Source organism: Melanostigma gelatinosum (assembly GCF_949748355.1).
Source record: "Melanostigma gelatinosum genome assembly, chromosome: 7".
NCBI classification, from domain to species: Eukaryota; Metazoa; Chordata; class Actinopteri; order Perciformes; family Zoarcidae; genus Melanostigma; species Melanostigma gelatinosum.
In genome coordinates, this window is record NC_136640.1 from 9,827,625 (window position 1) to 9,899,713 (window position 72,089).

A 72,089-nucleotide genomic window follows, 5' to 3' on the forward strand; every position below is an offset into this window, starting at 1 on the left:
TCAAGCATTCAGGGGAACAACGTTGGAATACTAATGTATGTAAAGATGCCACAGATGAGCTGTGATGGTGTGTGTGTGTGTGTGTGTTCGAAGACTACAGAAATCCCTTTCCAGTTGTGGTTTAGGTAGAGTGTTCATTTAGTGTCTGAGAGGTTTTATCCTCAACACTCACTGGGTCTTGACTCGTACTGTACTTGGAGTCAGCAGAGCCACTGGGCAAACGGAGCAGACGCCTTTGGGTTCACGGTTACAGATAACACTTTTGTAGTTTATCTCAGTTCCGCACCATCACTTGTTTCTTGCCATACACAACATCTACTCTTAAGATATGAATCATCTCATCACTTTGGTCTGCCCACCACTTTGGTCCGGACTGTTACACCTCAACAACCGATTGATTTTCACAACATTTGGTACAGATGTCCATGGTGCCCTGAGGATAAATCCTAATGACTTTTGTGATTCCCTGAATTTTCTTCTAGTGCCACCAGCCGTTCAAAGTCCCACATATCCAGTGAATCTCAATATCTGGTTGGCACAAAGTCTCATACAGACATTCATGGTCCTCAGAGGAGCAATTCCACTGACTTTGGTGATCCCTTGATGTGCTAATGTTAGCATGCTAACACGCTAAACTAAACAGGCGAATGTGCCAAACATTGTGATGAACATCAGCGTGTTAGCGTGCTGACATTAGCATTTAGCTTGAAGCACCCCAGTGCCTGAGTACAGTATATCCTGTGTTGATGTTGTAGACCAGAACTGATCTCTCTGCTGGATATCGATGTGCCGGTTACTGCCGTGGGAACACATTCATGCATTTTCTTTGTCATTGAGCTGATGAGGTGCAGTACTTCTCATGTTTTGCTTGTCTGTGCATTGATCTGATAGGAGATGCTGTTGCTACTGTCATTGTGAACTTATCTCCACAAAGTAAATATACAGAGTTCCAGTAAGGAATCTGACAGCACCTGTATTCCAATAATGCGATAACGAACACAACTACCACACAGCTACTGAAATAGCCCCAGAAAACATATATTGTGTGTGTGTTTGCGTGTGTGTGTGTGTTTGCGTGTGAGTGTGTGTTAGATGCCCCGAAGTGAGCTTTGTAGCCTTCCTACCATGTGTTTCCTGTTTTTTGTACCTTCATTGGTCCGACCAACCCCTGATCTCCCAGACGGGTTTCTCTCACATGCGCACACACACACACACACGCACACAAGCCACAAAATAAATTCCTTCACACAGACAAACCACAGACGACACACTTTCCTGCTTGGAGCGGTCACTAGTTGAAGGCACTTTGTGATGTTGTTTTCCAGAAGCTGCAATTTCCTCCTGTCATGCTTCTTCTTTTTTTTTTTTTTGATTTGCTGCGTCTATCTTGAGAGGTGGTTAGGTTGAGTGTGTCTCTTTCTATGTGTTTAAAAAAAATGTGTTATGCCTTCTTTATTATTTCCTCTGGAATGAGTGCGATCAGGTGTTTTTCATTGCTGTTACTCCCGTGGATTGGTCAGAGGTTCCCACTTCATACTGGTTGTTTACTCCTAAGTATGTCTGATTTATTGGGCCTTCCTATTTTCTGTCGGGATGGTATGTTTGGGTCGGTAGCTCTGCAGATTTTACTTGCTATATAACTCTTGTTAATTGTGTGGTGAGGGAGGGTGCTTGTCAGAGAGTTGGATATAATAAATGTGGATGGGTAGATTATGTGTTGTATTTTTTTTCTCAATCAGATTTTATTTGCTGTTTTATTTAATAGGGACACTGCACATCAATCGACACTGAATGTGCAAGAATCACACAAATGGCTATTTTCCACCCATAGTCCCTCGACGTTACAAAGCCACCCTAAAGTGACAATTCAATAGCTATTGATAAAAGCATGAAGAGCAATAAAGAAAGACAGCAACAATTGCCTGCCAATTTCAAATTGTGTTTGCGATGCCAAATCATCGCTTGTCCAGGAAACCACCAGTTGCGTCCTTGGACACGCAGTGAGTAGTTTCACCGTCGGAGTTTCATGTTGTCTCCTGCAGATTGCCCCGTCCCTGTTGAACAGGCGTGCTGATCCACCTGTAAGAGTTATGCAGAGAGCAGGGCATGATTGGCAAACTCTCTTTGTTGCTTTGGCTGAGCGAGGCACACTGTTGCCAGGCGGAACTGACTCTTTGGTGGGTGCAAGCGATTTTCTCACAACACAAAGGATGCAAATCCCAAAGTTAGGCCAGTTGCTGGATGACTGTTTGTTCTGCAGATGTTTCTCCAGTCCAACAGTAGATCCATTGATTGAAATGGTAATCCGTTTCACCATTTTCAGTTGTTGTATTTGTTATAGTTTGTGCTTCTGTGTCCCTGCTGTTAGTGTTGTACTTACTGTACATCTCACTTGTTTCCTGTTATCTGTTCGTTTGTGCACTTTATTTTCTGTTTCACTTTATCATATATTTTACTGTACATTTGAATATGTTTCTACTTTTTGCACTGTTGATTGTTGTTGATTGTTTAATGTTATGCAACACCCGTCTTGTCAAATTCCTTGTATGTGCAACATACCTGCGCAATAAATTCCGATTCTGTACCCAAATTGTAATGATCTTATTAAATTATCTTTCTACTTTTATAACAATAAAACTGCATGATCTACCACAAATAGTGGTACGCTAACATTGTATTGTTTGGCTGCAGCTTGGCGTACTTGCAATGGGATAGGGATAGCTAGTCTTTGGTCACATGGCAATACTGTCTTTGCAATATGCTCCATTATATTTTTGGATAAAAGTGCCCAAAGACTAAATATGATACATACAATGTTCGTGTTTTTTCCTCATTTTTCAGAACATCCTGACTTTGACGATAGAAGTATGAGTTTGTGATCTAAAAATATCAAAGTTGTACTGTCGGATACTTCCCCAACGTTTGTTCGTACCAGATTTCAAGACTTTAGACCAATCACTGCAAATGTTGGAGCATGATTTACTTCTCATACTAAATATAGTCTATAGGCACTAGTTGGTCTTTTGAGTGTATTTGTAAAAGATTCTACGAATAGAGACAACCTTTAAGACTTGACAATAATGACATGACAATGTAAGGGGAGGTTTCGGGAAAGAGTAAGGACAGTCGAGTGGACAGTTTAAAGTTCATGTTTCTCCGTGTGAGTGTGCGTGTGTGCAATCCAGTACATTACACAAAGCAAACCCCGACAATAATGCGTCACCTGGCAGGTAAAGCTCTTAATCTCATTTAAATTTGACTCAAATCTGTGTTTATCTTGCTGATGTTTGCAGTTTCTTTTTCCAGGGTTTGGTGTGTATGCCTGTATGGCCCTATGCAAGTTGTATGTGTTTATTTATGCATTGTTTGTTATGAGTGTGTGTGTGTGTGTGTGTGTGTGTGTGGGTAAGCTCTTTAAGCCTGTGCACTAGGTAATTCAGGTAATTGAATAGCCTGTAAGAATAAAGTGCGCCATGAGGTTCCTGTGCTGCCAGAATAAACTATTTTATTCAGCTAACACACACACACACACACACACATGCACACACATTGTATGCACGCCACGCAGACACAGCACTGAATCACTTCCATCAAATTAAAATGACTCCGCCGCCTCAGGGCTTTTGTTATTTGTTTTTTCCTGTACCCCTCTGCCTCTTCCTTTCTCTCTCTGATCCTTCTGCCCTGTTCTACAGTGTGACACTCTTATGAATGTAATTTCGCAAACCTGACTTTTCCGGAACTATGAAAATATAAACATTGTTTGTGCTTGTCTCCATCCTTTTTCATCATGTGTACAACTTTTAAACACTATATACAGTGTTTCATGCATCTGCAGTCCATAAAATATAGAAGCACAATAAAACATCCCATTAAAAAAACATCATCTTTATTCATCAAAAACCGTTTTAATTGATTCTCAGCTGGAAAAGAACCCCTGTTTAATCTGTCTATTTCACAAAGATTTGCAGGTCCTCCTAGAATCGTAAAATGGAGAAGCTTGCAGATTCCCAGCACACAGAGAGACACACACCTCACTTCTTGACTTGCACTTAAAGTTAATCATTTATTTCATGGAACAGTTTGGATCTGAGACTGTCATCTTTATTGGACTATTTTAAATGTGCCAGTGAAGACCCACAAGTACAACTGTCTCTTTTTTTTTCTTCTTATGTCTGCAGATTCCTCACGTACGGTCTTTTTCCATTATTCAAAAGAAATATCTAATATTCATATCTAAATGAAAGCTGTTCTATAATGTAGTGTGAAAGAAGGAGGAAGGATGGGACAGGAGGTTGGGAGGGTCAGAGAAATTGAGTGTATTTTGCAAATGAGAAGAAAAAACTGCAAGAACAGGGGAAGTATATGCCAAAGGGAAGAGAAAAAAAGAGAGAAGCTAGGTTGAAGTGGTGAAGTCAAATCTGTACCCACACATTTCCAAACAAACTCCACACACCTCTCACCCTTGGAGACGAGGCAATCTGTGGTGTTTCGAGCACAACAGCTAAATCAAATCAAATAACTCGTGGTCCTGTTAAAATGACTATGTGGATGGTGAAATTAGATGCTGGTGCCTGTTTTTTTTTTTTTTTTCTGGTGTTCGACATTGGCAGGAGAAGGAAGAAAGGACAGATTGACAGAAAGAAAGGACAGATTGACAGCACTCCTCCTATTTGTTTCTGCTGCATGTCAGCTCAGTGTGTGTGTCTGTGATGTTAGGCAGCGCTGTCTCGCTACATCGTGTCTCAGTTATGGATCATATTCTCACCATTCTTTCCTACACGCCTCAATGACTTCATCAGCTCTCCTCCACCTCCTCATCATCTGTCTGTGTCTCTAAAACCCTCTTTCTGTCTTCCCCCCCCCCCTGATTGTCTCTACTTTTCTCCATCAGTTCTGTTCATTCTGCTCTCCCAGCTCCTCCTGTCTTTCTCTGTCAAGTGTAACCTCCTTCTCCCTCTGATTGTTTGTCTTAAGTCTATTCATCCAACCCTTGTCCAGGCTGATTAACTGTGATGAGCCGCCACCCTAAATTAGAACATGCTTTGTACTTTAATGTTTTTTTCTTGGCAGTTTTAAAAAAAAACATTTTTACAACAAAATGAACCCAGCTTTTGTTTTTCAAAGGACAGCAACATGCTGAGTGTGGACAGATTCAACTACGGCTCAGCAACGTTTTAATAATGCTATCGAATGATAAACACAAATCATATTACAGCAGCTGCAAAGACTTTGGACGGCTTGAAAAGCAGAAGAATATAAATAGATTCATCTTTATCATCATGTATTATCATTTATCATGTTCATAGATACGTCTTCATCGTTTAATCTCGGATCAAGCTCTTGCTGCTTGAAAAATCACTCCAGGAATGAATGTGTTGCTGAATCTTGAATCCTTGAAGATTTCTCTTCCTTTTTCTACGCTGTATCTAAATTGAGCTTTTGCTGAGCTAACCTGTAATTAAAGGGACAGGTCACCCAAACTACAAAAATCCTTTGCATGTTTAATTGAATTGCCCTCCTTCTCTTGCTGTTTTGAGACAAACGGTCTCCTTGATCGGTGTTGTCTTCTCTACCATCCATGCTACAACTGCACAGTAAATGAAGGGTAGAAGGGGCCCTTCAGGTTTTTTACAGTAAAGGTCTGTCTACACGAGAAATCTTTAAAAAGAAGAAGAAGTCTTTAAAACACATTCCAAAGTATACACTTAAAACTTAACAGAGACAGAAACGGCATTACATTAGACAGTGGAGGTGTGAGGTTCAACAGAAGTGGGCATTTGGGAGGCAATTGAAAATATTCACTTTTATTATGGATATTTTAGGATCCAGGATTTGTGGAGCTTATATACAAAAGTGACTGAAATCAGGATCTCTCAAACTCTGCTTCTATGATTTTGTACACCCGTTTTGAAATCCGACCCTTGTGAGTTCACCAACTTTATGGATTTCTTCGTAATATTTAAACTTGCATTCATTGACGTTGTTGCTGCTCGTCCAGTTAACCAGCTAGTCGCTGACTGTCTGTGTACCGTTTGATGCAGCTGGAGGAGCCCACAGTGGGTTGATCGCTGCAACGCTTTTCCTTGAGGAGTCTTTAAATGACCCTGTTGAGAGTGAACCACAAAAGATGCCATGCTGATGATCATGATCTGTTAATCACAACAAGTGACACCTTTCTCATTACATGTAGTTATTTGATGCAATTTTTAATATACAGATATTAATTAGTGAAGCTTTAAGCTTTGAAGATGTAAATCAGAAGGTAGCTTGCTGTATGTTTTCTCATTCAGTCTTTCTCATCTGGGAGAAGGCTACTTTGTTTTGTTGAATCTCTTTCTCTTAGAACAACTCATAAAAGAGTTGGTGATGGATGGGTAGATGTGTGTTTGAATGGATGGATGGATGGACCAGAGAGGCTGCTGTGTAATGATGACGGCAAAGGAAGGGTTGCCACAGCAACTGCTGGGACAGCAGCCTTGAGAGGTATAGAAAACGACTTGAATGAAAAGTAATGGGTCGCCAGCCATGTATTCATTTCAGAAATGACTCATTTTGCATACATTTTGATCATTATCCTCGTCTAAAATGTCTGTATTGAACAAGGAAAGATGAAGGGAAAAGAAAAGACAAAAAAAATAAATATGTAAATGTGTAAGTGTCGAACCATCATCGTTCTGATGTTCAACACTCGTGTTGTTATTGCTGTATGATGGGAGAACTCAAACAGTTTTGAATGTCTTGATTTATCGAACTTTGAGCTTAATAATATTTAAACAAATGATAAAGCTTCCTGACTTTGGTGATCCCCTTACTTTAACTCTAGTCATAACCATCTGGTTGATATTGCAGTTCTTTTTTTTTTTTTTTTTAATGAAATGTCTGGAGAACTACTGGGTGGATTGCCATTACATTTCCGAAATATATCCATGGTGCCCATTGGATAGATCATAAAAACGTTGGTGCTCCCTTAAATGTTCATGTAGAACTATCATCAGGTCAAAGTTATTGTTTGGTTTTTGCCTGCAAAACAAAAATCCAGCCTCAGCTGTGCTTTGTATTTAGTGCTATGACAAACTAAGATCCTGAACTTAGTTAACATTATACCCACTTAACATTGTCAGCATATAAGCATGCTGGCGTTGCAGTAGTATAGCCTCCCATAGCATGACTAAACAGCTTCAGCCTTCTTAACTCTCACACAACACATTCTGCAATAAAACCACCGTGTTCAGTTGTCATGTTGACACTTGTAAGTCGTCAACATGGGACGCGTCTAATCTCCATCATCCGTCTAATATGTTGTGAGTGCAACATAAAACGGATGAATCACGACCCACATCTCTGATTGTTCAGCAAGTGAAGTCTCAAGTGACAATTCAGCCTGATTCTTGGGTAACTTAACCTTTCACCTGTGGCTGCACGGCTGCTGACTCAAAGAATCGGAGTAAATGGGAAACATTTGACTGGCACAATTTTATGACCTCTCTTTAACCACTGATGTTTTGGTCTTTACAGCATTTCTGAGTGCAACTGTATATGTACGTATAGATGTCTGTACGTGTGTATGCGTATATATTTGTGTGTATATATATTTTTTTCTTTTTATTTATATATATATATATATATATATATATATATATATATATATATATATCTTTATTTTTTTAAATCTTTTATTATTTAATATTAATAAGTAGTTCTTAGTTTATTTTTACGTATGCAACTGTCTCACTGAGCTTTCTGTTATTATTGCCTTGTTTTTTGTGAACTCTGTTTTTAAAGGTGCTGTATAAATAAAGTTGTTATAATTATTAAAGCACATCTCTTGTTTCCATGGTGACCTGTGTGCGAGGACATATGCGACAGCAGAGCAGCCTTGTTGTTCAAACTTTATTTTTCTTGCTTTCTGTGCTTGTGTTCATAGCCAGTTACTTCCGTACCACTTTCTCCCTACGTCTCTGTCTCCAGTGGGAGGTATCCACCGAGACGTGACACGTTTCCTATTACGCTCAACACGCCATCAAACAAGCAATTGTCCCATATCACATATAAAACACTGTGGAGTCAAACATCTGATCAAAGCAGTGTTTAGTGAGAACAAAAGTCAAAGCACTGGAGGCAGTAATGCTAGAAACACTTTATATATCATGACAAACCAGCTGATATTTTATGAAAACAACAGAGAAACACACAATAAATTATTGAAGTAAAGCATACAGTTTCATCATGAATATGTTTCTCAATACAGCAAAGCAGGTTTTTGCTTGAACTAACCACTTTCCTCTGAGTTGAAAATATGACAATACAATCCCCACAATCCCCAGAAGGGAAGCTGAAACTCTGGACCGAATCAAATCCAAAGCATGGGAATCCAAATGTGTCAAATGTGTGGTTTTGACGCTCTTCATTTGTGTAAATATACCAAATCAATAATCTAAACAATTATACACGACCAGGCTTAAAATGTCTGAAGTTGAAATACATGTGGCTTTGATGTAAAGAACTGGAAGAGAAAACAAACGTTATGAGCAAAAAGAGGAATGTCACTTCGGAGCACGCAACGATGGAATGTGCTGATAACACCAGCAAACTGGCAGACACAGGATGCACGCACACACACACACACACACACACCCCTCACATCAATTCAAAATGCATAAATTTGTAGCACATTTCATAAAAGCTCTTGCTAGAGAAACTATAGATTTTCCAACGAAGCATCTTGTTCGTTAGCTTCTGAAATTATAATTATTATAATTTACCTGCCAACTGTCCTCTGTGAAATCTGACCAAAGCACCCGAGCCATATGAGCTTTGTGTTTACCTTCAGAGTTTCAAAATGCAGCACACTGGAATGAAAGCAAAGAGAACAGAAGACAAAAGTTTTACAGCCAACTGAGGCTGCTTTCTAAGATGATATATATAGCTAAACACAACTGTGTGTGTGTGTGTGTGTCTGGGGTAAACACCTTGGAAATGTGACTACCGCACAACCTGACACGCTTTTAATATATTTAAGATTTCTTCAGATATTGTGTATCCACCACCTGCCAAATAACACCTGTGACGTACACAGGCACATCAAAGTGCTGCCGTGTGACACATGGGAGGTGATGATGGAGAGATGATTGATTTCTCAGAGCTGGGTCGTGTATTTGGAAGAGATGAGCAGTTACTTTGAATTCTTGCTCTATTGCTTTGATACTCTCGCTACCTAGGCACACACACACACACACACACACACACACACCCACACAAACACACGCTTGCACGCACGGTCACATGCCGACCATTCCCATGCTTGTATCTGCTGCCAGCTCTCACAGACTGTTGGTAACCCTCCACCCCTTAAACAAAAGGCCGTCTTCCTGAGCTGTTACTGGCAGAGAGACACACACACACACACTATGAACATGCTTATTGGAACCGCTTAAGTAGCTTCAATCTTTTTATGATGTATCCTGAAAGTGTCTCCTATCTCATCTCTCATCCAGAAGTGCTGGTAATCTACAAATAGGCGGCTTGATTGTCCCTTTTCTGTCAGTCTCCTAATCATCTCTCTCTCTCTCTCCCTCCCTCCCTCCCTCTTCCTCTTCTTCTTCTAGATTGTGTTTAGGGTCTGAGGATCACAGTTTTATCCGTGTTAGCAGAACTCCAGTTAGCAGTTGGAATGCCAGGAATGCTCAGAAAACTGAGCAGAGCGCAGCTGCCTGATCTGACGTCTCCTTTTTTATGTGTTAAGAGAATGAGCGATGAAGGGAGAGAAAGTGTGTGTGTGTAGAAAGAGAGAGATGGAGTCAGTGACAAAGAAAGAAGGGAGCAGGAAGTGTGTGGATGGAAGGACAGACAAAGGGAAGCTTGAATATATACAGATTATGTTAGTGTGCAATTCAGATCTGTAAGGTTGTGGTTTGCTTAATTTCACATCAAGATAAAGTGTTATTTTGGTTTACACTTCGTCCAACCCCTCTCCCTCCCTCCTTCTGTCTCACGCTCACTCATCTCAACATGCTCCTGGCACGAGAAGTAAATAACAAACACTCTCTTTAGAATATAAAGGAACCCACGACACGCACATGAGATGGGAATAAAAAAAACTGTTCACATGGGGGTTGAAGTTGATTCAATCAAGTTGGCATTCGACTTCTCAAATCAAAATGTAAATGCATGTTTGGTAGAATACTGATGTCAATTTTTTCATCGTGTGGTATGGTATTTGTTTTTTGAGTCCAAAGTATCTTCCGTATTTGGTTATTGGGAGGAAAAAACTTTGATTGAAAGAACGAAAACATTGAAACGGTTATGCATTTACAGCTTTGGCCTGTTTACAGATGAAGGTTTACTTGCAAGAACAAATGTCATATGGGTATCATGAAAGCAGCGGTTTGTCAGTCCAATCGGTGCCGTCTTCTTTTCTGCGTGTGTCTGCGTTGCTGCAATTATATGAAGTCAGTTGCAAAATAGATTAAAGGAGAAATTGTCCAACAATTCCAGATGCGTGCGCCAGTTTGGACGTGTCAACGAGGGGGCTGGGAGGGACAAACGCACTCGCACTTTTCATGGTGTGTGAGGAAGATCTCATCGATGACCCAGCGCACCCGCGGCCTCCGATGGCGCTGATACAGAGAGACATCCGGGCTGTACTTCAGCACCTAAAGGAGTCAGAGAAGAAGACGGCAAGGAAGGAGAGAGGAGGTGAGAATACGCCTGGATTGTTGGTAGGTGTGGAAAATACTTTGTCAACTCATTGTAGTTGACGGCTCCCAATAAATCCAATTCGACAGACCATGAGAAATGTGGAGCAAATAATGAGATGCTGATGTAAATATAGATAAGATAGAAAGCAATGGGCCACTGTTCATCTCGTTAATCATAACCGACCACACTGGAAGTCCTCTATTATTTTAACAGTCAGTCACTCTTGTTTGTTTTCATGGTAACGTGGAGCTGAAGCTCTTCCCAGTACTAAGACATCCAGGGCATGTTGCCAATTGATTCACTGCTGACTGTGCAAAACGATAACAGTATGCACTCTTAGAAAACATACTGTACCAAATATCAGTACAGTGTGCACATATACAGACTGATAATTACAATATGCTTTATTACTATGTGAAAAAGTTAGCATATTATCGTTTTCAACAAAAGGTAGACCATTATTTATGTGTTTCCCCCCGAGTCTTTAAATGTGCAATAAAATAGATTTTATAGTTAGAATTAGTCCGTGTTTCACGATAACTGACTGTTGCAGTTGGCCAAATTGCTTCGCTGGTGATATTGCCAATGTGAAAATGGAGTGGAAGTACAAAATGTTCCACAACTGATGCAGTCAAATTGGTCTCCGAAACTCAGTGAAGGCATACTGCCCATGATTTATGTCAGGACTTTCAGGCACTGAAACGATCGTGTGAGTAATAATGTGTTTCTTCAGAAGTAAAGTCAGAGATGGAGGCAGTCGCAGGTGGAAACCCCTCACAAAAACACAAAACCTTATACTCTGACAAAATCACGCCTTTCTCATGCTCACACATACACATAGCACAATTACACCCCAAATCCTACTTTTGTCAAAATTTCTATTGTGTGATTTTTCAACGGCTAGAGAGAGAGACACAGATAGAGAGAGCCCTACAGACCATGTTTCAATAATGAAGCTATACAACAACAAAGACACAAAGTAATGGAGGGATGAGAGAGAAAAAAGAATGAATGACGGGCTTAAAGAACAAGAATGGTGCATTGCAAAGGGATAAATTGAAAATGGGAATTGGGGAGAATGAAAGGATGATGGAAGCCCAGAGAGACAGAGAGACTGATAGAATGCTAACAATGCATCGAGACCGATACGGAGAGATTCGAGAGAGACAGGCGAAGGCAGACAACGAATGGAGGGGAGGAACCGGGAGAAATTGTGAGGCTGATGGTGCATTGCTGCTTCATTGTTGATGCAGCGCCTGCCTCTGTACGCCCAATATCTCTCTCCTTCTCACTCACTCACTTACTCGCACACTATTTTTTTTTCAGCCCCTTTCAGCCAAGCACCTAAAACTCGAAGTCTAAATTGAATGCCGTCACTTTAATTGAAAGGCCACTGCGCACAGAAGCATACAGTATGCAGAGGTATTAAATGCACAATTTCTTTGTTCCCCTTCTTAAAAGCTCTATCGTTTGTCATTTTATTCATAATTTTGATACCCATGGAAATCAAATAAGTGTCAAACTATGACTTGTAAACATACTGAGATTCTTTTCATGTTGGATTAATCTCGAAAAAGGTTCATTTTGATGGTGCACGACAAGGGGGAAGGAAAGACCGGAACAAAAACACAATCATCAGGCGTCAGTCAATCTGAGCCTCCATGCCAATGCTCACAGTATGAATACCTACAGATGATTTACATACTGCCTGTCCGCAAATAGGTTGTGACCGTGGCTAATTCCTAACGTCTGATAATTGTTATTAGGTCCTATAATATTACGCTCACAATGGTTTTTATACTTAAAATGACTGTTAAGCGAGAGAAATTCTTTTCTCAGTCATTTCATTACATTTGTAATGTGAGTGATGCTTTGACAGATCTTCGCCAGCGTGTCTTCATTTTAATACGACCTACCTCGTGTAATTTGAGTGTCTTCTTGGAGGCCTCACAGGTGCAGCCGTTGTTCCAGTTCTGCGTTCCGCAGCCACAGTTGCCTCCACACTGTTTGACGAGCAGACATCGAGGGAAGAAGACGGCATTGGTGGCCTTCAGCTCCTCGCGCAGGTTCACAGAGTAGTTGCGAGGCGTGCAGCTGTACCGCTTGACGTCTTCATGGAGACGGTTCAGATCAACTGGAAAGCGAGTGAGAGAAAAGACGGAAGACAACTCATGAGTTAGGTTTTTGTCGTATGTATGCTTCCTCTTTGCTGTGGTGATTTTGGACTGCACTGAGGGAAGGGGGACAGAGAGACAAAACGCCGTTTTGATTTACTGCTCGTCTATTGCTTCGAATCATCATTAATATCAACGTGTGACATGTTGGAGACAATGACGGAAGAATGAAACTTGGGGAGGCAAAGAAGTTAAAAAAGATGCTCAGTATTGATTGAATGGTTGAAGGCTCGAGGCAACTGACTGAATGACAGAAGTGCACATTGTTGCTCAGCACAAGGAGAGCCAGAGGCCAAACTGTAGCATTTATTTTGAGATAGGTAGATGTATTTGTAATGTGCTGAAGGAGGGAGCCAGAATAATCATCCCAAACATTTGTTTGACTGTTCTAGCATGACGGACAATTGAAAGCGTGAGTGAAGGAGACCAAGGATGTGGATTTGTGGTGGGACGCTTCATACTGCTCTTATTCAGGGTTGGTAGGGTTACTGAACAAGATATTCTGATACAATTAATAACGATTGTATCACAATACAAACATGCCTTAACTTGAGTCGTTTCTGTTACTTTTAGATTATACTTGTACCAAAAATGCTGAAATGTTGCTCTTGCTTTCTTTGTAAAGCAGAAAAGTAAAACAACATCACAGTTCAAGTTCTGCCTTCCAGCTCGGACAATACTGTCTTCAAAGGACTTGAATCATTCGGCACATTAGTGTTGTCGGATTTTAATCCCGTTCTTTATTTAAACATGTATTTTACAATTGTAATCCTGCTAATAAGACCCATTTTTACTAAATGTGTTGGTAATGTGATTACCTCTTTATTCCCCTCTAATTGTAACAGAAGACGGTTCCACTTTTACATAAAGCTGTTCAACGCATTACATTACCAAAGTCTGCTCATATTCTGCAGGCAATCCAGAGTGGCCACAGGTGGGTTTGAAGGACAAAAAAATAAAAGGGATGAGACGAAGAACAGAAAAGAAAGAAGAGCAACAATCAGCTGCAGGTTGACTGCTCTCTTCACCGAGGTATCGACACACTGTCCATACCAAGAGTGGCGATTGCACAAGGCCAACAGAGCAGTGATTGTGCTTTACTGTAACGCGTATGTATTGCAGTGAACAAACACGGCCGCGGTGAATAAAATATGACGGCAGCAAAACGCCCCAAAACTGCTTGGGGTTCAGAGGGTTAATGGTCTCATATGGTTCAGAAGTGACAGCCCTGAGTACCATGGGAGGCACCGACTCCCATATTCACATGGACACAGTCTGACGCTTCACGACCTGAAGAAACGACTTTTGACTGAGCGACCTCTGAGCAGAAACAACATGACAAGAAGAAATTGCTGATGCGTTCGGAAGCCATTCAGCGCCAAAATCATGAGTGGCTGCCCAAGTATTGCCGTCTGCCTACTGCGCTGGGTCCCCACAAAGTAACGGTTGAAGTGGCAGCATCACCAATTGCTTTTGTTCTGCAATCATGGCGCCATTCTCCATTCGGAAGCTACGCTGACATTACCCGTTAAACAAATGCAATATTCTTCAAACACGTTTATTTGCAGGGAAGATTAATTAAAGGTTATTCGAGCATTGCTAGATTCTTTCACTTCATTTAAGTGCAATGGGCTTTTCATGACCCAATACAAGAATAAAGGACTTTTCATGATCAATGGTTTGGGATGAAGGTAGAAGGTGCAGTGTTTATATTGACAACATTTATTGTGGGTCCATCTAAGTGGTAAGATTGCCCATGTGTACAACATGTGTTTTATTTTAGGCCTTTTCAGTTGCATGGCAAAAAAACTAACATCAAACAGTGTGCCTGTGTCACGTTTAAACAAAATCCGGGTAATTCATTGGTCTGTATTTTGGATAAGTGGAGACATATTTGCATGAAAATAGTAGAGAAACGAACTGAATGATCATTTGCTTCTCTATTCTGATAATAATGAAACTCTGCTGTACTGCCTGGTTTGAACCTGTTGAAATGTCATGTTTCATTTGACCACTGGAACAATAACAACTGCAGTGGCGTGGAACCCTGTCAGGGAGACTGCGACAGAAAGACTGAGAGCAAGCAAAAACTGACTGACACTCACAGAGCCGCCAACATGAAGTGTGTTGCATCTGTGCGCGTTTGTGAAAATTATCAATTTCTTTCTGCCCTAAAGTTCTAGTCGGGGCTTTGTGTTGTAATAATTGTGTTAACTTATTGATGTGCTCGTTACTTGGTCTTAAAAGTTTCCCAATTAATATTGCATTTTGACTTACTGTCCTTCTTGGGAACAAAGGTTGGTGTGAGCTTCTAAGTGTGTGTGTGTGTGTGTGTGTGTGTGTCTTAATGAAAACAAAGCTAAGCTGCTGACTGCGGCAGATTTCTGCTCCGCTGCACTGGTTGAATTTCCAATTAGAGAGAGGTACGCATGTACAGTGTATCAAAGACCTGCGGCAACTATGCACCTTTCTGTAGTGCTGCAACGCACACAAACTCCCCATATATGGAGCCTTCTAATGCCAGCCCAACACACACACACACATGCACTGGTAAACAGAGATAGATTTGCTGTCAAGCACAACTGTTTACTGAGGAGCAGGAGAGCCCTTGGGTGGAAAGACAAGAGAGAGATACTAAGGCACAGGTGAGGGAGACGAGGTGGAAAGCACTCGGGTCTGTTGCAAGCTTGAATACTTCTATACTGTGGACACACACACACACACACACACACTACCCCTATGATGGCGTGACGTGTGTGTGTAATAAGCGTATTCGTGCCAATACATCCGCTATCTCTGTGCATTTTAAGGACAACATCTATTGCCTCAGTGACCCCCAGGTTGTTTGCACTGACTTAGCAGTAAAGAATAGCCTTGAACGCTGGTCCCGTGTCACCTTAAATCTGTCACTGGCTCACTTTTAGACCCACTAGAGGGCAAACTGCTCATTTGAAGATGCAACAGCTTAGTCGGGCTACAGTATGCTGTTGCATCATAATATGACGCTTTGTTATATTCCCAGAAAACGAATAGAAATCTCTTTCAAGTACAAAAAGTACTTTCACACCCGAATTCATCAGAAAGATTTTTTTAAATCCTATTTCTTTTCCTTTTCAGCTCAGGAAAGTAAAATACACAGATGCTTCTTCGACCTTTTTTTATATAATTCTTTATACACTCAACCACTGAAGAGGCAACACTTCATTGACACGTTCTCATTGGCTGTCACCTGTGCTATAGTTCATTAGACGGCAGCAATGCGGCTCCATTGCAGTCATTACAGCCTTCACTAATCCGTTTTTATGTATGCCGCAATATACGTGTGAATGGGCCTCCTGCTGCGGGGGTCTTTCGTGGTCAGCACAAGGCGGCATGCTCTCCCCCCTCCCCTCTATAACACCAGCTAACAACCACTGCACCACGTCTGCAGCGGAATTCAGTGAACGCAGCAGAGTGTTGAGGATCACCGTCTGCAGCACAGTAAAATGAGTTGAGAACATCAGCGTTCTCCTCTTCCTGCATCAACTTTACAACCGCGACCTAACACGTCACTTCCAGTCCGCTGGCCTCATTATTAAAGTTTATTGTATTTGCTGTATCGAAGATCTTTTTCCCAAGTCTTACATGATAATACATATTAATAGTCAATGTTTCTGTTGACTGTCTCTTTGTCCATGTCTATCCATACAGCAAGACAACACTGTACAAAAGCTGAAAGAGCATCTGCTTGATCCACATGATCCTAAACCAAGCGTGTTCTTTTTGCTGCTATACAATCTTCTCCCTGTAATTAAGCCCAAAACAATATATATGGATATCTACAAATATAAGGAGCTCCACTAGAATTATTTAAAGCCCCATTTAGCATAGTTTTCTATGTTCATGTACTCAAACAACCTATTCACAAGGGGCTGCAAGTACTCTGCAGCTCGACACAGCTTTTTGACACGACTTAAGGTCATTGTTTTAGTTCTCACACAATATTTCTAATGAAGCATTTACCCATCCATAGCAGCCAAGCTTTTTTATATGCAATTGCTGGTTAGACACCAAATTGTAGGGCTACTTTGTACAATTTGTGACTATTTTAATGCTGCAAAACTGGCGCTTCTTCTCATTTTCGATTCTTTATTTTTGATATTTTGATGGCATCCAATGAATAGCCAATACCGTCTCTTCTCTTCATCCTATCTACTCATGGTCTTCATTACACTTCTGTATTGTAATGTCTGATCACGTTCCACTTGCAGCAGTGATATTAGGGCCACATTAAAATGATTGTTGTCTTACTAAAAAGCAAATGCAGGTTTGTGTATGTACGTTTCAGGTTTAGTTCTCTGCAAAACAGCATTTGTTTAAGATGATGTACATATGTTTGTTGGACAGTTTCATGTACGGCTTATAAAACATGGGGATTTTAAGTACATCTTACCTTTATTATGTCTGCCTGCCAGTTGATAGGCCCTGGATTTATAATGTATGTGTGTTTGAGTATAGATACTGTCCAGGTCCTGTCTCCAGGTTTCTGGGCTCAGGGATCTGATAAGCTGTTCTACAGTATCAAAGGCAGCTATGGTCCGGTCCAAATCCTCCAATGAGAAAGGGACCTCTGTGACTGCCGCTGGCTTCTGCCCTGCACCACTGTCCTGCAAAGAGCAAATGATAAATGCAAAATTAGGAGTTCTCCTTTGAGCCTCATTTGAGCCTATTCTAACTTTGGTAATTGTACATTGAAACAGTATTACCCAAAGCACATTAGGGAAACCACGGGTAACCATGAGCCAAAACTCTCTAGGAAATTACCTTTGGAAGGGTTACTGGAGAGCCAGGGACAAAGTCGCTGTGATGTTTTACATTGTGTGGTCGGGAATCTTATTATTCGTTTTTTCATGAAATTTGGAACCCTAACCCTTCTTCTGCAGCTAAGGGAACATTGGTTTTCTTTGCTAGCACTAAAGAGATATCCGAGGATTCATTGGACGATTTGGAGGCACCAACTTGTCCCTTTTGGCCTGACACTTGTGGAGATCCCTCATACAAATGTCAGACAGAGCTTTTTGTGAAATGAAAACATATTTTCAAGGCGATGTCTTGACCTGATGTCCACTTCCATCAGTGTCTTCCTCCACAGTGTAGCTTTTTCTCTCAAAATCTCAAAATTACAGTAATATACTGTTGTATCTCTGTATTGTGGAGTGTGATCAAAGCACTTGAAAATGGTGCATTCGCTGTGATTATAAATTCTCTCCATGCACTCACACAGCATGTCAATATTGGAGTAGGCTGATATTGACTAAGTTAAGAAAGCAGCCTGTAGTCTGTAGTATAGCACACTGTGGTGGAAATACTCTTTGTATGTCGTGACAGCAGTCGATAAGCTAACCTGGGAGTGAGACTGAGTTAGATTCAAACTTGAACATGCTTTGCATGCTTGAAACGGCGAGCTTTATTTTGCCACAAAATCATTATTGTGCAAAATCAACAAAGTCCTCCTGAATGGGTAACAATTTCCTGTTTTTATATATATTATATATATATATATATATATATATATATATATATATATATATATATATATATATATATTATTGGTGCCCTTCATTTTGCAACAATACTTTTGAACACCACTTTATATCAAACAGTCATTCACCCTGTTTGTAAACGTCAACATGCAGTCTGAGATGCAGTTTAGAAACAGTGGCACATTGTAAATACACTATAAAGACGAGCAAGAATGTTAAACAGGGAATTCATTTTTTTATTTTTACGAGTAAATCTTATATGATGCATATACTTCTAAATGTGATTTTCCTTTATATGTTGTTACTTTTTCACCACAATGAACATTTACAAAAGTAGCAGCACATTGCACAGATGATTCCCAGGTGAGTCCTGGTCCTTGCTGCAGGGTATTTATCTAGCTAGGAGGCAAGTGCAATCAAATGCTTATAGTATTTAGGAATATTCCATCTTTGCCATCAGCTGCCATAATGAGCACTGACTTCAGATCAAAGGGCACAAGGGTTGATGATGACAACATGTCAGGAGACTCAGATGCATTAAAGCTGACAGAAGTACACCTTTAAGGGACTTCAGTGTATGAATGGTCATTTTAGTATCGCAGCATGCTCTAGAAATGTGACTCTGGTTCATGTAAAACAAAAGATTAGATTAGATTACTTTTAAAATAACTATATATTGTCATCTGATGCAATTTGTATTTGCTTTCAATGTTCATTGTAAATAGTTTAAAATGTTTTTGTTTTCATCTCAAGCTTTCAAACCAACGGGAGGCTGAGCGCTAACAGAATAGCAGCATTACAATGAATGAATCACACTTTCTATTTCCTCAGTAATGTGAAACAGTTGTCAACGTGAATTTAATCTAACGCGACAGTTTGAATATAAAGTGAAAGAGGCCAACAAGAGGCACGGGCACTTCCCATCTACACTGGCAGTGACATACCCATACATAGGAAAACACATACACCCACAGAGATGTGACATTACCAATCCATGCAGAAAAAGGGCCACGCAGCCCAACGCACACTAATTATTATGGTCACATATGTCACTGAACCCGACTGCTCGTACTCACGGACGCACACAAATTACACTGATGTACGTATGAAAACATTAGTCTACGGAATCCTGTCATTTTACAACATGCATATTAAATACATTCCATGGATGGATTTATTCTGTGTGGGTGTGCGTGTCTATGCAACAGGGCCGTATGTCGTATCTGTTAGTGTAGCCATTGTTCCCTGTTGTGTTTAAGAATGCATATATGTGGGGTGCCAAGGTTGGAAGGGCAGGTAGGTTGTATGTGTTTAAGTACCATAGTATCTGTGCTAGAAACAGTATCGCCATGAAAGTTATCAACATATTAGTTTGGAACAAAGGGAACTGAAGTTGTTTTTGGAACAATTGAATAATCCCGGTGATGGAAATGACATTTTCCTCACTGTGCATCTCTTTTTATGTACACATTTATTGATTCTATTCAATGGCTGATGTGTGAGCTCTGTTTCAATTTAGTTTTTAACAATTCATAAAGTGTGTATGTGTATGCATGACTCACCAACATCAGCGTAGTGACAGCCTCCCAGTTGGTGTTGGATGCAGGCAGAGGGGGGTCGTACTGCAGGAAGGGACAGCAGAAATCATCAATCATCAGCTGATCAATTGTGGACAAGAACCAAAAAACCAACAAAGAACCAACAAAGAAAAGACACGGAAAGATGAATGAATGGAAAGATATTTGGTGTTGCCTGTGAAGTTGGTTTAGTGCTTTGAAAAGGTCAAAGGTGCTCTTCAGTTAGTGGTAAAAGCAGATGGATTATGACGGATTGAGGCCTTCAGGTACAATAAAAAGAAAGAAAGAATCATGATCTTGTGTGAGGGAGTTTTGCAATTTCTCAAACATGACATCCATATTGGACATATTCTTACACTTGCTGACAGTCACTGTAAGTGATGGTTCGAGGTTAAGCAACTGCAGTGAAACCACATGTTAAAAGTTGAAGCGTGTAGCTGAAGGCACTGTATTCACTTTATATGTTTATGTTGGACTAGAGAGAAACGTCTTTTCAACTCCCCTGTATGTTCAGTACATTGTGGAATTGACAATAAAGCAAACTTTGATACCTTTGATAAAGGCAAATGGATTACATCTACCGCTCCATGCTCTTACTTTTTAAAAAACGTTTTCAATAGTTTACTTTAAACACAGCTTGTTGGAGACGGAGTGGAGCTTCACATGGTGTTACGCCCCCTGACTTAACTTATGGAAGGTTATCCGAGATATTCAGGTGTCTGCCTGTCTAACTGTTGGACTATCAGTGTGTGAGGAAAACCCGAAAATAATTTCCAGAGAAGCTGGTCACAGCATGCCTGTGTGTCTGTGGAAGTATTGAGATTCTGGTCAAAGCACGTTTAGATGATAAAGCACTCAGACTGACATATTTGGCACACATGCACACATTCTTCATCTTTTTCTTTCTCTCTCTCACACAGGCACACACACTGTCTCTGGCATCACCCTTTTCTCTCTCACACACACGCACGCACGCACGCACGCACGCACACACACACACACACACACACACACATAGGATTTTACTGGCAATCAAATCCCTTTCCTTGAAGAGTCTTACATACCATCTCCAGTCAATATGGAACAATAAATATGTCTCAACCACACTTCAAAGACACTGTGCCCTCACTTTATCTCTGCGTGTGTGAGTGTGTGTGTGTGTGTAAGTGTGTTTCTGCTAATGTAATAGAGTTGACAAGGCCTCTGCGTGTGCAAGCGTTTTCGTTTTAACATATTTTCGTATGTGGCCTTTGGATAAATGTACTGATACACATAAACGCACTACCAAACCAGCTGTGATTGAGGTCAGAAGGTTTCCTGTAAGAGCGTGTGTGTGTGTGTGTGTGTGTGAGTGAGTGAGAGTAAATGCATGTTTACAGATTCCGAGACTCATTCCCTTTTAAGGTTGAATGCCTCATCGAGCACATCTGGGCCACTTAATGGTTGGAAAAAAGTTCAAGAGACGAGGATGTCGAGGGCGGACTGACAGCCTCTGAGCACACAGGCTGTGGTCACCTGACGACTACAGCATCAAACCTCTACCCTCTTGCGAAATTTTTCATATTATTGCTTGCTTACAGCAGATGCACCTATTTGTTGAAACTGATAAACTAAGGAAGTTTGCTTATGTCTCTTCTATGGTGTCAAAAACAGATGAGCAGGTAGACAAAGGTGTCTTGCACAGTAAAATTGTGGGGGACAGCAAACAAACTCTCATAATAATAATGTCGTATGTACAGATCTCTTCCTGGTTCACAGTCAGCAGATTCGTCTGACCACTTTTACACAAGCCGAAATGAACCAGTGTTTGAATCGCATGAAAACAGGTGTGACCCTCAAAATCCACCGATTAATTGATTAACGTTTTGCTGTACAAAGTAGTATACAGATACAAATTTACCATTCATACATTTTGGATTTTGTGATGTCTCATAATTAGGAAATGGTAGAGGATGTAAATAAAAGTCTTTCTAAGTTGCAGCAATGATTGGACACACAAGGATATACATTTTGTCAAGTTGCTAAAATAAGCTCATTTTGTAGTTTTTTTTTTATAAGAATTTGAGAACAATCTATGAAGCAACATTTGTTATAGAAGCTAAAAGTAGTGTCTCAGGCAATATCGCCATATTCACTGGTGGTGTGGGAACAACTTGTTATTGACAGTTGCAGTCTCGCGGCGGGGACACCGGGGAGCGACCCTTTTCAACCTCCATTTTGTACAGTTGGACACTAGAACGTCTGAGGATTAAGCGTGTGGTAGATGGGGATGCAGGGAAGAGCTTTTCCCCATCGACTTTTACTCCGCATGACCGGTTATCTCGCTTACAGCCAGAGGACATTCAAGTTGGCAGATAAATCACACCGGCCACATTTATGCTGTCTCATCTCTGTCTGAGTCTAAGCTCATTTCTGACTTGATGCCAGGATAATGCTCCTTTTCATGTGGTTTACTGTGATGCTTCTGGTCTTAATCTGCAGTACATTCATGTTTATATATCAGGATCATTCAATTAGTGGAAATGCATGTCTTCACGGTAATTCCAGCAGCAGCAACAGAGGCTCGCCTGGTGTTTGCAAACCCACAGCTGGGTACTTAAGGACTTAAGAGATTGCTACTCAAAGAACTTAGTGCCACCAAGAGCATCTCAAATAGACTCGATAACAACATCAAAATGATGAGGAACTATTTAGAAAATTATGAATTATCGTGCTACTTGAAAGTGTTTGATGGGAGCTGTTTATTATTCGGCATTATCTCAGACACACACATGAAGGCGTAACATCGGTCTGTATGGGGAGCACATGTTACATGACTCAGAACGGGATTCTGGGAACTAACTTGGATCGTCTTTTCCCTTTGCACCTCAGGAATAACCATCCAAAATACATTGCCGTTGCTTGTATGATCTCAGACAGTAAAATCAATAGCAGAAACAAACACAAAGAAAAATCGATAAAGTTCTGAAGTCTTACAAACACGTATAAACTGAGACGTGCTTCTGTTCACTATCAGTATCATGGTTTGTGCATTAGAGTGATTCTTTTCCCTTTCCCAAAAACCAAATTTAAACAGCTCCTAAACAGTTTGTCTTGTGCAATCAAAAGCACTCATTGCTTCATGTAAGTCTACACTGAATCACAGCCGCTGAAAAACAAGAGTTGATAAGGATCAAAGAATAATGATTTAGGGGGAAAACAGTGACATGAATAATGAGTAAGGCCTGTGCTGCAGACGGTGGTCTTTTGTTTCTTTGGAGATGGGGAGCTGTTGTATTCTTATATCGGCCGTCAATTTAGGTCCCAATCTGTGGAAACCTAACCAAACCTCTTTTTTTGAAAGACAAGACCCAAAATGGACCCAAGGACCTTATTAGACCCCATTTACACTTTCCATTTCAAGTGTCTCGTATCAAATACACGTGAGTTTAGACACACTCGCATACACTTAGCCACATGATATACTGTATTTGTCTCCATTTGCCAGATCACAATTCTGATTGCAGGCTACGTCCAGGCTACATGTTAAGTTGCCTGTCAGATAAATGCCACTGCAGCTCTTAATACCCACTGGGTGTTGCTTTAGAGACCAAAATGTCTGTCCAGGACGCATGCAGTGGCCAAGAAGACCATCACTGAAGCGGCGCAATGCTCCTCTAATTAACAAGCAGCCGCAAAAGGTCATAAATGCACGTTATTTTCCCTGCATGTCCCAGTTCACACTTGCTGTTTCGCCTCGAAAAACATATTTTGTCCTCCGGTGATCGTTGTGACACACACGTGATCAGAGTTGATGGTGAGTCTGCTCGGGTATTAGATGAACGAGAGCCGCACAGATTTGAAACATGGCAGGTGTTTAGTGGTAAAATTGTGTTTTGGTCTTTATTCAATCTCTTTTCCCTGTACGCTTTCATCTGACTTGCTTTCCCTCAAGAGGTTTCCTTTATCAAGTCAGTCTACTCCACAGCTCACTACCTCACAAATGCCTCTCTTTCTCTCTGCCTCGCTCAGTTCAGGTTGTTTTAGCCATTAGCTGACATGTCGATACCATCTCAGACACCTGTTCTCTCCTTCCAATGCTGCTTCTCCTCATTCGCTCTCTGCTTCTCTCTTCCTCCTTTCCTCTTGCTGCCTCCCTTCCTCTTCCCTCTTATCTGTTCGACAGGTCTTGAGAGAACAAATTAGACCTGCTGAATTAAGCCACACACACAGCTCCAGTCTAGCTGAAGGGAAGCTGTGAGTGTGTGAAAGATGAAGAGATATAAACACACTCAAACACAGGAGGTATTTGAAAAATGGGGAATGAGGAAAACAATGGATGAGGAGGGGGGGGAAGATGGAGAGAAGCAGTCAAAGTTTGGGAGAGAGTGAAAGAGATAAGAGTTATATTTTAGGCTACTTTTACTTTGTTGCCACCATGTTGTTGAACGTGGTGAAGTTCCTCTCTCGTCTGGGGCTTTGAGGTCATCTGCATTTCTGGGATATTCTTTATTTCATTTGCATTTAATATAGATGCCATTTTAATCAGTGTCTGGACATCAGCCACAATGAACTATGGTTATTTTTAGCTCTTATTTGATGTTTGGTGGGACTTTAAATACTTTGCACATGTAAATCACATTGTACATATAAAAAACAGGATTCTACTTTTCTTTTGCCTTCAAATGACCTCCAACTCAACCAGATATACCGTACCTTCCATGCTGCCGTTAATACTCAGCAACAAACCAAATGTGTATTGATCCAAAGCTAAAAATAGTCTCCAACAAATACCCTATTTACTCGAGTTTGAATGGCATTTTCTAAAAACTACAGTGCCCAGCTGTTTTAGGAATTGACTGGCCCCTTTAAAAAAATAAAATAAAAGTAGGAAAGTACTGACCCAAACATTATTCGTTGGTCTTCATCTTTTCATGGGATTTGGAAACCATAATGAAAGCTTCTCATAAGCATTTTTTGGGCGCTAAAAATAGTTTTTGCTGTGGATGTGTAGAGCTGTTTGTACACATTGTGAGGGCCATGGTAACTGTAAATACGGTATCCCTCTCTCTCTCTGACTTAACCTTCACTCCAAATGTGCCGATATACTTTTTTTCTCTCAGATAATAAGCGATGCCACCAGTTCACCCCTGCCTGTGACGGTGTGTCTCGTCCCCTCTCGCTCCTCTGCACTCATAAAAGAGGAAGCCAGGGAACATCACACCAGCTGCTCTTTCTCTCCTCCTTTTCCTTGTGATTGGAGGGCGGGAGCACATCTTCAAATCAGAGTCCCTCTCTTTCTTCTTTCCTCTCCCTGACAGAATGACAAAGCTAATCTCCTTATCCGTTCGTTTGACAGCCTTTAAGAGAACACTTTCTCATCCTCACCCTCCCTCCTGCCCTCTCTCCCTCCACCTCTCCTCGACTGTCGAGTGGACGTGTGATAAAAGAACAGTTGGCGAATGCATTTTGTCATTTTACCGACGGTGTCACTAGATCCTTCCTCTTTCCCAGCTTCATATCTCCCCCTATCACCCCATCTCTTTTTGTGGAGGTAAAAGAATGAAAGAAGCATTTAACCTGGAGCATTGCAGCGGTACTTGGGCTGAACCCGATGTGACAAAAAAATTATCAAAACTTTAGGCTGTGTCCCAAGTAACAGCTCATGATTCTTCCACAACATTCATATGCCCATCAATGTCTGTGTGTGTGTGTGTGTGTGTGTGTGTGTGTGTTATAGTGTGTCTGAGTGAAAGTGCATGTCTCACCACCAGTGAGTAGTAGACTTTGAATCCTGGCTTTGCAACAAAGTAATCGTCAGACTTGAAGGTGACTCTGAGCATGTTGTTTTTGGAGTTGAGACTAGGCGGTGCCTTCAGCCCACACCAACGACCCCAAATTACAGTGCTGGTCTCTGATTGGTCCTCCACTTCCACAAAGTCATACCTAGAGCGAGAGATATGGAGAGGTGGATGAATGTGTGGGAGGGAAGAGGGAAAGATGATGGATGAGAAATTGTTGTCAAGGAAATAGGAAATGTCCAACTTTGCAGCTGATATAGAATTATGAATGAATGAACGTGTCGTCACAAATTTAAGAAAAATCATTCAGGAAAAGCAGTAGACTAACACAATTGGGTCTTATGATTAGATTTCATTATTTTTGGTAAAAACAACATTGCACTCACTGTGATTGCTGACATTTGTGAATCAAGTGACAAAGCTAAAAATAATCGCGTTTTACAGACAACCTACCGTACTTACCACACTACATAGTTTCTTGTGCAATGAAGGATTATTACCCTCATTTTCGGTGTGCTTTCTTACAGTTTTATATCTAAATCAAGGCAGTACAGTAGTTTGACATTTTGGGAAATACATGAATACACCTTCTTGCTGAGAGTTAATTAAGAAGACCCATACCACGCTCATGTCTGTTTGTTAAATATGAAGCTGGAGCCAGTCCCGGGGTAGCTTAGCTTAGCATAAAGACTAGAAACAGAGGGAAACGGCTAGCCTCCACGACAGTTTTGTGTTGGAACCTGTTTATCAGTGAGCTTTAGAGGCTTTAGAGATTTTGTTACCTTTGGAAAGAGCCAAGTTAGCTGTTTCTGGCTGTTTTAATGCTAAGATAAGCTAATCAGCTGCACGTTCCAGCTTCATATTGTACAGATATAAGCATGGTATCAATCTTCTCATCCAACTTTAGGCAAGAATGCTAATAAACCTGTTTTCAGATCTCAGCAACTACTTTGGTGAGTACAGTAGTATTATCAAAAACAATAAAATGATGGCCTGCACTAGAAAAACAAGAAACAATTTGTGATGAACTAAGTTTTCTTTAAGTCATCGTGTACATTTAGCTCATTCTGACACTCATTAGTACTTTAATTTAGTGATCTCTAGTGATCGAAACTGTGATGAGACAAATTTACGATTTATTCTCAATGCACTGGGCCACCCTGCCAAACCACTAGACAACAAGCATTATGCAGGAAAAGTTTTTGGACGACTTTCTGGCAATCAACGTCGCAGTCAATTAGTGAGTCCATCTATCAAACACACACACATGAATGCACAGATACAGTCAATGTGACAAACAAACTTTCTCCCTCTTCCTACCTTTCCAAATCGCCCCCCCCCTGTTGTCTTTGCATCAAAGTGCTTTCAAAGACGGCTGAGTTGCATATGGGGATTAAAACGTCCATTTTCTTGCTCAAACCCAAGGACAAACTTCTCATACTTCTTGCCCAGAAAGCATACTTCAACTATCCGACTGTCGTAGTGATTCAATCCTCTAACCTTCTTAAATTCTTCTTAAGTGCTCTGTACCTCTATCCTTCGTTCCTCCATTCAGGTATTGTCCCCTCTTTCCCTTTGTCTGTTTTTCTACTCTGCTCTAATCATCACTTTCTCTCCATCTGCTTTTTTTTTCTTTCTTTCTGAATCTCAGGTTTTACCTGCACACTCCATTCTCAGCCTCCTCCAGGCCAAAGTGTCCGTCAAACTCCAGGTGTATGCGGCTCCCTCGTGGTGACTGCAGTTTCCATGACAACAGCAGATTGCGGGGGTAAGCGTTGGGGAAGCGCGGACTCAGGATGGCTCCGCCCACTGCCGTTACTGCGATGTTTTCCTCTTTGCGGTACGAGTCTGTGGTGAAGCGATTGCTTGTCCGTTAGTGGTTACAACTAATCAGGTATATTTAGTCCAGTTGTAAAAAATCACAAGCAAAGCAGACTGTTTACAGACACAAGCACAAAAACATACACGGACGAACAAAACAAATACAAAAGTGACATCAGTGTAATGATAACATGACCTCAGCAAAGGTACTTTAATCCAGCACTTATAAAGCTTTTAGCTTAACGTATAAAGGCACAACTTAATGGCATAGTTTTTGGAAACACACTGATTCACTTTCTTGCCAAATGTTAAATTAGTGGATGATATAACTCACATATGTCCCTTCAATATGAATTACAGCCACCAGCTGGTGAGATTAGCTTGGAGACTGAAGCTCAAAGAAATCCACCTAAAAACTGCAAGTTTGACGGATTAGACAAACAAGATGTAATGTGTTAATTAGCCAGCTTTAGAGGTGATGGTAGGCAGAGTTTTCAACCTTCAGATAGAGGTAAGCTGTTTCCCTGTTTTTACAGTCTGTATGCTAATTAAAGCTGCATTGTGGTGGTCGCTTCATATTTACAGACAGATAAGGTCGTTATCCTTCTATCTAACTCTTGGCAAGAAAGTGAATAAGCGTATTTGCCAAAGTGATGAGCTATTCCTTTAACTGTGTGCTTTGTAGCGTGGTTTGTAGAGTTTGGAGTGCGAAAAGAAAACAAAGTACAGGGTAACAGGAGAAAAGAAGAATCCATCTCACCTCTATCGGGATAAAGAAGGCTTGATTATGGATCTGCTGGAGATTGTGTTTTTAATGACGTTTATGGATATGTTTGTGTATCCGTCCTTGTTTCAAAGTGTAGGTCTGACCTCATCACACCAATTCGATTTTGGTTTTGTACAAGAGGAAAATGTGGCCTGATGGTGCTTCTAGAGAAAAGGTCAAGGCATCAACAAAAATATTGAGATGCATTCTCTGACGGTCATGAATATCAACAGCAAATTTGAGAGGGAAAAAAAAGTGGGCCCCTTGCTCAAAGGGAAATTAGGGATTCACCAAAACCATTAGAAATAATTCTCTGGTGACCAAAAATCACATCCTGTTTAATAGAAGCTCTTGAGGACAAAAGATCATCACATACTGTCGCCCTGAGCTAAATACTGTTGCAGTAAAATATATTCTTGTCAACGCAGGAAATAACGTGTGCATGGCATGAACTGTACATGTACAATGTGCAGGTTAAGCTTGCATGTAGGTTTGCTTTGAAGACTTTGTAAATAACAGTGTCTGTTCATTGCACTGCTGTGCCAAAACTGCAAAATCTGTCTTTACTGTTTCATAAATAATACATACTCTAAAAACGAATAAATGTTCTTCTCTCGTTTCAAGTAAAATGAGGGATGCATTTAAGAACATAACACAACGCTTTTGACAACATATTTTATCTTGGAAAAACTTAATTTTAGATTTGAGTGGGAACGTTTGCCGAATATATTTGTGCTATGTCTCGTAGTGACGCTTTTAATAATCGCCACAGTCGCTGAACATATGAGACATACTGGTTTTGAACTGTCCATGGGAAGACTAAACATAAGACGCTCTCGTTTTCATGTAATCATGTAATTGTCGGTGTGTTTCCCGGACGGCTGAACGAGTGCCGTAAAGTCTGGAAAAGCTGCTTCGGTTACAATCGAAGCTTTCCGTCAAAATATTTTAATTCTCAATTATCTATCGGTTGTAGGTCATACGTACCAATGAACGTCACAGTCATTAGTCACACTAATCAACTCGATCATTATTCAAACTTTGATGTTGCACAATATCAATTTTCCTGAATTAATCATTTTATTGCTGACTTTCTGAAAGTGTGAAATACACAGAAAAACACACAGTCTAAGGTCAGGCTGTGTGCTGAAGTAGGCTGACAAGGCTGTATTTTCTGAGCTGTGTGTGGTTTTTGCGAGAGAAGAGAGCTGAATGCATAATCAAGCCACCGCAGCCGGCACCCTAGGGAGATGATGATGAAGCTTTGGCCCTTTCCTCCACCTCTTCACTGCAAACTTCCCTTAATTCCTCCCCATATTCTATGTCATCTTTCCCTCTCTCCCTTCTTCTTCTTCTTTGCTTTAGTCATTAATTCTGTCTCATCTGTCTCATTCTTCGGGACTCACACCCTCTGCTAATTCTGGCTCCAGCAGTTAACACTGTCCCTGTGTGTGTGTTAGTGTGCGTACATGAATTTGTGTTTGACAGATTGTGTACTTTCCGTTCCAAGCATTTACTGTATGCTTGTGCCAATGTGCGTGTGTGTTGGGGCAGAGTTTGTTTATAAAGGAATTCTTCCACTCTGCTGATCAGAAGCCTGACCCCGAAGGTCCATTCACCAAGGTAACTGAGGAACAGAGCTGTGTGTGTGTGTGTGTGTGTGTGTGTGTGTGACAATCGAGTGTCCCTCTGTATTTGCATATGTTCATGTGTATGTGACCATTTTTTGCACTTTGAGTTAATATTTTACAGTGAACCTCACCTGTATCAAGCTAACATTGCATGTGTGTGCCCCACTGACATTTATACTTGTGAATATGAAGGAAAATGCATAGCGCTACATTCAAAAGCATTGATTAAAGGAACAGTATGTACGTTTTGGTGGCATCTTGGTTGCAACCAACTAAATACCCCAAAATCACGACATAAAGTAATTCATATCTCACTGGAAACAAATGTAAAAGGTCAATCAAATAAATACAATTTCTTCGTTTATAAAGAATGAAGAACAGAGTCATGCCTCCTGTCCTCTGCCCTCCTGTCTGCTTTGTCTCAGCCAGCAGAGACGTTTACAGAAAAAAGAAAAAGCTTTTGGTCGACCATGTCGATGGATGAGAGGATGCGAACAGAGCCGATTGAATTAGTTTTCAATTCCGTCGAGTTCTTTTTGCACAGATGTATTGATAAAGTATTGGCTTTTTATTCGAAAATATTTTACTGCACGTAACAAGTGTAGTTGCTGTCAACTCGAGTATCCTTCCCTTCACCACAGAGAGCTATCTGCTTGCGCTTCGTGCGTGTGTGTAGTTGGAGGAGCTCAGCCCGACAGAGAGTGCAGAGTAGATGCAATCTGTAGCGTGATAAGAAATGACACCAAAACATTAAAAAGTACTCATGAAAACACCAGTAACGTAGGGGCTTATCAGTCCTACGATCTTTAATTATTTGGTACCGGGGCTTGTTTAATACCAGGTTTCGCATCCCTATTGTCAGAGAACATAAAATGCAAAAGGCTCTCGCTAGAGCCGGCGTCCGTTTAGGGCTGCTGCACAAACATGGCGGTGCAAGATGGCGGACTCCGTGGAAGACCACCCGCTCCCTATGTAGATACAACTGTAGTAGGACAGCACTGAAGGCTCAGGTATACAACACACGGCCCGTCACTGGTGAAAACATGGCGGCGCAACATGGCGGACTCAGTGAAGAGCTCCCTATGTAGATATAAACGGTTTATTCTAAGGTAATGAAACCACAACAATTCTTAGTTTCAGGTGATTAAACACCAATAAAAACATAGTTATCAATGTTATGTTTTATTTCTGCCAATAAATACCTCCGTGTGTACAACTTCTGAATTCACGTTTCTCACTTACACTGAACTAAGATGGGCTTAATTGCCTTGTTAACTCATCGTAAAAAACATTTTATTCAAAGTGGACAGAAACAAAAAATAAAATTCACCAAACACGTCTTGACTCTGGTTTTGTCAGAATAAATTCTAAATTCACAAAGTCAGATGTGAAGAAATATGCCGGTTCTACACACTGTTTTCACTCCGCTGTAACTGTACGACTGTAGCGCCTCGTTGGCGCCACTCGCTCCTTCTTCGGAGGCAGAAACTTCATACAATGCCAAATATCGCACTGCTGGTCTTGATTGTCTTTCACAATTGTTCTTCGGGATCCCGAAGAAGATCTCCAGCACGTCACTATCCCAGTGAGGACTGCACCTTTCATGTCTAGTAACGCACACATCGCTCTCTCTCTCTCCGTGTTATTGTCGGCGATGGCATCTAACAAACACTGCCCACGCTGACATTCATTACAGCGGAATAATTCAGTGTCTGTTGGCATTTGAGCAAAGGCTCCGCCAGTTTTATGTTTGCTTTTAACAGCTCATGTTCGGCAGGGTTCCCGCCGGCCCCATCCTCCCCGCTGCAGCCTCAAGCAGCCTCTTTGGCTGAATATCCTAGTCACAAACTGTAAAATACTGTACAATTCCAGATATCATTGGCACTGCTGGAAACTTAAGCAAAGAAAACAAGGACGTTTTTGAGCGGTATAGCGCCTCGCAGCTACCAAAGCTGAAGTAGAACAGATTTTGCAGCTAAACGCCACAGAGACAGATAACATCAGCAACAGCTGCAGGTGTTTTTCACACTGACACAGATAAGGTTGAAAATGGGCAAATTTTCTTCTTAAACAAATCAGTAGAAGAAGAGAAACTGAAGTGAGTAAAGCAATCACAAGATTAAAGTCAAGAGGGAACTCACAGAGGGCTCTTCTCAGTTTTCATCTTCATCTGATCATTCCAACACACAAATATATGACAATGACATGGACATCTGGAATGAAGCTAAGTGGTGAGGGAGAGTGGTTGGCAAACGCTGCTTTATTTAATATCTGTATAGCGACAGCGGCTTATATATCAGCAGTCCGAGGTCTTCCGTTTTCTGTTTTTACGTGACGAAAACAAACTAATGCTAACTGCTGATATGAAGTTATTTCCTCTCACTCAGGCGTGGAACGTACATGCTAGCCGGCCTGTTGGCTGTAGTCTGATGTGTGTTCAAATGCAACACAGGCGACGTGAGCAGTCTGCCATCCTCGCTACTGCTATATCTGATGTACTTTTGTTGTGTCTGGGCCTCAAAATCTTTCAGTGAACTCGGGGATGCCAGCACCGGTTTAGCAGCCAATGAGACAGTATGCTCATCAGATTTAATTTAGTTTGGTCTCTGTATGATTGTCCATGTTTGTTTTTGCCAATTTTATTGTTTTGTCCGGGACACTGAAAACTTTATTTTGTGACACATCCAGCATCTCTTGCATTTGTTTGTCCTGGAGACGTTTTGTGGCGACGTAAAATCCTTTCAAAATGCTTTGGCTTTAGTTGCTGATTGGTTCATACAAATTCATGCAAATGATACAATAATAAGAAAAGACATTTCTATTAAATATCCAGCCCAAAGATTTGACATTACTGGAAACTGGCACTTACACTCTATCTGCCTGCTTTGCGAATGACTGTAAGGATAGGATTTTGGGGAAAAGCAGAATCCTGCAAACAACACATACGTTGGAGAAACAGTGGGATACGCAGTGTAGTCTGGAAATGGGAAAACAGTGACACATTTTTGTTTTCGCTCTGTACTGAAATGAAAAGGTGACAATGCTGACTTTAAGCTGTAATAGTGTTGGAGGATTTTCACATCTTAATCTGGTAGATCGCGCAGGAATCATAAACTTTCTTGACATAGTCCCCAATTTGTGTTGCACAATACAGCAGTAATATTGTCATTAACTTACAGTGCAGTACAGGCAAGTCAACCACAATTATGGGTGAACAGCGTTTATTGTATTAATATCATAGAATTCAGTTAATCCCTGACTGAAGGGAACTGCAACATATTGAATGTAATTCATTTGAATGTGTCCAATTCATTTTATTCCCATGAATAAGGGAGCGTTGTATAAAAAGGGCTTTAAATGCTACGCACACTTTCATGTGAGCGTGAACACCATCAAGTCAGCGATTCAACCTCACAGCCTGTCTTGTAGTCGGATCCAATTTGCTGAGTACAGGCAAAAAAGAAGAAGAACGTGTAACTGTCCAAACGCTGCGGAGAGGGCACGGAATGAATGAAATTCATGAAATTGTGAAAGGGCTGCTATTACTGGGCCTAACCATGCATGAAAAGACATGTTCTTCCAGTAAATCACCTCCAAATATGTAACCAAAAAAAAGTTGAATTGGTGTCGCTCACTTGCCCTCTCTCTTCTTCTCCCTCGTTTCACTTCTCTTTAAGACCACTCATGTTGTCAGTTACAGTAGCACACAAAATGTTATTATCATTGAATTGAATTGCCTAATCAGTAACTATCACTGCGGCCTGATGTGGCATGGGGAATGCACAAAGAACACTTAAGTTCTGTGTTTTATTATGTATTTCGTATTAAGCAGTTTCAACCATAATGGCACTATTTTGGGTACAAAAAGTGTTCTTCATATGTTTACAGGAGTGGGAAAGCTCATCTGCTTCAGCGAGTTGTAATAGTCGGCAATCCTGCAGAAGAGGCAGTGAATAAACAGTCCCTTGTATCTTTTATCTCGGATGAATACCACTGTTTCTTAAAGCACGGCAACTCATTTTCATCTTCATGCTTCATCAGTACATTATGTTGTTTCTATGGCTCCCTTTACACAAGCCTTTGCAACATAACATCATACATAAGGGTATCTAATGCTTTCTATTTAAGCAACCGACTTTTGTTTTAAACAAGTTGCATCACACACATTTCTTCTGAACTTGACAGAAGGTCAATGTTCTGCAATCTGCAAGGGCTGATAATATCACTGACAGTCTCACTCCCACCCCTAGATTCAAACACCACACGCACACAAACTTGATCACACTGGCAATTAAGCTTTCAGTCTCCTGATCTGACACTTGTGCAATGATACGGTGTGATTGTGTGTGTGCGCGTGTGTGTTTATCTGTGCCGCTATTAAAGTGTCTTTTTGGGTGTGAGGTTGCAAGAAGAAGGTCTTGATTGTATGTGTTATTTGCATAGACGCACGTCTGCCAGGATGTATGTGGGTAAATTCTCACAAATTAAACTCGGCTCTCCCACCTCCAGTGCCAGGGTGTGATGTTCTTCATTGCTCTGAGATCTATTTCTGATCCGAGTGCCAATCACACTCTAATCACCCAGCAACCAATGTGCATCAGAGACCAAGACACATCTCAGTGGAGAACGTACTGAAGTCACAATGAAAGAACTGATGTGAAACTTATTTCTGTCCTAATTAAAAGTGCCACATATGTGCAATCACTTATATTGAACTTCATCCCTTTTTAATCCAAGTCTCTATTCTGTGTGGACCAAACTAGTTTTCTTGAGTGACAGCTTGCTTATGATACATTCTCACTCAGAGACACATTCCCACAGGACGTTACCTATAACAAGGCAACCCCATTTCCTACATCTGTCGTCCCGTCTAACATATCCTGTCTGACTTTCATCGACTCAAAATGAATTCTCCTAAGCCCCGACACAAACTAAAGGGACACACATAATACACTCACTCTCAGCTGTGGAGAAGTCCCCTGAGACATGCAATGTCGCTGTTTTTGTTCTTGGTGGCAGTCCCAGTTTCTGTCTAAAAAAATAGTTTTAAACTTTCAAGGGATGGGATTTTCTGTTCTTTGACAATATTAAATTATTTCGAAACTAAGTAATTCCATCAGTTTCATAAAATCTGCTTTTTTTTGAGGAAAAACACCACTCTCATATCTGTCCATTCAATCGAATACTGCCAGCAGCTGGTTAGCTTAGCTTAGCACAGTATCTTGAAACAGCTATAGCCATGCTCAGTCCAAAATCGGATTATCCACCAACCACTTATTAACATGTTATATCTGTCATCTGTTTGTGTCGCTACAAACAACAACAACAACAACAACAACAACAAACAAAGAATAAAAGCAACAGAATAAATACGTTGTTTTGTTTATTTTACAAGCAGACATGTGCCGGACGGACCATTTCTTGGCTGGGAGCAGCAACTGCCTGGTGTCTCAGATGGTTGCCTGGCAACTGAAAGCTAATTTGTATATTTTCCAAATTGCTTCATTATGAAGGGAAACAAATATATCATTTAAGTACACAGAGCATGCACGGATATTTCAATGACAACACAATGAAGTAGTGAAAACAATCAGTCTGTCAGAATGTTAAAGACAAGTGTTGGAAAAAGTCTGACATGTTGAGGAAAAGACTATTTAATAAACAGTCGACAAGCTGCACAGTAGTTTGTATGCAGCTTTTGATTACTTCAACTTCATTTGTATTTGGAGACAGCATCTGGCTCAACCACTGGGTCTAGTAAATATCATTCTAGTGAGTAGGATACTTGCCAATTTGGCTTCAGCACAGATTAAAATGCTAATAGATAACTTGCAGAAATATTTGACTTTTAAAAAAAGAGACAGTCACTTAATCAACTCCCCTTCTCTATTGCTATTATTTGTTATTATTATCATTATTATTGCAGGCCCATTTGCTGTCATGCATTATCTGTTTAGTTGTTTATTCATCTGTGTGTGGCAACAGAATGTAAAACATTGCCCATTAGCAGCAAAACTGCTGCCTAACACCGTGAGCATGTGTGCCTTTGTGCGCGTCTTTTTGTATAAATGCGTGCGTGTGTGTGTGTGTGTGTGTAGTGTTTTAGTGTGTGCCCATATTTTTGTCACAATTCTATACGTCTGTGTTTGTGTGTGTGTGCGTGTATTGGTTGTTGATGCGGGAAGTCCTTGTATCCTCAGAATATTCCCACCCATGAGAAATAACCAAAGCCTTGTCCATCTGGCTAAATGTTAGCTCACGGCCTGTGTGTGTGTGTGTGTGTGTGTGTGCGCGCATCACTATACTGCTTATCAAAGCCTGTGCTGCCTCCACTGTTATGCCACTCTCTCATGACTAATCAGCTTTAAATATTCTCCCTTGTTGCTCAGTCACGCCCATGCAAGCACAGAGGCATGAACAAGACACACACACACACACACACACACACACACACACACCCTGGAGGTGAACACTGCATGCCGAGGGGTGTCAGCTTTGGTCAGCATCGGCTCTCTCCCCACATTTCTCCTCCTCTTCTTCACTTCCTCTGTTCTCTCCATCCTGCACCATCTTCTCTACCTCTCCTTCCCTCTCTTTTTGACCGTGCCAGAAACTCTGACACTCTAAAATATATATTTGTTTAAAAACCAAATGGACACCAGATGTACATTCTCACATTTTCAAGTATTTCACAACTCAGGGACCAAGTCAAACCCTCCCCCTCCCCGAGGGCGTGGCCATCGGTTTGACTTGCTCCCTAAGGCGTTAGACATTAAAGGGTCAAAACACATAGTGTGTCACGACTGTATCTCTCCTCCTCCTCCTCTGTCTAATATATGACTCTTTTCTTTTAGATGATCTTTGTGGTGCAGCCCCACCTTTGCTGCTGAAACCAATTCACTTCCATCACTTTCTTTCATGCACAGAGACTGCATGTTTTTTTTGCAGTCAGTGTAAAAGTCTGGAGAATTGGGATTCGAGCGATGGCATGGAGAGGAAGGCAGAATACAGAAGGGGTTAGACTGAAGGGACATTTCAGTTTTTCTCCAGTCTAACGAACTGAAATTATGATCAAGGAGAATACATGAAAGGGTGTGGGAGTGTCCGCTGCATTAGGTAGGCCACACAGGCTTGTGTGTTACATACAGGGGAGTGATGTTCTCTGGTCGAACGCACAACAAAGAAGGTGATGGCACATCTCCGAGCAAAGCCTTTAACTGTTAGTCAACCCAGAGGCCTGAATCTCAGAAGCTGTTTCCACTAATCTGTAAAAACTTTATGAAATGGAAAAATATGCACAATAGCTGCGGTGTCGTCATAATTTAGATTCCCTCTCACAAAAAGTGAGGACAGTTCTTTAAAAATGTATTTATTCATAACCTTTTCTATCCACTTCCAATTATTGAATTTGTGTGTAATATGTTTTGCTTGGCTTGAAACTTATATCTTGAAATATGTTATAAATATCTTGGTTTCCTGGCAACATTGCCACAAAAAACTTTCTATTTTTCAGGCTTTTGGAAAATATTTATTCTACACGATATTAGTTCACCATCTGACTCAAATATAGTTTGTATTGTTATTCATGAGGAAATAAATCAGGCAGGGATTTTCATATTAAATACTTCGGTATAAATGACAAACCATATGCAGGAACGACCATTGAATCAGTCTGCTAAAAGACAAAACAAAGAATATCTTGCGCCTTGGAGCCAGAAGACAAGTCATTCCTTTGTTTTTATGTGATTATGATCTTTTGTGCAATAGACTTGATCTGACAACAAAGTATGATCATCATCATCGTCAGCCACCCATTTCTCCCTAGCTCTCTCTCTCTCTCTCTCTCTCTCTCTCTCTCTCTCTTTCCCTTCTGTTCTTATTTTCAGTGTGAGAGCGTCGGCATGTGACAATGTGCGTGAGAAAGTGTGTGTGTGTGTGTGTGTGTGTGCTTTGTGGGTATTTGGGTGATCATATACCTCTGTTTGAGGATTTAGAAGATTTTGTGTGAGTGCATTTGTGTGTGAGAGTGTGTGTGTTTCTTTGAAGCCGACACAAAGGCATGTTCTGTGACACGGACAGAAGAGGTTAGACAAACAGCCACGGACATGACCAACACACTGCTTTCTGAGCTTACCTTCGTCTGTCAGACTGACCACACAACTCTGACTGAAAAAGTAAGAGGGGGAGCAGAAAGACAAACAGACTGAGACAGAAATGTGAAGAAGGCCAAAATGAAGGTCAAGAAACGTTAGGAATCCATCCGTGTTACATTAATGCCAATAGAGCATATTGAATCGAGAATGAGAGAGAGCGTAGATGAAGGGCAGTGGGGTGGATGAGAGAGAAACAGGGGAAGTGATTGAGCGGGGTAAAGGACAGAGAAGAAGGGAGTGAAGGGGAAACGGGGAGAGAAAATAAATGCGGGCAGATAAAAAAAAAAAAGCACTGGCAGTGGAAAGACAGAGAGAGAGACACTGCTGCAGCTATTGGACTGTGAAAAGAACAAGGAAAGTCCGCAAAGCCCCAAGATACGGAAACGGATCAAACACTGCATAGGGTGCACCAAAGAGTTCCACTCGTAAATAAGCAAAGATGATAACTTATTTGTGTGCATATGATGTAGTTATGTGCATGTTTGTGTCTGTGGGTCCCTTGCGTGCCGATTTCAACAAATTCTCCATTATTTTCGCTTTTATTGTCTATTTCAAAGAGGAGCAACTAAGAAGAGAGACATCATTGGGAAGCTGTGACTCACTTCACATTTTATTTGGTACTGGGGCTTTTCTTACATCCTTACATCTTCACCAGCGAGTCTCAATGGTCCTCTCGGGCCTTTGATTAGCATTAGCATCCACTTAGCTTTTGTGAGTGCCTCTCGGGCATCTATGACTCAACACCTGTTTTGGGGACAAATTAGCCTAATGGGTATAAAGAAGAGGGATGAGCTGCACTCTGCCAACTAGGGCAGAACATCTACGTTTGAAAGGTTGAAAGGATAATGTCCATTTTTGAAGTCATTCTTAAAACTGAAGGATGTTATGTGAAGTAAACAACTTGAGAAGAGATGAAATGACAATTCTCACACTTTTCTAACCTGAATTGAAAGACCATACCAGTGCATTTGCACGTTTAAGTCTCATGCCATGTTTTCCAAAGCGGTATTTTTATATTCCGTGATGTACCTGGGGCATCTTTAATTCATATTTTTTAACTGTGACAATCTCCTACATTTTGTATGTGTTGCATTGTAGAATGATAGTTATCAAGACATCCCACACTCAAACAACTAGCCAATTTGGTATTCATACTCACGTCTTTGTCAGTGTGAACACACTGCGTCCTCAAAGCAAAGTTGAAATTTGCGTGAGTGGAAATGGGACACGGCTTTCGTCTTGTTTCTACGGGCTCTGTATCGCACGAAGCTAACATCTCTACAATCTCCGTGTCTTGTGCCAGTCCACTTAGCGTGCCGCCGTCCTCTGCTGTGATGTGCTCTTGTTTAACACTTTGGCTTTGCTTGCTGAATAATGCAGTGGGGACCAACAGCTGAGTCAGCACTGAGGACAGGTCAGTGGAGACGCTGTTGCCGAATGGCTCAAGCCGCTGAAACGCACAAATACAAAGGTGGTGCGCACACAAGCAGATGCACTAGGACGCGAACATACTCATGGTCATATGCATGGAGATGCTTAAACCGAGGAGCACTAACACATGCACATGTAGAGACACAGAGAGGTAGACAGAAAGAGAGGGAGAGAGAGAGCCTAAGGCACAGAAAGGTAATGACAACAATGGCATTGAGGCAAAATATGGGGATGAAATGCATTATCAATGCAGATTAAAGCATGTTTCATCGTCGCCACATTTGCCTTTATAACAATCCATAATGGCACACCCACTATGTACAATGGACCCTACTTCATATCAGTCACTTCACATACATTCGCTTCTTAGAACTGTGTCAAGCTTTTTTTGTTGTGTAAATAATACACAAATAAATTGAAGGCTTTCCTGTAGATAACATCTTGCTTATTAATGTTTTTACCTGTCTACATCGATGCTGGTTACACATGTTGCCATATGCATAACACAATTCAATGATAATTCAAAATGTATTGTGTTTAAATTGAATCATGCTGTGATGAAATCATATATCGAGATGTCGTGATACACAATTGCGTTGCCTAATTGATAATAACAAGAACATACTACACGCATACATTTCTGATCAAACTCGGTTGAACCAAACTGTCGTTTGAATCTGATTACTCTGTATGTGTGTGCATGCATGTGTACATAACCAGTGTACAGCTGGAATTGTTTTTGTATTTTTTTTGTGTTCATTTTGCACAAAAGTTCCTTAATTAAATGAGAAAATACAGGAGTATAAAAAAATAGACTTCACCGTGTGGTTATTTCATATAGAGCAAAAAACATGCAATATCGTGATCTATACTGTTAAGATAAGTAATGACCTCATCTCGTTGGCCATATCTCCCAGCCCTATAAGGATAACACACAAAAAAGCAGCAGCTCAGCCACATATACGAACTGTAACTCAGTCGCAGAGATATACAAACAATAATGTCTCACTCTTACGGTCTTGTACACCGTGCCTACATGTGCCATACAGATACGCTGCTCAGTGTTGCACAAACAGAGGGGTGAAGGAGGCGCCAAAAAACAACGTCTGACAGAAAGCTCCATCTTGCTAAATGAGGAGGATGGAAAATGTAATCTGAGAAAAAATTGAGAAGTGAAGGGGACAAGAAAAAGCGAGACAGGGAGGAGGACAAGAAGAAACAGAGAAAGAGAAATGAAGGGTGGGGAGGAGGAGGAGGAGTGATGATAAGACGGAAATCCATGACTGCAAGAAGGAGGGAGATTAAGAGAGGAGAAAGCAGGTGCAGGAAGCCGGCTCAAGTTGTAAGGACAGATTGTGAGGAGGGTTTGAGGGAGGGTCAGTACAGAGAGAAGCAGAGGATGAGGGATGAGAGGGGCTTGTTTCTGTGTAACCTCCTAAACTGTGATGGAGTGTATTTACCCACACTTCATCAGCAATATCCTCCCTGTGTGTGTGTGTGTGTGTGTGTGTGTGTGTGTTTGTGTCTGTAAAGTATGCGTGGCTTGCTGTGTTGTGTGGAGTATCTTCTTCTTCTGAGACGCATCACGCCACATGCATTTTAGAATTGTTGAGCCGCTACACATGCATTTATGTCCGTGGGTCTGTTTCTACATTAAGGGGCTAATGTGATAATGTGTGTGCGTGTGAGAAAGCATGAAAGCCTGTGTGTGTGTGTGTGTGTGTGTTTATAGTGCTTGTTAGGGTAGCAGTTGGCTCCTGCTGACAGCTACTGCAGTTTGAACAGCAGGGCTGACGAGGACAATCAATTACCTCTGCATACACACACACACACTCACACACATCGATATTAACTTAATATGTTCACAGAGGAAAACACACATCGAAGGCCATATACAAAAAAACCAGTCACAATATCATACACATCTAATGCAATAACTGGCCACGAATTGTGTTTCCTTTACATTTCCCTCGCGTTATGTTTCAACACATAACTTTGTGAAAAAACTGGGTGAAATTGGCTGTTGCGGGGCTGTGTGTGTATGTACATTTCTTTGTGTGTGTGTGTGTGTGTGTGTGTGTGTGTGTGTGTGTGTGTGTGTGTGTGTGTGTGTGTGTGCTTTAGCTAAGCCCCAGCTGTGGTCGCACAAGTTTATCAAACATCAGCCTCGATTCCTCTCGGGGCTTGGACGCTGTTTGCAAGATGTATGTTTGTGTGTTTGCTCTGAGCGTTGTGTGAGATGCTGAGCAGATGCTGATGTTTTGACAGCCATCCTGCTCGCAGTCTGTCTGTCTCACATCAGCTGTGTGTGTGTGTGCTGTTGTGTATGAATGCGTGTGTCAGGAAGCGTGTGTGTGTATGTGTGGTCAGAGCGCAAGGGTAGTCAGTGGTCTGACTGTCAGTGTGTATCTGACCTATCTACCACTGGGATCACTTATCCTGCTCGAGGCTCCACAGCAGCACCACCCTCCTGCCATTTCTTTCCCCTTCTCCTTTTTATATTCTTTCTTTCTCCCGCTCCTTTTTCTGCCTGTTAACTTTTCTTTCAGCCTTTCTCGCATTTTCCCCCCTCTTATATCCCTCTAACAATGCCTTCTCCCTATTCCCATGTGCTCCGATCCATGTCCCCTATCCCCATTCCTCCCTCTCTCCTGCAGTATTTGTGTTCTCTACTTCTCTCTCTCTTGCACTTGCTCACATTCTGCTGCTCAGATACCAAATTCAGAGGGTAAAAATGATTAAATGAAAACAGGACAGTTGAAGCTAATGAAGACAAGAAGAGACAGAAGGAGAGGGCGAGAGACAGCAGGAGAAATGCTGAGATACATAAATGGAGAATTAGAGAGTGAGGGAAATATGGGGAGAAACGCTGACAGTTGGAGAGGGAAAGATAAAAGTGTTTGACAGAAGAGAGAAAAAAAAGAAGAATATTTTTCATTTGTGTCAGAGCACCATTGTCAGAGTAACAAAGACATAGCTCTCACATAGCTCTCGAGGATTTCTCTTTCTCTCTCAGACACACACACACAAGTATATGAATATATATATATATATATATATATATATGTATATATATATATGTATATATATATATATATATATATATATATATATATATATATATGTATAACACACAACATGAATACACAGTGTTTATCTCTTTCCTTCAGCAGGGATGCATCTCCTGGGGTGGGAGCGGTTCCTGTTCTCTTCTTTCTGCAGTGTCACTTCTGACATTTGTCATGTTCTCACCCTCACTTAGCCCCGGTGGCAGAAACCCACGGGCGTCACACCATTTTTCTACAGGATCGGTATCTTGTGCTTTAGAAGTTTCAGCAGGTACTGAAAACACTTGAAGCACTTGATTCCTAGGTGTGTTTTTCTTGAGAAAACATCCTAAACTGCACAATATTCCTCCTGTGCTGCTTCACAGAGGTGTTGAAACTTGGAGTGTCGTGCTGGCTAACTTCTGTGGCTTTTTCTTTTAGTTTACTGACTAACCTGTTCTTTCATCTTCCTTTTCTTTGTCAGATTGTGAATGAGATATTGGGCTTATAGAGTCCTATAAAGTCTGAAATGGATACGATGACTTTGGTTCTGGAAGTCAAAACACACATTATTATGTGAACACAGAATATGTAGGTAATTTATCTTTGGCCTTGAGGCTCTGACCTCATCACAGCCCGAATGGATTCACCAAACTCAGCATCGCAGAGATTGGGGAGTGACAATAATAATCCCTTCCCAGGGTAGCCTAGATTCAAAGCTCAACAGATGGATGCATGGTTGGAGGTATACGGGTTTATAAAATGCCAAATGAACAGCAGCAGCCTCAACTGGGCGCAGCGGTTCCAGGTGAGCGGTGCAGCAGCAGCAATCCCAGCCTACATACACTGCCCTATTGCAAAGGGTGCATTGGATTTATGTTGCATTATATTGAGTGTGTCAGATCAGCCCGTTCTCATTCCCAGGACATCGTAGTTGGATGCGCTGGGATGCCCTGTGCGTTAGAAAGTGAGCAATGGGCTCCAGAAAAAGCATCTGTTTGTGACAAGATGGGATCATAACGTATTGGTTTGGTGCGAGTGCAGCAGTGCACTCATGTTGTGTGCCTCAACTACCTCCCAAGGACATGATTATTTCCATCGTCTGTTTATCTATTTTTTCGATTGATGTCGGAAAAAGGGTTCGTGAGAAATACTCTTCTCAAGTTCTCAGAGCCCGAAGGGATGTTGTCAAATAACTTGTTTTGAGTGACAAAAAAAAGAACTGTATTCAATTTACATTTTCATAAAACAGAGAAAAGCACCAGCTGCTCACATCTGAAACACAGGACTCAGCAAATGTCTGTAATTGTTGCTTTATCGACAAACAATTAATTCATTGTCAAAGTTTTTTACTCAATCAATCGACAAATCATTTCAGCACTATTTGACTCCAATTCTATGACTCCTTAGTGGGCAGAACACAAACGAATATCACATGCCGACGATTACAGAGCCACTTGTGACAGTGGGTCAAAGCTGCCATCAGTCAAACAAACAAGTGTGTTTAGTCCGTATTGGTTGAAAATGTGATCCATTACATTGTTTTGCCGTTCTGAGGATGTTTGCAAATCAGAAAATGAACACCTCGCCATCAGCATGGCTTTCTCTTATTATCCAACTGAACATCCAAATAAGTGACAAATAGCTGCACTTGAGATCCATTTAATTTCCCTCACAATCCCCTCAGAGAGCATGTTTGCATGCAACACCTTGCCTGAGGGGATATCAATGTAATTAACACACCCGCTACACCGGCATTGTTGCTCAGCAGTTACTCCTGTAAATAGGACGTGTTTGAGGCATTTTACTGGAAGTGATTGTGACCGCTTGTGTTGGTCCAACACTTTACTGACACCTAACATTGCTATTGCCTCCAATTTGTCACCCAAATGTATGTTTTGTGTTAATTGCTCTCACATTGTTAACGGTGGCGCATTACAGCTTCACTACTTCAAGCCTTACCTTTCACAATAAAAGCCCTTGATATATACCCTGCCATCATTGCTCGCTAGAGGCAATTGCTAAGAGGCAATTCAACAAAATAGCTCAAATCGTAAATAAAAGGAATGCTGAGCATTGGGGTTAATCAGAAATATTGCCAATTAAGCGCTTTTGCTTTTCCTAATCCTCCACCATTGTCTTGTCTTTTAACTTTCCTTACATCACGTGATCAGTGAAATCTGACTCTGCTGCTGCTGTACGGGGCAGACGCTTTTTCAGTCAATTATAGCATCCATTGTATTGATAACACAATTAATATGAACTACTTGTACTTACATTAACTTACTATAGTACTTAGTTTACTACTTATACTTAACTTAGTATTTTACAAATTTTACAAGTATTTAAAAAAAAAATGTATTTGATGAATGTGGGCACTGATACATGAAAATAAACTCAATGTGTTTTGTTTGTATAACAAACGGTAACACAGACTACCGCAGTAAACCTAAACACTCAAATACAGCACCATCCTTCTCTATCTCTTTATTTCTAACACTCACACACATGGATCAGACGTTTTCTCACTGATGAGTGAATCACATTAGTTTGGTTTTTCAAGGACGGAGAAAGAGCAAATAAGTTAAGTTTATTGTCATATACATTTACACATATACGAAATTTGTCCTCTGCATTTAACCCATCCCTCGCTTATTGGGAGCAGTGGGCTGCTGAGAAGCTCCCGGGGAGCAGTTAGGGGTTCAGTGTCTTGCTCAGGGACACTTCGGCACAGGACACGTAGCAGCCAAGGATCGAACCTCCGACCTTGCAGTTGCCGGACGACCCTCTCTACCCAGTGAGCCATGGACGCTCCCAAATGATATGGGAGAAGCTCACTATCCATCTAATCTCCTCTTAAAATCGCGCACTCTATTTCCTTCCCCTTATAATCCCACATTATTATTCATCGGTGTGTCTCTCACTTTGGACAGGTGGCTCCTTGTGTGTTCACAAACTTTCTCTGGCTTTAAAAACTTCTCTTTTATATTTTGTTCATGTTCACAGCTTATTCGCCCTCTCCCTCACACTCCTGTTTCTCATTTGTTCCATGCATCACTCTATCACTCTTTTCACACCTCTACTCTCTCTACCTCTCGTCTCTTTTCATATCCATCACACTCACTCACGTTGCCTCGTTTTATTCCCTCCTTCCTCTCCCCGGCTCTTTCTTTCACCTGCATGTCAGCTGTTTTTCTGAAACAGCCTCCACCATCTCTCTCCTCCGCGCCTTCGGTTCTAGCTCTTTGCTTTACCCTGATCAACCTCTCATCTCCGCTCAATTATAACTTTCCACATGTTTATTCTTACACTTTTTTTACAATTCTGTTCAATAACTCTATCCCTACCTCGTTTCCATCTTTGCCATCTTCATTCTCTTCATTTTATCTTGTCTTCTTTTTCATCCAATGGTTTGATCAACTTTCTCCTTTAATTGGTTCTGTGTTATGATAGTCTGTGTATTTGATTCATCTTGAGGAATGCATTGTTCTTTCAAACAATCCCATTTGTGTCATGAGGTGAAGAAGCTTAATTATGTTTCCACTTCAGTGAGTGTGCATGCATGTAGCCAGACACTCCCAATCTGGGGAGCAAGATCTGTCCGTGGCCTTCACCAGTGGCGAAGGTACTGCATGTTGATAAAGCTGGTTGTTGTGCCTTCTTTTTTTTTCTTTATGATTTGAGTTTTGATCAGATACAGAGATCAGATAATCTGCTGATGTTTGGCACGATACTCTGTTCGCTGTCCCTCTCCAGAAATACCTTATCTCCCCCTGTCCTCTTCCACTCCTCTATCAGTCCTTCTTTCTTCCATTTCCTCCTTTATACTCTGTCCATTTGGCTTGTCGTTGGTCTCACTATCTCTCCTTTGAAGCTGACGGGGCAGAAAAGTGGAGGGACAGGTCTTTCAACTTGGCATATCTCTCTCAACACACCTTTTCCCTCTTCTCCTCCTATTCTGTGCCCTCTAACCCTTCTAAGCTCCCTTCTAAACTTCCATGTCTCTCCCACTGCCCTCTCCTCCTAAAATATCCTGGGAACTTAACATCCGTTGCTGTCCGGAGCGATGAGAGCGAGGCAACAAAGTGCACAAAGACAATATTTGTCGATCAATTCACGTACAGATCTTTAAATAGTGCATGCACGCATGCCTGTTATCCCTTCAAACAACTCCTACAGCCTTTCCAGTTGTAGTACAAAGAAAATGACAAAAACATCTCCGTGCCATAAAACACATCTACGTACCAGGTGCTCCCAAAGAAGTAGGAAATATCACATTCTCCACAGCAGGGGATGCATCAGGCACATAAACCTTTAACACCACAATTTCCATTACAGAGCAAACACCGAGCTCGACTCAATTTCCAAGGCATCATCTGCAGTCTTTGCTTCTTCGTCCAAGTGGTCACCACCCTATTTCCTCTACTCCTCCCTGCAGGGGAGGAAAAGACATGTCTGCCAAATGTTTAGGGGTGGAACAACTTTAGCTCATGCAATTTCTCACATGAAAAGTGTGTGTGCGTGTGAGATGACAAGTGTTTATTGGGGGGGGGGGATTCCCTTGAAAGGGAGATCCTGTAATTGTGTTAGTGTGTCGGCCTTGGGGAGTACTTCCATGTTGGTTGTCTGGAGAGTGACTCATGAATTCCAATAACCCTCAGTGACACTCCGCCCTGCTGTCACCCCCGTGTTTAACATGGTGACACAAAAACAATATGAACCCCTTTGCCTCCCGTCTTAAATCAATCAAGATGTTGCAGGATGCAGTGACCAGGTGGATGGGCCTCCACCCACGCCATGAGTAAACCTTTGTATTCCTGCAACTCAAAGCGCAGAGTAGGAATACAGTTGTTTTTCTTAAAATGATACAAATTGGCTTAGCTTTAGATCAGTTGATTAAATGGACCGTAGCCCTGTAGTGACTGCAATTGCCTTTAGGCAACAGAACACCTTTTTGCACCTCCTCCCTCCTTCCACCTATTTGTTTTTTCATTCCTACACACAACAAAGTGCTATATGTACGTTAGCAATCAAATGAAGTGCAGGAGTGAGCATGATGCATGGATTGGGGGCGGGACCTCCTTTCAGAAAGACAAGTGAAGTGACAGCATGATCTGATTGGGAGGTAAGATAGATGTCACGATTTTGCATCGCATGACTTGATGATAAAAATAAAGAGGTATATATTTATAATAAAATATGTGTAGAAGCCATATCCAACAGTTGGGATACATAGGCTCACACCCTCTGATAGAGGACAGTGAGTTTGAGGAAAGTGAGGAAGAATTAATCAGGTTTGAGAGGCAGAAGTAATACTGGTACTGTAATTACACTTACACTTCTGCAGGCTGATGACATCATGCCCCTACTCTATTACTTCAAGAGGTTATTCGAAGAAGATATCCTTGACGTTATTGTAGAGCAGTCAAATCTATATGCTGTACAGTTGGATGCCAACAAGCCACTTAACCTCGCTGCCAATGAACTGCTGCACAATACAAATGTTTTGAACAAGTATTTCACTTAATACAGATTTCCCTTGGTGTTTTACTGCCATTATAGCGCAGCATTGCCCCGAGGCAACAGAAACATGACACGCAGTAGTTACAGTAGAGCGAGATTGCTTGTCTGATGAACTTCTTTGCTTTTTATGTATACTTTGTGAGACATTAGTGAATGACTGTATATTGTGTGTGTGTGTGTGTGTTTGTTATCAGAGGCAAGGCCACCTCAGGTTCTGAGACACGGTCAAGGTCCATGACATCACACTCACTGACATCACCAACACCTCGCTCAGCTCAGCGTAAGAACATGCATGATTGTGTGAGCACAGCCACTCATACTGTATGATTTGTCTGCAATTGCATAATGTGCATTTTACTATATAACTTGTTTTGTATCTGTATCTGCGCCCATTTTTTACAGCGTGAATGTCGATCTTTTAAGTGTATCCACAATGAATGTTCAAACGTCTGTTGGTTTACAAAGGTTGGCCAAAAGTATTGTCCTTGTGCAGGTAGCTTTGTGTCGTGCAAGTGTTCAAGTGTGCAACTGTGCAAGTGTGCATGGCGTGCGCCTCTGTGACAGTGTTTGCCGCATTATATTTGCTCGTGGAGCCAACAGGGTGAAATAGCTTTTGATTAAAAAGAGCTGAAACAGATGGGGAAAGATCGGAAGATGAAGAGAGACATGAGAAAGAGGGAGATTGAAAGAGGAGGGTCTGGAAAGATGGAGTGATATGCAGCGAGGCATAGACTGATAAGGCAGCACTGAGAGAGGAAGGCAACAGATAAGAGAAGACCTATTGGAGGAGAGGAGAGGAGGAATCAGAAAGATGCCAGGGGCCTTTATACAATGTATTGTGGTTCTCTCCCTGAGTGGAAGTTATAGTCTCTGTTTAGTGGCCATGATGACTGCATGACACAGACACTGTATGTTTGTAGGGTGTGTTCCTTCAGAAGGTTAAAAGCATGCCACCGACTAAAAGCATGGTCATTCTCTACGAGCAGAATCGCAAGTTAAACTGTGAGTGGTGTTTGTACTTCCATACATGGGTAAAGTGTGTGTGCAAGTCAGTATTGTTGCATAACTTCAGTTCACCTTGAAGTCAACAGGATTAAAAAAAGTATTTCCCACATTCCCTTGTACCCACAAAGTTGTGCAACACTGAACTGCTGCGCCTCAAAACACCAGTGTACACCTGTAGTAGCCCAGGTGTGCCATGGAGTTAAACATCAAAGGGAAAGATATTAACATACAACGTGAATGAACAGGGAGTCTGAATAGAATATTGTGGCTTTTCAAGGAGGACTATACATACAGCATTTTGTGCCGTAGACTTCAGAAAAAAATAAACGATGATACAAGCATAAATCCATCGAATAAAAAATCGTTTTAACAAATTACATCACGTCTAAAAATTACAGTCATGACACAAATCATATAGTCATATTGTTGTTAATTTCTGGTGGCTTTTCAAAATGTGTGAATTTCTACTGTAGATCATGAACATATGAAGAATGTTTCTGAATATGATTTCTCTGCCCACAAGTGCTGCTTACACACACACACACACACACACACACACACACACACACACACACACACACACACACAAATAGGTGTAATAGATTTTTTTTATCATATTTGGGTCATCAAGTAGTGTTTCTGTGTTTACATGTGTTTTTGTGAGTTTCCTCCTCTGTGTGTACACTCTATCTGCCATTCCCCGCTCTGTTCATTACTCACAGAGATTCGCTTCAATGGCAGGCGAAAAGAACGAGCAAAACACTGAACAAACACAGGAGAGAAAAACCTAGAGGGGAAATTCCTCGAAGTGAGCTAAGACATTCTGTCACAGCATTCACACACACACACACACACACACGACAGTAAACACAGGGACACATTCACCCTCAACTCTGTCAGGGAGATCTTTAGAGAGTGACGGTGTTCAAAAAAAGTTATGGCCATCGAATCTTTTACACTCCTGTGATGGAATGATTAAACACTCATTGTTTTGACTGACTGCTTCAAGAGAACAACTCTGAAATATTAACAGACATCTTTTCCTTCACTAAACCAATTATTTGGTTTGTAACGGCAAGTTTAGAAAGCAAAGGGAAATGTGCATCAGTGTGTATGTTTTATTTTCTTTCAATTCAATTTTCAGCAAATGAATCAAGCTTAAGTATGTGTTTAACATAAAAAATATGTGAATAGCCTGTTGATTTAAAGCTCATACTGAGAAGAACTCCTGCCCCAAAACAAAGCAGTGCTTAACTTTTTCTCCTTAAATGTACTAATATCCAAATTCAGATCATTTACATAGCAGCAAATGACTGTTTGCTATGTAAAGATACAGTGAAATACTGTTGTCCTGAGCATATAATGAAGTCAATGGAGCACTTGTATAGGTCAGGATGAGGCAAAGTCTATTATTTTATCAGAATCTGATGATGAAAAACAATCTGTACCAGCTAAAAAAACAAAAGTCAATGAACAACTAAGAATAAAGTGTCTATTTGAATATAGTCTTAGACTCTTTCCTCGTAACATAAAATGACAACAGAGGAAAGAACTGAGATGCAGATCTTTTTAAATCTTGTTGGAATGAGTAATAAAAACTCCCATTTCTAAAGTAGCGTAAAAGCATGTTGGAGCTTTATCACTGCCTTCTTCTGAACTTTACTGCTTCATACTTTTTCCGTGAGGTAGCAGACACTTTTTTTTATCCTGCTGGTATTTGGAACCTTGACCAAATAAAAGTGACTGCATGCTGTCGTCTCCGAACAGCATCACCTTTTATTTGGTAACGAGCCGTTTCTTTGTCATCACTCGCTGCTTTTCCCCTCCCGTCCGTCTGCTCTGTCTCACAGCAATGCTGCAGCTCACCTGTCACTCTGTGCCGCGGTGTCTATGATGCCATTTGTATTCGGCAACTGTTTTCTAACAGGCTGCAATCCATCACTCAAACATCTGTGGGTATTGACTCATCAAAGTGTGTTTGGACTCGATGTTAATATGCGTGGCAGCTTTGGTTAGAACGATTCATCATGAACAGTTAAATGCAAAAAGGAAAAATAATCTTAACTTCAGAAAGTTGAACAGCTTTTTGATGGGGAGCTACTTCATGTTTGGACACTCAGACTTAAAGTCATGACCTACCCCTCCATGTTATGCCTTTGTTATTAGCACACACAGTGAGACGTGAGACCGTCCACAGGGGCAGTGGCCCAGGTTAGAACCTAATACAGTGGTATTTTCATGTTTCCCTGGCAAAAGCAACACTGCAGCTGTGTGCATGTGTGTGTGAGTGTGTGTCTGTAATTCACCATGACTTTAGCCTCAGGGCCAAGTAAAAGTAAGCATGGCACACCTGCAGGAAGTTCGATAGGAAAGAGGCTCAAGAAGTCTGAAGACTGCCGCTTCAGTGAAGGAGGGATGGACTGCAGCAATAATGGAATGTTCTGGGACATGCATGCTCCTTATTTAAGCCTAAAAATCAGGAGCAGCTTGTCATCCAACAGACTTTGCTTATCCTCTTCTTTTGCACCCACTGTACATCATTTAACTTGTCTCACTCCATTGCTGCTATACTCACCCAACAGTGTGTCAGCAAGTAATCCACTACAACAAGCCATGTCAGTCAACTGCCGCACTTACAAACAACTGATATCTATTTTAAGTAACACTGAGGTCACCACAAGTCAAAAAATAAATATCTCAATATACCATTAGTCTTTCCAAAACAGTATTTCAGCTGAGAAAGAACATAAAAAGGGATTTAAACAAGTAGATCCAATGATGCATCAATGAAAAAAAGCCACTTCCTGATCTAAACTTTATTTAAAAAAAATAATAGGCCAACAATTTCAAGAAGTCAAGTTATATGCATAGGCTACAATAACACAAAATAAAGTATGTTAATTACAGGCTAATTAAGTCGTTTTTTTTCCCAAGATGGTCACATAACCGACCTTTGCAGATACACTGCGTCAGCAGTAAAGACACGCTAAACACAAAGAAAAAGAGTGATGATAAAGACTCACCGTCTCTCCTGATGTTGCCCCTCAGCACTCTGGCGGAGGAGAAATCACCCCATGTGACCCCGGTTAATAAAGTCCCCAACAAAAAAAACGTCCATATCTGGAAAACCACCGGTGAACTCATGGTGAGTAATAAAGAAACTCGTACAAACTCTGAAGAACTTACCCGTACATTAAATGTGATTCACTTGAAATGTCCCGCGACCAAGAAAGGACAAAACTAACTTTCCATTCAGCAACTTCAACACGCTTTTATATCTCTATCGCTTCTCCTACAGTATGAGAGCCACTTGTGTCTATGTCTCTATGTCTATGTCTGACGCCTGGCGCACACGCTGTCCCGTCTTGTGCCAAAATGCCCCAAATTCCAAATATTTGTCCTCGTCTGAAAGTTACGCGCACGCAGCCACCGAGAGAAAAACTCCGAAACAATTAAGTGCAGGTGGGAGGGTAACGTTGAAATAGCTCCGTTCACGGTCAGACATGAGCTTATAGGCGCCGAACGTCTTATCACCGCGAAATAAATAAATGACGCTCAGTCACCGAGAAATATCCCGCATAGTTTACTGCTTTCTATCAGACGCGCCTGTGCTATGGAAGTCGGCGCGTCAAACTTTGAGTGGTGCGCGCTCACGGCGTGCGTGTGTACGTGTCTCTGTGTCGGTCTGTGTGTGCGTGTAATTTAGCGAGATGCTAGAGCAGATAAGAGGAGGAAAAAAGCAATTTAAACGACACTTTAGTGGAATATATCTATCTATCTATCTATCTATCTATCTATCTATCTATCTATCTATCTATATATCTATCTATCTATCTATCTATCTATCTATCTATCTATCTATCTATCTATCTATCTATCTATCTATCTATCTATCTATCTATCTATCTATCTATCTATCTATCTATCTATCTATCTATCTATCTATCTATCTATCTATCTATCTATCTATCTATCTATCTATCTATCTATCTATCTATCTATCTATCTATCTATCTATCTATCTATCTATCTATCTATCTATCTATCTATCTATCTATCTATCTATCTATCTATCTATCTATCTATCTATCTATCTATCTATCTATCTATCTATCTATCTATCTATCTATCTATCTATCTATCTATCTATCTATCTATCTATCTATCTATCTATCTATCTATCTATCTATCTATCTATCTATCTATCTATCTATCTATCTATCTATCTATCTATCTATCTATCTATCTATCTATCTATCTATCTATCTATCTATCTATCTATCTATCTATCTATCTATCTATCTATCTCATGACTGTTTTATGTTAGTGTTGGCATACTTTCGTCTTCAAAGTGGATTGAGGAAATGCGCCACTGAGGGAACATTTTTTGAAGGAAACCCTCAGAGGAGAGCACAGGGAGGGAGGGTCATCAGCTCAATGGGGAGGAAGTCTCTGGAGTTAGATCTTCACACAGAGAGCTAAGGAAACAGCTGACATGACTTAACTTGGATTCTGACGACAGAAAGAAAGAAAATTGGGTGTAATGGGGGCATCAAAGTATACAAAAAAACAACAACTTTAGAATTATCTTGACTGTCACTTTCTTTTCATGGACTGAAATGCTTTAATGATTTAAAAACGGCTACAAGGAATTCCTGTAAATGATGCCATCCGTCTGTCTGTTCCCTCACTCTGTGGTATTATGTTCTTCAGATCGCTATCTGTTCGTATATAAGCTCCCACAGCTCATCTAACGCAACACAGATGGCATGATTGCACTTGTTGAGGATTGTAATAGGTGACTCCAGCTAATGGATTGCCAGGAATTATTCAATAGGCAGCTCTGTGTAAGCCGAAGCCGGAGCATGTCAGACAGACTTTACATTTGAGGTAACTTTAGAATTATTTCAGAATTATTTACCCACCGATGTAAAATGTTAAGGTGCTAAATGCAGCGAAACAAAGCAGTGCTCTCAACACTACAGCTAAAGTTTATTCAGCCCTTTTCAATTTCTTTTCCGGTCACTTTCTCACTCACACTTTAACACCCCATTCACCACCAGGTCTCATTTTAAGAGTTACTTTAAGAGTTAGACTTCACGGGGTGAACTTGCCAATTTGAGGTTTCTGCTGACTCAGCACAATGCCTTCTCATTACCCAGCAATTGGTTAATGAGTAATGCAGCACCTTTAAAACTTAGAACCACTTAGGGAATGATATAGGTTTATCAATAGAGAGGGGGAATTAATTAAAATTAAAAGCTAGTAGACCACCCTGCTGAGCTTCAAAGGCATAATGCACCCGGGGAGTGAATTTCTAAGTACACATAAAGATCGCTGGTGGGCACAGATGTATCGCACGCCTCGCATTCACATGATGCACATGCACACCCACACACACACACACACACACACACACACACACACACGGATACATTTGAATCTTCTTCTCATTGCAACTGCAACCTGCCAAGGCTGTAATTATAAGGAACATATCTGGACATCAAGACGATCATTTCACACATGAAGACAATAAATTACATCAATGGTAAAAACCGACAAAGCAGGCACGACACAGTATAAATACAGCTACAACAGTAGGATGCTTGGGTACGAAGTTCGAGAATCGCAGTATTATTCAGTGGATCGCAGTGCAGTTTCAGTAGCAGATATCTTTCTCTTACTGTATTTTCCACTCCTTCTGTCTTTCTGTGTGTGTGTGTGTGTGTGTGTGTGTGTGTGTGTGTGTGTGTGTGTGTGTGTGTGTGTGTGTGTGTGTGTGTGTGTGTGTGTGTGTGTGTGTGTGTGTGTGTGTGTGTGTGTGTGTGTGTGTGTGTGTGTGTGTGTGTGTGTGTGTGTGTCCGCAGCATGTGTCTGCTTGAATGAGCTGGCATTACTCTTGTCTTCCCTGAACAGACTTTACAGTGAATAGACACGAGCTATTGTCGAGTAACCTTCCTGGCGAATATGCGTCTGTGTGTGTGTGTGGGGTGGGGGGGGGGGGGGGGGCGGCAGGCTTGCCTCAAGGCTGAAACGTCAACCACTAAATTAAAAGGCGCTGATTTAATCCCCATCACTGATAGACCTGTTAATTGCTGAAGTTCCCTTGAGCAGAACTCTGCACATTATTTTGTCTCATGCAAAGATGTTAGCAAGTATTAAAGAGCAATATTCCAACCAAGATTTTATAGAAAGTGATCAAAATTACTTTTTAAATAGCACTTTAAAACCATATTGCTGGACTGAGAAGTCCTGTTTCCTAAAGTGTTGCTGAAACTGATTTCACGATTGGTTTTCCCAGATAATCTTGGCAGAGGCTGATGCCTATATTTAGGTGGTAAGCATACCAATGGCAGGTGTGAGCTGTGACTGGCCACAATTATCAAGTTTTACAGACAAGTATTTCCACATCCATTGTTCCGTGACCAGACGTCCCAAAAAATTCAGGACAATCCCATGTTAAGAGCAGTTTTCCCAAATCCCTTCCTGTTAATCACAAACATTTGACTGAACCCGAGTTTTAATTAGCGATAGCCTTGTAAAGCATTAGAAACTGGTCGTTGTTTCCACAGTACAAAAAAAGGGTGAAAAGATGAAAAAGGGGGTAAAAGAGGAGGATGAGATGAAAAGTTAGAAAATGGATGAAAAGAAGTAGGAGAAAGATACATTTGGGAATTAAATACACCAACAAAATGAGGGCTGGGAAAGAGGATAGAGGCGGTAGGAAATAGAAATTTAGGATTTGATTTAGAGAGAGAAAAATGGTGAAGTCAGTTACTCAGTCATCATTTATTGCTTGTTATGCCACGTAATGACTTCTAATGTCTCTAAATCACTTCTGTTCATGCCTGTGTGAGCTTATGCGTGCATGTAAGTTTGCACACATTCTTCAACCTTTGTTTTGCAGAGAAATGACTCACCCATGTAGTGTGGGAGTAGAAAATTGTCTTTGACCAAAAATCTGGTTGAAAATGTTTTTTAAATGCAACTCCGAGGATAAAAGTTCAAGTTCATGTCTTGCCTTTTTATAATGTAGAAATATCTTCTCCTTAAAATGCCACATCTGTCTGCAGACACCTGACGTCAGATGTGCTCCACCACCAACAGCCCAGACATCACAAGTCAAAGGTGAAGAGGGCAAAGATTTTCTCTTTTCACTTTTTATTTCTCTTTCTATTTCTTGTTTTGTCTGTCTCGTCTCATCCCCTGCTTACCTCTTCATCCTTCCATCCTTTGGCTTAATGTCAGATAAAGGGGGATTAGCTTTGGGAGAGGGATACGTGACCAGTGTTTTAGTGTGTGTTTTAGTGTGTGTGTTTTGGCATAGATGTGTGCATGTCGAGCATAGTAGAGCTATTCCACGGTTTTAACAAATATAAGTTCAGCTTGTGCAGGGAGTCAGACAGAAGCAGTGTGTATGTTGCCCTACAGATGCATGGAAGAAGTCATTTATGTTGCACAGATTACAGTAAATAACATTCATTTTTACAATTAACACTTGAAATGTTGAAGGCACTTGCAAATGACAAGGTAGTACAAAATATAAACCATACTTTGGTGGTTTATGTTTACCAAAACACTGGCAATGAGTAAGACGTCGGTAGATAATAATGAGAATAAATATGAAACACAACTTAAATCATAAACTAAAAGGAAATCAGGTTTGATTTTAAATCAAACCAGATTACTGAGCTTGTTCACAATATATTTAGGATATACTTGTTATGATTTGCTCAGTGCTTCCCTGTACTTAAGAAACTTTGGCATGTAGATGCCAAACAACACTATAAGATAAGATTTGTTGGAGTTGGAAAGGTATGACAATAGTCAAATGATCGATTTAAACCCATTATTTATTTAATTATATAATACATTTTGTTTGCCAAAATAAAGCAACACAATTCCTTCATCTATTGTTTAATTTCCTGTATGTCTTCATGTGGCTGTTCAGGTCAGAGTGGCATATTCCTCCAGGTTCCCACAGTAGCCTGCCTGTCTTGGCTACCCTCTGGGAATCTCTTAATGAGCTTCCCATCTGTGTGTGTGTATGAACACGCAACTCAAGTGTGTGTGACTACCCATATATGTGTGTGTCACCATATGAGCAATTGGGCGGGCAGGTCTTGTAAGGCTGGTTTCATGTGCTGTGCTTGAATGGTGTGACTGTGTAGGAGGTGAGTGCACGTCTGTGGTGTGAGTGTGTGTGATTGTGCGTGTGTTTTCTGACATGCTCCGTTCAGCTGTGTTCCACTCCCAGGCTTCAGCAATTAGAGATTCTGTAACTGCAGGCTGAGTTATGACATCCTGCAGTCAAGAGGGATGTGACCCTGTGACCGTCAGTGTGTGACGCATATTCACTGTGAAGACACACAATCGACACACATTGCATGCACATACAAATCAGCTTTCATTTTGGCAACAATGGGTGTGATGCAATATTGATGGATGACCCTTTTCCACCATTAATGAGCTAATGTACTAAATACAAGATTGCTTTTCTAATCAAAACCTATGATACTTCATTAAGTCTATGCTACTCTCCAAAGAGCGATACACATTCACAAGCACACTCAGTAATTTGGGGTTCAGTGTCTTGGCGAAGGATACTTTGGCATGTAAACTGTAGGGGCAAGGGATTGAACCATGCACCGGCTTTCCATCTGCTTTACCTCCTGAGATGTGCAATAGTTGTCGCTTTTTGGTACACCATGCCCCCGCATTTGAAATAGTAGAACCGCCACTGCCAATTAAATCCAATGGTGACAACTCTTCAGTTAATGAATCATTTGTGATAGTTTTGATGAAGCAGTGTATTCACGGTTTAATACTTTACTTCTATCTCCAACCTAATGCACATCCCTGTTGAGCTTGTTAGTACATACAGAACATGTGATTGTCATTTGTAATTTTTAGGATTTTCAGGTTGACTTGTTTTTTTATTCAAAATTGTTTGGCCTTTTGCTTACTTTATAATGCTAGAATCAACTTAATGTGGAAAGCTAGCAGTCGTATTTGTGTAATTGCATGTTTACTAGAGTTCTGTTTGTGTGTGTCTGTGTAAGTGTGTGTGTGTGGGTATGTTGTGTATGCTTGTTGTCTGATGTGTTTGTGGCAGATTATCAGTAGGTGTATTGAACTGGTTTTATACACAGGATCAAGGGAGGATTATTATGACAAGCTCATCCGTCATCTGATTCTCTACACTCCACTGGCACAGTTCTGACAATTGACAAACATACACTTGCTGTATATAAAGGCAACTATTAGGCATTAAATGCAGACATACGATGGTGTATTAGGGCCAAAGGAAAAAAAAATAAGAAAATTGAGGGAGTGAAGGGTAATGTTTGAGAAAACAAATCTTAATTTTTTAGATTGAAGTAGTAGGGAGGGTAGGAAATTGTCCTGGGGATGACAGAGTCAGTCAGTGGTGGACCTGGGCTCTGTTAATGAGCCCGACTGCGGAGTTTCTGGAAGAAACTGTTCGTGTGGCTTGAGGTCTTGGTCCTGATGGACCTCAGCCTCCTACCAGATGGAAGGGGCACAAACAGTTTATTTACAGGGTGAGGGGTCGGGTGCAATCCTTCTTGCTCGCTTCAGGGACCTTGAAGCGAACAGGTCCTGGAGGGACGGCAGATTGCAGCCAATCACCTTCTCGGCAGAGCGGATGATACGCTGCAGCCTGCCCTTGTCCTTGGCAGTGGCTGCAGCGTACCAGACCGTGATGGAGGAGCAGAGGATGGACTCAATGATGGCTGTGTAGAAATGCACCATCATTGTCTTTGGCAGGTTGAATTTCTTCAGCTGCCTCAGGAAGTACATCCTCTGCTGAGCCTTCTTGGTGATGGAGCTGATGTTCAGCTCCCACTTGAGGTCCTGGGATATGATTGAGCCCAGGAAGCGGAAGGACTCCACCACGTCGACGGGGGAGTCACACAGGGTGATCCACACAAACAGATGTCATACATGAATCCGATGAAAGGACAAGGTCACTCACCCTCTAATTTGCTCTCACACACACACACACACACACACACACACACATAAAAAGTAGTGAACAAAACATGGTTTAGTACACCACTTCTGTGAACGAACAGAATACTAAGCTTACAACACAGCGCCCCCCGACAGAGCTGATAAGACTTAATTGCTGTGGCTCCTTATTATCACGCGCACAGTAGAGTCGTAAAATGCTAAATTACACCCTTCACGGCCATTACAAGAAAAAACGAAAAGCAAAACTTTATTTAGTTCCTAAGCATTGAGTACCACAACAAAACACAGACACAGTTTGCTCACCAGGATGTAGAAACCATTATGTTGCATTCAAATGTTTTTTCCTTAAACTTGAATGTTGCGAAAATCTATTATGCTGTGATAAGATACCTTTTCATATTCACTTCATATTTTGCCTGCACAAGATCAGAGACTACAATAAATATAAGAAACTAAACAAACTGAAAATGTTGACCCAGATGGTCTTAATGGAATTATTCTTATATTGAATTCATTGTAATCATATTTTATCATCAGCTTTTGTGGCTTCACATTGGAGCACTCACTGTCAACACATTTGGGAACTCGCCACACAACAGGGAAAAATGAAAGTGATTGATCATGGCCCAAGAACATTATACTCAGATTCACATCCATATTCAAAGGCCAAGCCGCGGTACTAAAAATGAATGAATGTCAATCAAAACAAACCGTAACAAGCAACAAATGTCAGCCAGTAAATTGCAGAGCAACCTGCATCACACATTTTAAACCCAATATAGTTCAGTTAGCTGTTAGTTAGAAACAGATGATTAAAAAGTAGAAATGTTTGGTGCAGATTTCATCTGGGCATGCTGCCGGTTAATTGTGATGAGCCGCCACAATTATTCAGCAACACACTCCTACAGCCTGGTGATCATTCCTCAAAATCTGTGGGGATCAGGTGGTGGTTGGATGTCGATATTAGCAACACGAGTGGCAGGCAGCACTCAGTGCAGGTCATTTTGTGAGAAGGGGAAAGCAGGGAAATGTATGAAAAGTTATGTACAAAAAAATGAATTTGTACATTGTTATCAAGGAGTGAAAATCAGGACTAGAAGGGCACTCGGAAAGCATACACCTCCGTCATGGCCAAATGCCTTATCTCACAGTGTTCACGAAAGCCAACAACACTGCCTGTATCCTCCCCTTGGCTCAGATCGGCTCCTAACTTAAACCGGTCCTCCCTGGCCCATGCTAAACCATTTCACCAAGTTTCATAAGAAATCGGGCCAGTAGTTTTTCTGCTGTCCTGCTGACAAACAGACAAAATTAACCAGAAACATAACGTGTAACATAATATGTTGCCTTCTCACTGATTCATGACACAACAGAGGCTATGGCACTGACTATATTCTTTCAGCACACTGAAAACTGAAAGTTGTCGCCAAAAACAGTGAAAATGTAATGCAACCTTTACTAAAAAGTGGCGCCACTGGTCCAGGATACAGTGTTGATGAAGTGGCTCCTCTTCCTCCCTGTTGATGGATGCTGTGATGTTCAATGCACCTCAGTCACAGGACACATTATAATTTAAATGATATGTATTTATGTGTTGAAACAAGCTCCAGTTTGAATTATTCTTACATTATAGAGTGATGGCAAGGACGAATGGCCAGCCGATTTGCATGCCAGGCAAAAGTAACATGATGGAGGTATGTGTATGTACTGTATGACCTTTTGTTTGTCATTCCCTGCAGGAGAGGAAATAGGCTTAACAAATGTCAAGTAGCCTCTAATGGCCTATTAATCCCTGTGCTTCACTGGTGGTCTGCAGAGACATTTCATCTTACGTGACAGGATAGCCTGATACCCGCTCACACACAACACACACACACACACACACACACACACACACACATGAAGCGGCGGATCAGACAAGGATATGCATTCAGACAAGTCACCACCTCGCTCTTTTGTCATGGTCTCTCATTCTCTATAAAACGGTGTACAGTTATGTTTCGTGTAAATGCATCAGAGGATGTTAGTGTGGGATCCCCTGATGTATACATTTCCAATTCAAGCCTAGCCTGAAGGGGCATCCATTCAATTCAATGTGACCATGTAGCTATAGATGGAAATGTGCCACTGGCTGTCAGAACGTATTTCGTTTAATTTCATTCTCAAACTGTTTAAAATATTCTCAAGGAAGGGAATATACTCCACTGCCGTCAATCACATTCATGACAGAGTGAATGTTCATAGAATGTTAATCACCTGCCACTTACAGCATTGCCATATTCTCGTCACCTTTTCAATCAGTTTTACAGTAGGGGATGCAGTCTCAGTCAATTGCAGTACTTGCGACATCCGTTCAGAGGGCACAGATAAGGAGCTTGTGGCACATACACAATGCATGCCAGATGCATTGTGTATGTGCCACAAGCTCCTTATTTTACCACAATGACATACAAACTTCTGAAAACAATGGAATAATCACATAGTTTGTCAAAAAAGAAAATGTAATGTAACAAACAAGATTTTTACTGTACAAGCCCGTAGATGACAACTAATGAAACAGCAGTAGAGTAGCTTTGCATAATTATAGGCACAAATTAATCTCAAGTGGCTGAATTGCTGAACTTAAAGCTAAGTATGCATAGGAAAAGTGACTACACTGCATTCCCTCCATGCTATTTAATTATTCTGAAAAATAATTCTTAAATCCTGTATTTCTCTGTTGGAGCTCAGTGGAAACAGGTCAGTGACCTTATTTTGCATTTAGTTTTACATTTCTTTAAACTTTATTTATCCAGGGAAATACTTCTCCAACCATGCCCTACTTCACATACATCAACTTTGTATGTCCACAACAGGGAGCTACTGTTGACCACTGAGCAGCTCCATTGAGGCAATTGGGGTTAAAATGCCTTATTTTTGTCCGTGCAATATTTTTGCAAATCATTGAATGAATGAATAGATGCACTATGAAAAGAATAATGGCATGAACTGAACATTTAGACGAATATGAATGACTTTGTTTCCTTGGCCCAAGCCCAAGCTGCTGTTGATTCATAAAAAGATTGATACTATTTCTTTGTGTCCCACCCCCAAGACAGACAAACTGAGCAACAACTGCTCGTGTTCATATTTCAATCAATTATCAGCTAAATCCTTCTTGCAGGCAGTCAGCCTCAGGTAAAAGAGATGTATTGTTTGCCACTCCACATGCTGGTGTCAGGCTGTTCCTGCCATTTCACTCACTGCACCTTCAGGCACTCTGAATAAAAGCAGCCACTTACATTCACTTAGTGTGTATCACATTTTACAGTATATTTTCTTATTCTTACAGTCAAGGCCGCGGGGTAAATCATTTTTCCGCAAATTTCCCCACCTAGGGGAATAAGTAATCATATCTGGGTGGTTTTCTTTGTGAGGAGGCGAAATGGAGAAGATGGGCATGCGTGAGAGAGAGAGCGAGAGAGAGAGAGAGAGAGAGAGATGCATACAAATGAATTGCAAACTCAAGAGTATGAGCATCAAGTATATCCAGTGGTGTATAAAGTACCCAAAAGCCATACTTGAGTAAAAGTAAAGATACCTTACTGGAAAATGACTCCAGTAAAAGTCACCTATTTATTGTACTTAAGTATCAAAAGTCATTTTCTGATATTAAATGTACTTAAGTATTGAAAGTAAAAGTACAAGTAAATGCTGTTAATAAAAAAGCAAAGGGTCAACATTTTGAGAATTATGAAGTTTATTCTTTTAAGTGCTGTGGCCACCATGACCAAGGACATGGAGCTGTGTTGAACATAATTGGGTTAGCTGTGATCCATCCAGGAGCAACAATGTTCAACATAATATATTGTACATAAGTGTACTTTTGCATCTACTATGAACTTATCATCATAATTCTCCGAAAAGCAATATGACACTATGAAGGAGTTGTAACAGTGTGTTTATAGGTATGCTCATTCTGACTAGAGCAGTGGTTCTCAACTGGACTGGCTGCGGGACCCACCATCACCCCTTAATGACAAGCCGGGACCCACGACCCAAATTATATATATATATATAATGTATATATGTAATATATATATATATATATATATATATATTGTATATATATATATTATATATATTGTATATATATATATTATATATATTATATACAATATATATATGTCATATATATATATCATTTGGGTATATCTATATTCAAGAAGTCTAGTAACGTCTGTGTTGTAAACAACTGTCAAATCAAATAAAGAAAGTACACATCAATTATATTTTAACAAATATTCTCATTTTTCAAATTTAACAGGATGGATTATAAATAATACATAGAAATACATGAATAAATGTTCTTCTCATTTCAAGTAAAATAACGGCTGGATTAAAGAATAAATTACGTAACACAATTCATTTTAGATAAATTATGTTCACTGAATTGCCCTGCAGCTTAATATTCAGTTCATTCAGGGTGAAGTGAAAAAGCCAGGATATTATATTTTTCTCATCCTCTAAAAAGGGAAATTAGAGTTGGAAGAATTCACCTCTATGAGTCCGTCCAGTCAGAGTCTAATGACTCTGGTCTCTCTGGTCATTTTCTCTTTTGGAGATCGTTCTGTGATTTGACTTTCACAACTCTCACTTCAACAGTCCTGCTCTGCTGTCTATGTCCTCGTCTCTCCCCGTGTGTGACGTCACGGTGTGTGTACATCTCACTCAAGTCAGGAAACTTGTCAGAATACTCATATTTGATTGGCTGAGCAGCATCACGTGATGTGATTCACAACGCATTGGTCTGTGTTTTTCCTGCACCGCTGAACAAGTACCGTAAATGCTGGAAAAATTCCGCTGCATAAAAAATGCCCTTGAAAATAAAATCACAATTTCTTTTTTTTTTTTTGTCAGGCAAAGGCCCGCGACCCACTGAAAACGGGTATCAAAACACCGCGGATTTGAGAGCACTCGTTTGCAATTGCGCATTAACGTGATTAACCAATGATTTAACTCGCAAGCTAGGATCACTGATTCACCAAACCTGCTTGCTTGCAGTCTGTGTTCCACCACAGTCCCCGACGCTGCTCTCATGATTCATTTTTTTCTGAAGATAGATTTGATTTTGTAGCGAGTAACGAAGGTTTCAGGGGAAATGTATCGGAGTAAAAGTATCAGTTTTCTTTACAAAATGTAGTGAAGTAAAAGTAAAAGTCAACAAAAATATAAGTAGTAAAGTAAAGTACAGATATCCAAAAAAACGACTGAAGTACAGTAACGAAGTATTTCTACTTCGTTACTATACACCACTGAGTATATCTACATTCAGCCGAAGTACACTGCTGATTCAGCTGGGATGATCAAACACCCTTGTCTCGTCTTGCATGCACAGATTTTCTGCCTTTATCTCTTTTGTCTTTTCATCGCTTGCTCTCTCCAATCAACCCTTTCTCCGTCTTTCCCTCTGCCCTTTTTATATCATCCATCCATGTTTTTATGGATGCCAAGCTGTGTACAGACAATAAGACAGCAAACCTTCAGAATTCAGAGTTATGTGCTGCAGGGAAAAAGGTTCTCTGCAGCAACTCCAGTGGCCTTTCGCACATATTTTGTGTTGATACAATCAGAATCCAAGTACTTCCATCATCTATTTTCATTTGGTTTGTTCTAACTTTTTTGGACATGGAAGTATATTAAAATGGAAGATGGAAAGCCTTGACTTCATTTTGAACTCACAGGTTTTCTTTTTCTAAGACAAAACTTATTTTCTTTATTTTTTGCAAAGTTGGGCTGTCCAGCACTTGGGTTCAGGCCGAAATATCTAATAACAACTGTTGGATACATTGCCTGGGAATTTTGTACACACGATCATGGTCTCCAGAGGATAAACACAAATTACTTTGGTAAATCTACTGACTTTTCCTCTTGCACCACAAGCAGGTTGAGATTTTTGGTTCAGAGTAAAATACCGTGACAAGAAATACGTGGATTACTGTGACATTTTCTACAATCATGCGTCGCCAGCGGCAATGCAGTTTATTCACTTTTTTCTGTTTTTTTTCGGCATCTTCAGCACACACAACAGTACGTGAACATATCACTGTTTATACAGTAGTCATGTCAGTATCAGTGAGGTTAATATCTAAGCAGTCACTTATTTGCCACAGTTATCGCATCATGATTGTTTCTGCTTCTGAGGAGGAAGTAATGTATTGTGAATCACAGCTATGCTGATGGAATGATTCTGCATAGTCAGTTCACTTCTGTGTCAGTTCACGTACTGAACTCCTTAATACTCACTTTGGTCAACTCCTGACTTTTCCATTAGAGCAATCGTCAAGTCGAATGGTGATATTGTCCAACAGATGATTTATAACCAAATAACTGCAAAACTAGCGACGTTCTAATGGTCGTCAGCTGCAGTTTGACTTTGATTTATGCTTAATCAATGGCCGGGAGGAAGCGTGCCCGAGTCTGTGCATGCACTTCCTGACCACTAGCCTATCCTAACCCTAACCATTTGTGCCCCCCGCACCATCAATTCTACCATCAACCTCTGACTTTAGTGCTAATTAGCTGATGTTATCATACTAACATGCTAAACTAAGATCGTGAACCTGGCAAATATATGCAAATGTTCGAATTGAAAGCACAGCCTCCCAGAGCTGCTCGCATATAGACTCATAGTCTTGTTAGAACGTCTGTCTCATTATATGTCTCTTTCGATTCTTCCACCTTTACTTGGAACCAGCACTTGCTTATTTCTCTTTCCTCACATGTTTTTTTTCCATTTAGTCTTTTACTCCACACCCCTTCTAGCATCATTTCATCTCCACACCTTCCATCCATCTCTTCTTCCCTCTTTCCTCAATCCCTGTTTTTTCCTCTTTACCCTTTGTCCCCTTACACCTCCTACCACTGCCTCTCTCTCTCTCTCTCCCAATCCTTTACCTCCTTCTCCCTCCCCTCCCATTGTTATTCACCATCACCAATGCCTTTCATCCTCTGTCCCTCCATCCCTCTGTGCTCTGCCACCTCCCTCTTTCCTCTGTCCTCTAATCATCTCTCGATTTTTAATTTCCCCGGCAGACAGCTCCAGTGCTGGTCCATTTAGTCACAGGCTTTTAATTAGGAGAAAGCAGATTAGGAAGGCCACTCTCTACCCTGCTAATGGTATACAGCACACGCACACACAAGATTCCCCAACACACACACTGCCACCCGTGCACACCCACAGGCTTGCAATGCCATTCCCTCGTTTGTCTTGTTTTAAGTAAACACATTTCTGAACATATGCTGGCACCTAACAGAAGTAAATCAGTGCATTAGAAAGATGAATGTATTGTTTTGAAATATTAATCAACCCCGCCACACACACTGTATCAGGCAGTGGCCGAAGGGAACGCACCGTGACTATTCTCACGGGAAACATTGAGCATTGTCGAGTAATCATAGTTTGATGTTATGTGAGGTGTTTGAATTTACCTTATACATATGATGCCATCTGAATAATTTACGCAGACACAGATATTTATGGCTGGTCGGACCCATCAGAAGCTCCCCTGACACAGCTGTTGAGTCATCTCAAGGGCTTTAGAGGATTCATAACAAAGTCTAACTGATCTAGTTTAAGCAGTGTGATGACTTATTGAGCAGCGATATGGAAGATTGACAAGAGGAATAACAGCAACAGTTATTCCTGTTATAGTATCAACTTCAAGTAAAAGTAAAAAGAAGAGAGAAAAGAAGGAATTATGACTCATAATCGGTGTGTGGGAGGAACAAGGCCAATCACAGCTGTCATTAACTCCCACGTTTCTATGAAACTGATATTTGGATGCAGTTAGTTTAAGTGTGAACAGAATGTGTCATGTACTATAAATGTATATTTTTATTCAGCAGATATGACTGGTCAAATCCACATTCCAACTGTGCAGTTAGCAAATCTCAAAATACATTGAATCCAACTTCTACCAAAGAAGATTATCATAGCAGACAAGAAAGTTAACTCACGATCCAATCTTACTCTGCATTCCTGCTGCAGCTACTGCAGATTAGGGATGAAACCTTGTTTCGATTAGAAGAAACTTCCTCCCAGCACCTGACGGACTATAGACATAGCTCTCCAGGGAGGAAATGTTTGTGTGTAACTGTGTGTGCATGTGTGTGAGCGATCCTCTTAACATCCCGAGGTGGTCATCAAACATTTTGTTATCTTCCAGTTCTCTTGCCGAAATCAGTTTCTTGTTCACTAACCTTTCCTTCTGTTCCCGGAAAACACCCACACACCTCCAAATGCTAAAGCAGTGCAGAGAATGTGATTCATGCTGTGTGAGCGGCTGGCATTTTAACAATGCAGATTGAACATCAGTTTTCAATTGTGCTCATTAAATGTGTTGCCAATATAACACACATTTTGTCTAATCTTACAGCACTCGGCAGGCCATGACTCATTTTCCTCCACTTGATGTCAACTGAATTATTGTCAGGATCCAGGATCCCTGTCTGACCCGTTGGGTGTTTCCCCTGATCTCCTCTCCTCATGTGTCCTGTCATTCCCCTGTTTGTTATTGTGTGCCATGTGCTCTGTGTTTGTCCTCTGCCTCCAGACACCTCCCATGGCCACACCCTTGATTGTGCACAGCTGAGGACACTCCAGCCGATCACCTCCTGCAGCCTGACACACCAGACTCAGGGCCCACTAATGATTCCCCTGTCACTATATAAACTCTGGTCCTGCAATCTGGGGTTGTCAGGTCGTACCGTCTTTCACCCGCTTCAACCCCGTGGCGTCCTCTGCCCTCCTTGTGTTCAACGGACTACATACGCCGTCAAGCTACCAGCCCTCCGGTGTCGAGCCACGGGACTCACACCGTCGATCTGCCTACTCTGGTATCGGACCACGGGCTCCACACCTTCACACATTCTAAAAAAACCTGTTATATTAACTTCTGTCTCCTGTGGTCTTGCGTTTGGGTCCTACCTGTGTACTCCCGTGACAATTATGACCCTTAAACTTTACTCAGTGAGAGAATCAGAGAAGAAAAACATAATTGCTACATTTAAAATAAACCAAACAAATGGAGAAAATGGTGGGATTTACCTACAGGTTTTTATTGATCGTAGTGTGTGAAAAAGTTAAATTTTAAATTCAGGGCATTAATATTAAGTAGAAAATAACTATTTGGTTCGTTAGGATACAAAGGAGTAATATCTACCCGAGCAGAGAATGAAGTCTCTTTCCCTCTGTGTTATAATCCGAGCTCCTCTGTGCTTTGGTCACATAATCGAGCCGGCCACTCGTGCATGGTGGTGCATGTGAGTCCCTGTCATGGATGTATAAACTGGATATAGCGTTGGAGGCAGCGCACCGTTCATTATAACAATTGCTCACTGGTGTATGAAGCAAAACAGTTAAATTAGTACAGAGTTCAGATGAAAATACCCAGATTTTCTGACTATCTCACGCATCATGGGGCCCACAGAGCAAGCGCACGAGCATTTCCTTTAACCCCGCCTCCCAATCCTCGGTCAAGCCTTGTTATCGGGCTCCTTCACAAGAACGGAGGAAGAAAAATAACTCTGGATTCAGCTATTGGTGCATTTTTACAACTTTTAGGACCTAATGATTTAAATCAAACAAATTAAGTCAATGGGATGACATCTTTTTGGGCCACATGGTATCACATGACTGACCCAGAAACTGAAATTCCACCATTTGGCCAATATGTAAAATGTACTTCAAAGCCAAGAGCTCTTCCTGGTGGCTTGGTCCAAGTGTGTGTATGTGTGTGTGCTCCGCTAGCTAATCGCTGCCACTCTCCACTGCGCTTATACGGCAGTTACGGCTGATAGCACCGCTTGTGGAAGCGTAGCGTCCACCCTCCTGTTCCCCCCGAAGGTTAACACTGCTCTGTGTCAGCACTGTAGCCGTGGTTTGCACTGTTAAATTCACCTGTCTCCTCTCCCTGTTCTCCTTTCTCTCTCTCTCTGGTCATTGTCAAGTCATTAAGTGGTCCCAGAGTAAGCTATAGTTGTGCCTTAATTTGAGTCGGAGAAAAGGCGTCTTTCTGGCTTTCTGTCTGCATTCTGAGAGTGTAGGTCTATGCATGTATTTCTATTATTAGTGTGCACGTATGCACTTGTTTGTTGTTTGTGCGTATGAATCTTGTGTCTGTGTGTGTGTGCACGCCAGCCAATAAAAGAGCAGCTACTAGTGCAGCAGTAGATCAACCCTGTTTACACACACACACGCAGACCCAGATATCAATTCCAGCTGCTCTGGTTCTGTTGAAACTAAAGTAATTCTCTTGCATCTTTCTTACAGCCTTGAAGCCAGGAAAAGCGTATCATTAAGGAGCAGGCTGCCCTGTTTATTTGTGTGTGTACTTTTCTACGTGTTCAAATTCAGTGTTCCTTTGATGAGTGCTGTGAGGTAGTGTAATTATATCAGTCAGCTGTCAAAATAAAGCAATTTAGTGAAGTCTTATCCAAGATAGAAATTCTAACAATTTTGGGAGAATGGCAATGAAATGACTCCAGAATTACATCCACATAACTTCCCCTGCTTCCATAGTATTGGGCACAATTTGTCGAAAGAATGTATGTCAGATTTTATGAAACACACGAGTAGTCATATGCAAATGTCTCTCTCATAAACTCATATATTCTCTCTTGCTTAGAGGTGGTAGAATCACAAAGCTAAAATACACCTGGTCCATTTGTTTTATGAGATTTATTTGTGCCATTTATGCTACCATTCGGAGACAATAGAGGACAACATTGTGTCAATGTTTATTCATTCTACAGAAAGCAATTCCAATTTTGCTAAATCTACTGGTTTGGGAAATTTCTAGAAGAGCTGCCACGGTTTTCTAGTTGGAAAAGCTTAAGCAGAGACCAGTGACAGCCAAGCAAGGGGTGCGTTCATCCAGTCAGGTGTAGAGAGAGCTTTCAATTTAATGTCTCAGTGATTGAGAGACCTGTCAAGCATCTATTGGACAGTCTTTAAATGACTTCTGTCTTAATTCATCCCTTGCCCCACACACACACACACACACACACACACACCATTCAGTGGCTAATCTGTGTGTTCTATAGATACTTTTATTCACATATCCTATGTGTGTATATGCACACACACCCACACAACATGTTTAATTGTTAATTCTGAGTGTATTATCTCTTCGTCTCTCTCTCTCTCACACACACACACACACACACGTGCCATGATGTCTGTGAATGTTTGTCTTCTTGCCTTCAATTCCTCAGGAAGGTCAGTGCGAGCTTTGGAATGAGAAAACACTGACAGATTTATTTTAAAGCTTTTTCCGACTGAGACGTAAAAATTCAGAGCTGGGCAGCCCCAAGTCTCTCTTTGTCGAATCTTCTCGGGTGAATCTCTGTGTGTCAGTTTGTGTGTGCGCCTGTCTTTGTGAAAGACAGGGAATGCTCTGCTGTTGCGTGTCTGCAGGCTCTGCTTTTAACTGTAAATGTCTCTACAGGCCTCTGTCTTGCACTCAGGTGTTCATCCATTCTGCATGTTTGTGTGCAGCAGTCATCCTTATGAGACATTCCCAATACTGTGCCTGCCAATCAACCCCCCCCCCCCCCCACACACACACACACACGCACGCACAGCTGTACTGCAGGTGCTGTGTTTCCTCGCCACCTGTGTTGAATTGCAAGTGGCAGAGCTCTACGCTGCTGATATGGCTAATGCTAATTAAACTTGCTGTATTAGAAATAACACAGTCCACACTGATGGGTCTGCCACTCATTATACAAGCCCGATAGGCCACATTAAGCTGTAGCGAAGTTGAGTGCTTACAAAGCCTCTCCTGTGGGCAAGATGATGTGCATATCGTATGATGTACATGTGTGTTTTTAGATACACGGTATTTTATACTACTCATCTCAGTATAGAGCATGTCTGGGAAGAGTTCGAAGCAAGTAAGTATTGTTGGGAAATTCAATTTCATTGCTACCTATTTGACTCACACTGTATTCATCTTTAAAAGTGACGGGAACATTTTGAGAGAATTTGTGAAAAGGGACGGCCCATACTGAAAATATAGTATTTAAATACATCAATATATGTTAGGATCACAATAAAACATCAATTTTTATTGTAAAACCAATGATACATTTATCAATTAACTACCTAATTTCAGTTTGAATTGTTACAGTCAGTACGTTTTTTTGAATACACAATGTGAGTAAGTGTGTATTTTTGATTTAAGCAACACAATATCTGGAGTTTTATTGGAACCCTTTATTAATGGCAGTGTCTATGTGTTTGAGCAGGTTCATGCTGGTTTAGGAGCAACACACTCCAGTGGTGTGTATGCAGTAGAAAAAGCTGATTACCGGTACCTTTGCTTATGTGTATCTGTATTTGTGTGTGTTAATTAGTGTTCATAGTGCTGCTCCCTAGCCAGTAAAACGAGACCAGCTAATTGTCCTCACAGCCCCGTGAGATAGAGAGGGACAGAAGGTAACAGGGGATGGAATGGATGAAAGAGGGACGGAGGAGTGAATGGATACAACTCGGGCAATTAGCTAATAGAGAGATGCCTGTTTTAGAGTGAATGGAGGAGGACTGAGAGCCATTCGACGACATCAGATTAACACGTTTCAATTGAATCGTTCTGCATACCCTCACAGATGTTTTCACTAATTATGACTAATTTGAGTGATTAAATTAGTTTAATGTTTGGTGCATCTATGCTGGGGATTGATAAGGTCAACAAACTCCATGTACTGAAAAGACTGCAGGAAGTATATCCGCCCTAACAGCTGCAACAAAAGTAAAAGACCAATCACAGTATGTAAACTAAAGCACAGTCCTGAGATCAGCTGTTAATAGCTAATACAACTGAAGATATGCGTCGGCGTGCTGTTTGAACATGATTTAGTTGTTTTGTAGGCCTTCAAACTATTTCAGGTTCCGGCTACGCCTGCATTTTGTAAACGTA

At 41.0% G+C, this 72,089-nt stretch overlaps 1 protein-coding gene across 1 annotated transcript; it reads right to left on the bottom strand.

The window, feature by feature from the left end:
- Window positions 1-8,128: 8,128 nt before the first annotated feature.
- Window positions 8,129-52,681, bottom strand: pdgfd (platelet derived growth factor d). The gene is made up of 7 exons (XM_079271436.1): window positions 52,155-52,681; window positions 27,413-27,602; window positions 25,722-25,899; window positions 19,960-20,019; window positions 17,308-17,521; window positions 12,618-12,835; window positions 8,129-10,655 (listed from the first exon to the last, which is right to left on the bottom strand). The coding sequence occupies exons 1-7, from the start codon at window positions 52,273-52,275 to the stop codon at window positions 10,521-10,523; spliced, it is 1,116 nt and encodes a 371-aa protein (XP_079127562.1). The 5' UTR covers window positions 52,276-52,681; the 3' UTR covers window positions 8,129-10,520.
- Between the last annotated feature and the right edge of the window lie 19,408 nt (window positions 52,682-72,089).

What these genes read in the sequence shown, in the direction of transcription:
- pdgfd (XM_079271436.1), bottom strand. Translation starts at nt 52,275, where the DNA reads ATGAGTTCACCGGTGGTTTTCCAGATATGGACGTTTTTTTTGTTGGGG. An exon ending in GGGCAACATCAGGAGAGACG is followed by an intron (nt 27,603 to 52,154) that starts GTGAGTCTTTAT and finishes GCTTCACCACAG; the next exon opens with ACTCGTACCGCAAAGAGGAA. An exon ending in AGACACTCAAATTACACGAG is followed by an intron (nt 10,656 to 12,617) that starts GTAGGTCGTATT and finishes TGACTCCTTTAG; the next exon opens with GTGCTGAAGTACAGCCCGGA.